The 72,089-nt window shown below is 41.6% G+C and overlaps 1 long non-coding RNA gene across 2 annotated transcripts; it reads right to left on the reverse strand.

The window, feature by feature from the left end:
- Positions 1-19,028: 19,028 nt before the first annotated feature.
- On the reverse strand, positions 19,029-48,964 carry LOC125303211. Of its 2 annotated transcripts, XR_007195031.1 has the most exons (4): positions 48,924-48,964; positions 42,428-43,113; positions 19,978-20,052; positions 19,029-19,636 (listed from the first exon to the last, which is right to left on the reverse strand). It is a non-coding gene; the product is annotated as an uncharacterized LOC125303211 (long non-coding RNA). The 2 variants fall into 2 exon arrangements; XR_007195032.1 differs by lacking the exons at positions 19,029-19,636; positions 19,978-20,052 and adding an exon at positions 37,355-37,852.
- Between the last annotated feature and the right edge of the window lie 23,125 nt (positions 48,965-72,089).

The raw sequence follows: 72,089 nt of genomic DNA on the forward strand, positions 1-72,089 counted from the left end.
AATGAAATGAAAAAAAATTGAAAGAAGTTTATGGCCTGCCTGTTTTCCAGCCTTCATGAGTCTACTGTAGGATGCTAGGGAGTAAACCTAGGCCCACCGGCTTTGTTCAGCTATTCATGTATGCAGAGATGAAACTTCCTGTCTGCAGATAAAAATGTGTGGTGTAGATAAAACAGCTTCGTGGAACCAGGGAGCAGTGATGCAGCACTACGACGTTACCGCGTCGACTACGACAAGCCATGCAAACAGGCCGCTAATTAGCATGACACGCAGTCGTAATAAAAATGACACGACGAGTGTTTCGTCATACAAACCTAATCAAAGAGCAAACACACCATCTCATGCCTCCCTGATTTGAATAAATAAATACTGTACATAAAGCTACAGTAGGCTAACACTACATGTGTGTGTGTGTGTGTGTGTGTGTGGTGGTGGTGGTGGTGGGGGGCAGATCCTTTTGCAGTGTCTTGCCATTCATCACAATGCTATCCTGTAGCCTGACACTGATGGAATAGCCCGGTAATCAGACTAAAACCAAACCTACAGTGAGAGTCCCTGGGGCGACATGCCATTGTGATAATATGATGAAGCACAGAGTCATAATTGATTGGCAACGCAGGTGAAATTGTGAAATGATTGACTTTCACCCCAGTGGAAGAGGAGAAATGAAAGAGTGACAGGCCTGTGGGTGCAGAGCACAGCTCCACTTAGGTCTCTACCTGCTGATGGAGAGCACATGGGGTCAAGGAGAGGAGGGACGTACAAGGATATCCCTATCGGTGAAGATCGAGTCACTCCACAGCATTTAGCTATCTGTAATCTACAGCCCTGGGGGCCAGGCGTGAACTGTGCACTGTCATTCTGTGTCATCTAATTAAAACATGACAGATAGTTGCCAGATGAAAAGTCCATGTGTCTCTGAAAGAGAGTTCATGCATCAGCCCTAAAACATTTCCACCTCAAGGTATTGGCTGAGGACATCGCCTTCCATTACAAGCTCGTTAAAATCATACTTCCCAGGGTAATGGAGATGAGTCAGATGTCCTTTGTTATTTGTCATACAAAAGTCTCAAGAGAAACACCCGTACATGGGTTACTGTCGCTCTTGTATTGTAGCTCTGTGTGTTTTCGATCAGTGAGATTGTTCTGGGTAAGATCCTGAAGGCTTCTTCAACACCAATTAGACTGTGTCAAACAAACTGCAATGCCATGGAGACATGATGACATTTGGTTTTAAAATCTTCTTCAAATGAAACAAAGGATCCAACACATTTTTGTTTGATTTTAAACAAAGCAATTGCAACTTTTTTATATACAAACTTTTAGGTAACACTTTAAAAGCTTTGCTAACAGGCCCTTTATGACAGGTGGGTTGAGTACACTTTAAAATGATTTATAACAGCTGTTTCTAATGGGCTTTTCATGACTATTTGACATACAGTATCACCAACCCATATCAAGGTTTGCCACGTCTACCTGCCACTGATTTTTGTCAATGGTACAACATTTTTATGTTAATGTGTATATTTGCTTACGCTTTAAACCAAAATGTTTATCTAAATATACAATGTTTACCAAAATGCCTTAGTGTCATAATTATTGAAATATTGATAACAAAATTAGAAATTAGGATCTTGACAAACGTTGGAATGATAACTTACAATATGAATAAGTAAAGTATGTCAGTGGTCATGTAGGATTTACTTGCATATCAACCTACTTTTAGAGTGTCAACTTGTATGTCATAATTTTCTCTGATGGATGTTATGAAACAGGGCAGTGTAGGCTTGCAGAGGGCTATTTTATGAACAAAAATGATTGCGATGTCTCAGGCTTTTGTCCTCTTCCTTCACAAAGCACTCTGCCAACTCCTCAAGTAAGCTATATTTCGTTAATGTAAAAAAAAGATGTATCCTCTTTGGATGAAAGGACCAACTGAAACCTCTGCCATGTGGTGTGGGAAAATTCCTGCCTTTGTTGCTAGCTTTACAGCCTCCTTTCTCCCATTGTGCTGCTCAGAATTGGATTATTCTAAATACTTTTTCCTCCACATTATTGATTTAGTCATCCATTAGCTCTTATATAAGGCAGTTCGCTGCATCCTCTGGACCAGTAGAATACTACTGAGAAAAAGAAAACAGAATTTCATTTAAAAATCATTACTGATTCGCAATATCACACATGTATTATCCTGGCTGATAAGAACCTGCATTAATGATGAAAACCTGGGTCACTCAGGCCCATTGATATCAATGATGTCATTGCACCAATGAAAGGGGCAAAGAGCTAACTTTTGCCCATTTTGGCATTAATGCGTTGAGATGTAAGAGCCATATTATTTTTTGGCAGCGACATTGCATTTGTGCCCTGTGCATTGCATAACTGAATGACTGTGTATTGGATGATATTGATGAAGTCAAGCAGTGTTCTATAGCAGAGGTTCTCAACCTTGGGGCTAAGGCAGACCGAAGGTCAGACCAAAGGCACCACTGTATGGTTACTGATTATAAAGTATGTCACACACATTATAATAAGCTATAACGTTACTTAGTGTTTTAAGCCCAGAACGTTGTTTCTCAGGCAGCACTGGAAGGAACTAGGGTTAGACAAGGGTTAGGGTTAGAATTTGGGTTAAGGTTGGGGTTAGGTGCCTTGAGGTCGACGGTCGCAGCGTTGCCTTGAAGTCGATAGTGGGGGCTTGAAACACCATCGAGCAACAGGGCTCATTCTTATGCCCATATTTTTTCTATACAGTGTTCATGAGCTGAGACCACATTTAAAGACATGTGTTCACATGATGCTCACTGAACTTTTTAATTAATAAGGTGTGTGATAGCCTATTCCATGAGTCAGGGATGGATTACTGCACGGGCCTACCGGGCCCAGGCCCAGGGGCCCATGGGGTCAGGGGGCCCTGAAGCCCAAGCTTTTGCATGGAATCATTGCCTCAATATCAACAAATCAGGATGTAGGCTATGAATCTGATTGAATGTAGTATTGGCCATCCCCAAAATGCACCAGAAAGCAGGAAATCACATCAACAAATTAAAAAATTCTGGGGGAGGACCCCCAAACTCCCCAACAATTAGTGGGGGGCCCTTAATACATCTGGGCCCAGGGGCCCGAAAGTTCATAATCCGCCCATGCCATGAGTCTGTATAAATGTATTGGGTTCCTCAAAATTCCACGGCCCACCTTACTTTGCCTCACGGCACACCATTGTGCCCCAGCACACCAGTTGAGAAGCACTGGGAATGTCACTCTTGCCTGTCCTCAAAACTTGAGAGCCCTGAGACCACCTAGCTAAAAAAAACAACAGTTGATCTCCTTCAACAGTATATTACACAATAGGCCTACTCACTGAACCACCTTGCTTATTGTCTTTGCACCTTGCTTATTGTGTCAGAGGATTCATATGATTTAAATTGGCATAGCTTACATAAGCAGTGTTGCAGAACTGTTTGGATTTACATACAAGTTGGTTCAATATTATAAACAACTCATCTATATTATTTTTTACCACTTCTGCTCGCGGACCATTTGGGATAGCTTGCGGACTGTTGTGTTAGACTTATACTGAAGGTTTGCTTTATGGTTGGAGCTTTACTGAAACGTGTCGTCAAGACCAAATACCACTCAGGAGCCTGCCTCCAGTAGGGGGCAGCATAACATAACATCCCCCTTTCTTAGTTCTGTAATAACCATTACCACTTAAGTATCAACATGTTTCTTTTTTCTTACAACTAATAATTCTCAACAGAAAATATTCTATATATATTTCACCAGGTCTAGACACATTCTTTCACATGAATCTTGGTGTTTTCCATTAAACTTAACTTGTAACACCTTTTTTTTTTCAACAACACTTAACCATACTAACTATGAAGGTGAGGTAGACTGCTCAGACCTTCAACCGAGTGAGGGGGTTATTCTGCCCCTTGGGCCACTCAGTATTTAACTAGTAACATAGTCTCTCAGGTACTCAGGTACCCTTCTCTCTCTTGCCGGGTACATTTCCTGGGCAGGACAGCTGGGCTGCGAGAGTTCCTGTTCAGCAGAGTTGTGCACCTCTGGCAGTGGTTCTATGGCTGTGGTGACCCCCGGGCCCTCAGGCGAGTCCTCTAGCTCCCCTGGTGCCACAGGTGTATTGGTGAGATGCCGTCGGTTACGGCAAAGAACTCCGCTGGGGGTCTCCACAAGGTAAGACCTCGGTGTGTGGGCAGTCTTCAGCACTGTCCCTTTCTCCTCGGTGTGTGGGCAGTCTTCAGCACTGTCCCTTTATCCTCGGTGTGTGGGCAGTCTTCAGCACTGTCCCTTTCTCCTTGGTGTCTGACACCCAGACATGATCGCCAGTGTTGAGCCCAGGCAGATGATGAGCTCTGTGTCGTCATGTTGAACTCACGCTGCTGGTTTCTTTTGTTTTCTTGCTCCTTTTGTCTCAGTTGTTGCAGATTAGTCCACCTGGGTCATAGAGATGATGGTACAACGTGTGGTTCTAAGGCGTCTGCCCATCAGCAGTTCAGCTGGACTATGACCGTTAGATAGTGGGGTGGCTCTATAGATCATGAGTGCTAGGTATGGGTCAGACTCCTTCTTCAGCATGTGTTTGATGGTTCTCACTGCTCGTTTTGCTTCCCAGTTACTCTGGGGAAATCTCGGGCTTGATGTGACGTGTTTAAATGACCAGTCTTTTGCAAACTGACAAAAAAGCCTGGATGAAAACTGGGGACCGTTGTCCGATCTTACTGCTGAGGGGATCCCGTGTCTGGCAAAGATAGACTTGAGATGCTCTATCACTGCTGCTGGAGTAGTGCTGGAAAGTTTTTGCTATCTCAACGTACCAGGAAAGATAATCCACTACAAGGAGGTATTTGAGGTTCCACTCAAAAAGATCCGCTCCTACGACCTCCCATGGTCTCTCCGGGATGTCCGAAGGCATCAGTGGCTCCATATGATGGACTCTGTCCCTCGCACATGTGTCGCATCTTTCTACCAGGTTCTTCAGCTGGGTGCTTAAACCTGGCCACCAGACTGACTGTTTAGCACGGTCCCGGCACTTCACTATGCCGAGATGGCCTGCATGCGGTCTTTCCATCATGTCGGCCTGTAATGTTCTGGGTATGACCAATCTTTTATTTCTCAGTAATAGGCCATTCTCCACTGTAAGCTCTCCTGCAAATGGTGCATACAAACGGATTCTCCCCTCTATTCTAAATCTCTCAGGCCACCCTTCTCGGCAGTACTTTTTCACATCCTGTACTACCTTGTCTCTATCTTGATGTTCTTTTATCTCCTGTAGTCTTGATTCTGTGGCTGGCAAGCCAGCAAGGATCATGTTGACATACAGGTTCAGCTGTGTTTCCAGGTGAGTATCGAGCTCTCCTTTCTGGGGGGCTCTCGACAGGACGTCTGCCGTGGCTATGAGTTTTCCAGGCACGTGCGCAATTGTGTATCGATATCGCATCATTCTCATGCGCAGTCTCTGGATCCGTGGGGGAAGTTCATCCAAGTATTTCAAACCTAGTAGCGGTACAAGTGGCTTATGGTCAGTTTCAATATGCAAGTCTATGCCGACCAGAAAGTCCGAGAAGCGTTCACATGCCCAAGTAACCGCTAGGGCTTCTTTTTCAACCTGGGCATATCTTCTTTCTGTGTCACTCAGAGCACGTGAAGCATATGCTACTGGTTTCAGTGTGTGATCTTGTTTCTGTAGTAGGACAGTTCCTAAGGCATACGAGGATGAATCGGCAGACACAACTGTGTGTGCATGTCTGTCGTACAGCGCCATGACAGGTGGGCTGCTGAGCTCTCCTTTAATGCTGTCGAACGCCTGTTGCTGGGGTTGTCCCCATGTCCACATATTTGTCTCTCGAAGAAGAAGAGCTCGCAATGCCTGTGTCTTCTCAGCCAGCTGAGGAATGTATTTGCCGAGGTGGTTCACCATGCCAAGGAAACGTCTCACCCCGCTGACATCTCTTGGCTCCTCCATGGCAGTGGCGGCTTTAATCTTACTTGGATCCGCTCTGACGCCCTGAGCATCGATGACTTGACCTAGGAACTTGACTGACCTTTTTGAGAACTCACATTTGTCTGTTTTCAGTGTCACGCCATTCTCTTCTAGTCTTTTCAGCACTTCTCAGAGGTGAGCATCATGGATGGACTGCGTTTCGGCATAGACAAGCACATCATCCATCTGGCACAGCACTCCCTCCAAGCCCTCCAGCATCATAGACATCATAGACATCCATGAAAATGCTCTGGTGAAATTCCAAAGCATAAGCGGTTAAAACAGTACCGTCCAAACGGTGTGATGAATGTGGTAAGTAATCTGGAGTCCTTAGAAAGAGGGATCTGCCAGAATCCTGAGTTTGTGTCTAACTTTGAGAGTACTTTGCTGTTCTCTAGCTGTCCTAGAGTATGCTCAACTGATGGCAGCATGTGTTTTTCTCGTTTCACAGACTGATTTAATTTTGTCAAGTCCACGCAGATACGAACCTCATTGTTTGGTTTTGGGACCGGCACCATACCAGCACACCAATCAGTAGGTTGTTCAACTCTTGAATCACTCCTAGATTTTCCATGCGTTTCAGTTCCGTTTTCACGTTGGGCATGAGAGACAGTGGTATGCGCCTTGGGGTTGACAACGAGTATGGGATTGCATCTGGATTCAGCCTGATCTTGTACTCCACTTAATTTTCCTAACCCGCTAAATAACTTAGGAAACTGTTCCTTCACATTTTTCTGACTGGTGGCACTATGAATGACAGCTACTCTGGCCACAAGTCCCAGTGCAACACTAGCAGTGCGGCCAAGTAATCCTGATTTCAGCCCCGACACAACGTAAACATCCTGCTCACTTGTGTTGTTCAAGCTTATGCTCTTCAGTGTGGCAGTGAATTGTCCCTTTAACAGGTAGGCGGTTCATATAAGATTTTGTCAGACATCTGCAGTGGTGGAAAGTCTTTGCAGGCTTTGTACTCTGATTCAGGGAGGACTGTTACATCTGCCCCTGTGCCTATCTTCAGCTGTGTGTCATGCCCGCCTATCTTTAAATCTGTAACCCATCCATTGTCTGAGTCTTTTAAGTTCACTACCCCTAAAAATGCCACATCTTCATCGGAATTACTTTTTACTGCTGCTTCTATTTCTCCAACAGCACAGTTGAAGCATGCTCTGGCCCAATGCCCTCGCCTATGGCAGCTGTTGCAGGTATCGTTGCGAGCTGGGCATTGTTGTGCACTACTGTGCCCTGACGCTCTCCCGCACCTCTTGCAAGCGTTCCCTCTGTCCTGTTGCCGCTTTGATGCATGCATGCTTTCTTTTGGTTGCCATTGCATTTTCCCTTTGTTTTTAGCATAACTTTTCTGTTGGAAACGAACACTGTCTACATTTGCACTTGAGTCCGGTTTGAAGTTACTTTTCATTATCTCGTGCTGCTTTTTGACTATTTCAGTCTGACGTGCACGAGTAACGGCTCTCTAGGGTGAGCTCTGCATCCATTTGAAGCTGCTCTGATAGTTTTTTGTTACGCAGTCCCACAACGAGTCTATCCCGTATCATCTTGTTATGTAATGCACCATAGCCACAGTGCTCAGCTAAACAATAAAGAACAATAAAGAAAACAATTGCACTAGCGCTATCACGCTAACTCCAGCCGTTGGCACTAAACACTAGCAAAAATCGTCTTCCCAATTTCTTCAAAATAGGTCCAAGGTCGAGCTAACACACTTCAGACACCATGTTGTGTTAGACTTATACTGAAGTAAACGATAGGACACAGGTTTGCTTTAGATGGTTGGAGCTTTACTGAAACGTGTTGTCAAGACCAAATACCACTCAGGAGCCTGCCTCCAGTAGGGGGCAGCATAACATAACACGGACCACCAGTGGTCCCCGGACCACGCTTTGAGAAACACTGCCTTAGAGTCACAGAATATTGATCTTTTACCCTGCCATTGTAAATACGTCTCAGGGCTTGAGCTTCCCCTTGGACACAGTGCATGTGCATTTGTTTTGGAGTCGAACGACTAGCAACAGGCGAAAACGCTAACACTTTATAATAACTACACACAATTAATCATTTATTAAGCCTTTGTTACTTATTAGTTAATTAATTAATTTGTTCATCATTAGTAATTTATCATTAATTTGTCATCAGTAAAGCATTTGTTCACACAGTTATAAATAGTTTGTTCATAGTAAATAAGCCTATATCTAAAATATGTTTATACATTATTGTTAATAAATGATGCAATAATATGTTTTTGATTAAGTAATATTTCTGTAACTGTATGTAAACATGATTTACAGATGAGAACTAATGTAGGAATAATGCTTTACAAACGAAGAATACAGCATTTAATAATAGTTTACAGATGTTTAATAACTCTTGCATAGTTGTAGGGGTTTCTATCTGGGCCAAGGTAGTGTAGTGGATAAGGAGCAGGACTAGCATGCAGTAGCCTGAAAAGTTGGGGGTTCGATTCCTGGCTTTCACTGTCAATGGCCTTCAATTTAATTGACATGTGTACGTCGCTTGTCTGCTAAATTAATGAATGTGAATGTAATCTTTACAACTCATTTAAAAATGTGTTGCAAGGCATAGAAAGTCCTCACTTTAGATAAGCTCACAAAATATCATTAACTAACCACTTGTAACTCCTTAGTTAATCATGAATTATAGTATTAGGAAGTGGTTTATAAAATATGTATCCTCACCCTAACTAATCATTAGTGCATGTGTATGTAACAACTGCTAAATAAAGGAAATATTACTTCATCAACAAAATATTATTGCAAAATATATTAAGTATTAACAATAATTCATAAACATATTTTAGATATAGGCTTATTTACTATGAACAAACCATTTATAAATGTGTGTACAAATACTTTATTTATGAGAATTAACATAGGAACAATGCTTTACAAATGATGAACAAAGCATTTTGTAATAGTTTGGAACTGGTTTATAATAAGAAAAATATTTCATTATAAGTGGTTGTTTCATTACTTATTAAGTATAAATCATGTACTTAAAAACATATTTTTTGGATAGGCTTATTTACTATTAACAAACCATTTATAATTGTGTGAACAAATGCTTTACTGATGATAAATTATGTATGAGCAAGAAATTACTAATGATGAACAAACCATTAACTAATATGTAACAAAGGCTTAATAAATGATGAATTGTTTGTAGTTATTATAAAGTGTTACCACGAAAACAATCTCCAGAGAGCTATCTACTGACCATGTAATTTTTCACGATTCTCGAGAGATGTCTCCGAGTCGCCGTCAGCCAAATTGCCAGGCAAGTTTTCAGCCTGTGTTGCGCTGTCAGCTATGCTGCACGGTCAGGGACAGCTCCTGTCCCGAATTTCAATCACAGCTTCATCGGCCTTGTCAAGTTGTCAATGGCCAAAAGTTGGCTACTGTAAACGCACCTGGAACAAAGTGTCCAGTGGCATTGCCGCCGCTACCATCACGCACATCTTGGACTGTGTGTAGGGCACCAAGGGACAGAGGGGGCATCACAATTAGCTAGAGTAGCTTTACTGCAAACTGCTTTTCACTCTTCTTAGAGAACGTTTACAATGTCAAAATGCACCAACAGCATCGTAGAATGATACTTTTTAGGTCCTCTCTCAGTCTCCACTATGCAGCAGATCTAACTTGAACGTTATGCAACTCGTTTAATTGGTAACGAGTCTGAGCGCGCACGAGAGGGCGATAGAGTGGCAGGTTCCAGCTGGTCATTGTTGATAATTGATTTATCCTTTTTAATATAAGAAACTTTTAAAAGGAAATCACGAGGACTCCCCACGCTGATGTATTCCAAGTGGTTTGCTTCGGGGGTGGGGACGTAGCAAATCTAAAGAGCCTGTGTAACGTAATCTCTCTCAGCCACGCTGGTTGGTTGGTGGCTCTCGGTAGATTTTCTACACGCAAAATCCTAAGAGAACTCATCTGTGCCAGTCACAGTAGTGAAGGGAAACAAAATTGAGCGGAAGTACCTAAACAGCAGAAGCCAGGCTAAATCTGGGTCACAACACCAATGCAAACCAATACATCCCATGCATTGTAGCCTCAACCATGGGTGTTACGTGTTTTAGCAGGGAGACTAAAACCCATCGGAGCTTGCATCTGAAGCTAGCCTGTCCTCCTAAGATGTACGAAGTTTACTCTCTGTAATGACATTACTTTAGGCAGATATTTTGCCTGTTACAAACAGTCTCCTTATTAGGTGAATGACAGAAACATACTGTTTATTAACTTTTTACATTTTATAAGGACTGTAATTTGAGACACCAATTAAAGTGTAGACCTTGTCTATCTAAGCAGTAGAACAAGTGATTGCAATTAATTATAATCAGTCAGTCTCAAATGGTCAAATAATAAGTGTATGAATTTTATTACAGCATTCTATTGTGAATAAGAATATACTATCGGTCAATCAGGTGCATCTACACAACAACTAGTACAGGTGTTAATAATGATAACATGTTAATGCTGATAAGTTATTTATTTCTTTGCGAAGGCATCGAGACAGCTGGTGTTGGTTTGTGTGTGCATGCAAGATCATTTCACAAACACTTCTACAAAGATATAATCCAACAGTGATTAATTCAGGCAGAGTACCTGTCATTTGAGACATATTGCAACAACACATTCTTAAAAGGAAAACCGAAGGACCTAGAGGCCTTGAGTATTTGGCTCAGCAATGAGTGAATAGTTGATTTAAAGTTATTTCCACCATAAGATCATCACAGTGGTATTACACAGACAGCCAAGAGAACGACTGAATGATGGAACACATTTATTGAAAACAAAATATATGTGACAATGATGAATTAACAAATTAAATGACTGATCTGTGTGTGTGTGTGTGTGTGTGTGTGTCTCTGTGTGTTTCATCTTACTCGAGCGTCCAGCTCAGTGTTAGCGTGAGGCTGCTTGTACTTTCTGGTCATATTGCTACTTCTTGGCGCCCGGATCCCGGCCAGACCTTTCCTTTGACCCCAATCTAGACGGGTTTCAACGCTCCGCTGCCCCCTGTATCCAACCCCTTCAGAGATGCTTCTAATCCAGTGCCAACACACACCCACACAGAGGACTGCACTGCCATTTAAAGTCCAGCGTGAATGGTGAAAGGCCACCAGGGCCTGACATCAAATTAACGATGATTGTCAGAGGCTGCATTTTAAGCCTCTTTTTGCATATGCGCTTTGACAGGAAGGCGAAGCGCATCCTTAGTGGTTCATAAATTAGACTGATCACAGGCCCACTCGCTTCAGCTAATAGCCAGACCCCCCAGGACCTTCACTTGATCCGCACAACAACCCAACTTTCTTCCTGTAATAAGACTGACCAAACTTTTTGTTAATTTTCAATATTTTGACAGCATTATTTCACTAATATTTGTTAGTGTAATTGTTATGTCACCTCCCAGAGCTTAATTTCCAGTAACAGCTCAGATAATAGGATGCTGCTGTCATAGCTGTGGTGACATTATACATTGCTATGGTTTGTTCTTTGGACAGTAGACAATTTTTCATGACGCTGGATTCAAGTGATTTTACAACAGTTTCTGACTTTGTAGCAACCCATTTTCTGTTGTGAACCAACGCTCTATCTGAGCACACAGCTGAATCAGATGTTCTGATGGAGGTTGCCACGACTTCCTTCCCTCTACGTTCACCTGTCAGTGAGTTCTCTGCGATCTGGAACAACTATGCCAATGAAAGGGCCTATACACAAACAAACGTAAAGCTCTCCTTATGGCAAGCAATGTCGTCTCAAACAAACAGCACCCGGAGACAGTAGAAGACATTTGCCTGGCTCTGCTCATCACCTCCCAAACCTACAGCTAAAAGGATCCTTGTGAGAGGGAGTGGGGCTTGTGAGCTGTGGATCTGCAGGCAGCTTGTGATTATGTAGGAACAAAGGCTGATGATGAAATCACTGGTAGTGATTTAGATCCGACATTCTCTCATTAAAAATAACGAAATCCCTGGGAGTACACGGGGAATGGCTAAGTACACTTTTAAAATAGATAATCAAATGTGGGATGTTACCTGCCTTTTTTGGAAGCTGAGGAAAGTCTGAAATTGCATTGCTCGTTGCTTTTCTATATTTCACTTACAGTACAGGCTGAATTAAAGGGGCCGTGCAGTTTTGGCATTTTCTTCGCTGTTTTCTTGCTTTTTGCTCACAGTTTTCTCAACAGAGATCCCCCTACAGCTTCAGATTATATATTTTTTACGATACTCCTCACTTGGTCAGTTTGCCGTTTCCTCTTTCCTTGTTCCTCCAACAACAGTTGACTTGCTTTCTGCTTCTTTTCGCCGGCTCTGCCATGACAAATGTCTGCGAAACTCCTAGCCAGTGCCTGAGGTGTATGTGTACAGTGCTGTAAAGCAACTAATTTGCATATCAATTACGTCACCAGGTCGTGACTGCCCCAAAAAAAAAAAAAAAAACGGTGATGGCCCTTTAACTCCCCTTTACACCTGTTTGCTTTTCTCCTAGGCCTACTGAAATAGGCAACTTTAAGAGCCTACTTTCAATATATTGAATTTAATATACTCGTATATTTAGGGTAGGCCTAATTGATACACTTTACACTTCTGTACATATTGTCATAGTATACACCAGAATGAGCATTAAGTGGCTGAAAATCAGTCATTTCCAACCTATTCCTAACTGCTGCATTTGCTTTGCACAGCTTGAAGTCTGATTATAACTTCACCATAGGCTACACACAATTTAACCTTACAACAATGGCTATATTTTGGATTTATTTAGTTAATGTCACTCGGACAGACCGATAGAATTTTTTTCCCTCAGCCGACAGTCTGTCCTGCATTGACAACATTGAGGCTACATAGCCTAAACAAATGCTTTAGGTTTTTCTAACTTGTATGCTCGATTTTTAACTATCTGCTTGTGAATGAAGTTGTAGCCTACTTTCCTTTGTTAAACGGTGCTGGAAAGCGTGTCCCTGTTTCCCTGTCATCATGTCATTGCTCTCATCTCGTTGACTCTGGTTGTAGCCTAATCTCACCCGAAGTTGCTGCACCTTCCAATAACGTTGTCTGAGCTGTTAGATCTATAGAACATCTACTTCCTTGGATAACATGGGCTGATACTACATATTCGCTTGGGGGGTCTGAAATCTCGCTAAATATGGCGACAAAGTCGCTAAGTTGGCAACACTGCCTGCTGCTTGCCGGACCAAAATTGCAAGGCTGGTTTTTCCGCTCACAGACGGTAGGGTCACCATTCAACCTAGAAAAAGTCATATAACCATTCCAATGACTTCGAAGCTGTTCAGTTAAGGTAAATTAAGCTAAAAATCTGCATAGTTCCCCTTTAAATGACTTGATGATCAATATTCTCATTTGGTAAGGTAAATCTAAAAAAATAGCAAAGTAGTAGCCTACTGTATAGTGCTTTTAAAAAGTGATTCAGTGCAAACTAATCAAATATAAATCATTAGAAATATAAGTCATTAGTGCCAATTGCTTCAACTTCAACTTCAAAAACCACCAAGACTATAGGGCTTATTTGCGCCGCGGCCATATAGACCGTGAGCCAGGGCCTCAAAATATGGAAACCCTTACCAAAAAAGTGGCAAAGGCTACCATACCTTTTCTGAAAGCCTGGAATCTCAGCTTTTCAATGATGTATGATGGCCATCTGACAAGAGTAGCTGTTTTGAGTTATCACACATAATGTAAACTAAGGTTGAGAAAATAATGCGTATAAATCAAGCAGAACACTGACATAGCTGAAGATCTATATTGGACATACCGGTATATGTTTGGTATCATTTTAAAGGGGAGACTCTGAGCTTTCATTTAAAACATTTTGTGAACATTTTGGATAAGTACAGCCAACCCTGGAGCTCTTCAAACTTTTAATCACACACATTTTCCTGCCATTTCCGCCTAAGTCATCTTTTGTCTTTTAATCCTGTGGCACCAGGGAGCATCAGAGAAACACAATCCAAACACTGAAATACTGGCATGACCCTGGAGGGTCATCAAGGATTCAGAAAATGTATCATTTACCCATATTATCTGATTTGGAGAGGGTGATTTTCAGTCTTATATCAGACATGGCGTTTGATAAAATAATGTGTATAAATTAAGCAGAACACTGACAGCTGAAAATCTAAAAACGGTATAACAAATGAGACATGGATTCCTGTTTTAAGGTGTGGTAAACCCAATTATGACATTGCCATTACTGTAAAAGGTCAAGGTCATGACCTTTAGGCATGGTCAATGACATTTTATGACATTTTCGCACAGATTGCATCATTCAAGGCCAGGGACAATATTGACAGGGTGGAAGAGACACTGACAGGCCGTGGAACATCCCATAGGGTCAAATGCAGTAGTGCAGCCTTGGATGTTCGGTCCTGAACTGCCTAGACCAGCGTGTGATGTGCCCAAGAGCAAACAGAGAACTGTCTCTGTATCTTTGCCAGCTCTGCCAGTGTATGCTGTGGGAACTAGGTGTGGTCCTCCAACTAGATCCTATGTTGAGGTCAAGACAGATATCTGTGCTGATGCTTTGAAGAAGAACTTCTTATGGTTGCTATGCAGACTGCACTCTGCCAGAAATCAAAGCGTCCCTAGCGGGACAGGTTACAACATCTTAGCATCAAACTCTGTGGATGTTATTCCCAGTGTTGTCAGCTATCTGCCAACCATCAGTGCCCCGGCCACCCAGATGGCAACTGTTCATGAGATTCTCCTTCAAAGTAAAAAAAAATCATAACTTCCTTACACATCAGCAACATGTCAGTTGCCTTTGATCAGGCTCTCTACTGTAAAGTTACAGACATTCTGTGGGCACATAGAGACAGGTTTCCCAACATTGTGCTAAGACTTGGATTCTTTCACACCATCTGTATGTTTTTGGGGTGTGATTGGGAAGCGCTTCCGGCCTAAGGAACATATCCATTGAATCTGGAGCTGTGGCTGAGGGATCTGTCAGTGGTGTTTTGGATGGCCAAAAGACCAGTAGGCACGGCTGAAGTGCCCTTGAGCAAGGCACCAAACCCCTCACTGCTCCCCGAGTGCCACTGTTGTTGCAGGCAACTCACTGCGCCGGGATTAGTGTGTGCTTACTGTGTGTACACTGTGTGCTAAGTGTGTTTCACTAATTCACAGATTGGGATAAATGCAGAGACCAAATTTCCCTCACGGGATCAAAAGAGTATATGTACTTATACTTATACTTAATCTGAATTATGCAAGGTCACTCACTGCTTACTACTCAGAGATGAGCCATATTGAACATGAGAAACCAGATCTGTACATGTTTCTCTGTAAAGGTGGCTTTTCGGCCCAGCTGAGTGCAACAACCACATTTGGCAGGGTTCCGATTGACCAGACCCTAGAGGAAACTGTCAATCGGGACACTCAGACAGCTGGAGGCACAAAAGGGTTCAGCTTGAACCCAGCAGCTGTCTCAAGATATTACCTTCCTGCTGAGTACAAAAGCACTTACCTGTCTATATTGAAAAGTTCCCTGGGACTCCAACAAAGTGACTGTTCTCACAAGGACCTTGGACAAAGCAGAATTGGCAAAGACAAAGAACACATTACAAGCACTGTGGATCTGTTGGTTTCTAGTTGGATAAATCCATTTGCAGGTGGTGAGTCCCTTCTTTCTCTGTCTACTGGAAGTACAGCACCAGCAGATGTTGCTGAAGACCTTCTGAATGCACACGCCTTTGGCACGAATGCCTACAGAACCTTCTCTGCTGAGCGTGTTGAGAGTAATCCTCCTGCAAAGCAGTTCCATGCACTATCTCTTAATAGGCTACTGAATTTGACATTGCTTATGGGGCATAATTAAGAGCTTAGAATATTGGGGGGCGGGGGTTGTCATAATTTCATTACTGCTTCACTAGAAAAAAATACCACCAGCCGCCACTGCTTAGGCGGAAATGGCAGGAAAATGTGTGTGATTAAAAGTTTGAAGAGCTCCAGGGTTGGCTGTAGGCCTACTTATCCAAAATGTTCACAGAATCTCCTCTTTACAATGATACCAAACACAAAATAAAATATTCCAATATGTCCAATATAGATTTTTAGCTATGTCAGTGTTCTGCTTGATTTATATGCATTATTTTCTCAACCTTAGTTTACATTATGTGTGATAACTCAAAACAGCTACTCTTGTCAGATTGCCATCATACATCATTGAAAAGCTGAGATTCCAGGCTTTCAGAAAAGGTATGGTAGCCTTTGCCACTTTTTCGGTAACGACCAACCCCTCTGGCTCACGGACTAATATTGTTGATATGACATTCCAGTTCGATGTGACAATCGCCTGTAGCGCGCAGATTTCAGCTGAGCAGAGCAGTAGCCTAACGGCTTTATCTCGTCAATATCAAGAGTAGATCAACTTTATCGTTATGGACCCATATCTAATAGACTCAATAGTATTACGCAAAGATCCGTCATTATTGTCAGCTGTAACTTATCCCGATATTTATAGTCAAACTGTCTTGTTCATACAGCTGTAGGCGACAAGGTGTCAAGGACGGCGAACTTATTAACCACCAACTACATCGTCTAACATTGCCATGATCGCAGAGAATAAAGCTGCATCTCATTGCCTGTTGCTCACAACCTGCAGCCAAGGATTTTGCTAAAGTAGCCTAGTTTAAAGTGGGTTATTAGCCAGTGATCGTTCTTGTCTGATAACTTCTAGCCTACAGGAGGAACTATGATGTAATTATATGGTCTGGAGGCAGAAAAGGCTAACATATTTCTCCGTAACATTTCCAAAATCCAAGTGAACAAAACACTATACAAATCAGAATTATCTCTGCTGAGTTTGTTTCTACTATTTGCCACTTGCCGTGCAAAAGCCTAAGACGAGCTGAGAAGGGCGCACCATCAATTAGCCTAGGCTACTGTAAACGTTGGCTGACATTACCTACCTAGCAATGCTACTGTATCTATTAGGGGTTTGCACGGACGTCACATTCTGGCCGGTAACCATGGTAACCCAGCACGCACGGCCATATTGGCGAGTACAATGGAGTATTATGCACTTAATCTTACGTGATTGTAACCGTGTCTAAACAACAGAAAAGCTCATCAAAATGCGTCTAAGATGCAAAGGCATATAGGGCAGGACTTGGACCACAAGAAAATGTGCGATGTTTCGAGAAATTACATTTTATTGGCAGCGCAGATCCATATGAGTTGGGTGAGGGAGACGAAGTACCAAGTTCAACCACAAGCGCCCCCCCTTCCTCTGATAACTTCTGGCATTATTCTCCTTTCTCCCTTGTTTTTTAATAACTTTTGGAAGTCGATACCTACACCAGATGTTTTTCTCAGTCTGACCTATTGGTACAACCTAAAACACGGCAATAACTAACCATTTTCCTTGACGATGTTAGGGATTTACTTCAGTGCCTAATGCTTTCTAATGAGGCGAGTATCTCCAATATGGCAACGTCCAAATCTGATGTCACGCCGTGCAAATCCCTAATGCAAATGCAATATGTCCAAAGGTAATCTACTGTAGGCGACATTGCATAGGGGCGCTGTCTGCACTGTCTAAAACTTATTTAACTTAAGCCCACAGAGGACAACATAATATAGGCTAGTATTAATAATACAAATATAATAATGGCAATGGATGTGAGGAGTTGGCTGTAAGTTTAGCCTAGGCTATTTATCCTATCTAGCCAAGTCTCTCCTGCGCTGACTCAACTCAGTTTTATTCTCTCCTCGTTTTCTGACTATAGCTGTCAACATTGAGCATTGAAAATAAGGGAGATTTTCCGGGTTACTCACCCAAAATACAGGGGGATTTCAACATTCGTCTTTCTGTTGCTATCCCTCTGCTGAGAGCAAGAATTTATACTACAAAACTGCTGCACTAATTAAACGAGGTGTGAAGCTAGGTCTAATGAGACTTTGCTTAAAAGATTGGCGTCAAATCATGCTCTCTCCCACACTGTTCTGATCACTCTAAGGTCGCTTTCAGGCAAGCAAAATGATCCTTTAAAAACATATTTTAGCTGGAAGGGCAGGGGGTAGCAACAGGACAACACTACAGAGACGAACAAGTCCAATGGGGGTAATGTTATGAAAGTAATAATAAAATATGGGATATTTTACAGGAAAATATTAAAACAGGAAGACTGCTGGAAAAAAGTTGACAGATATGTTTCTGACAGTGGGTGACTCTAGGGCTCTTTGCTGTTGTTAGAACGGCCTTATTGCTGTTGTTAGAACCGATGTAGCCTATTGCACAACATAGGCCTACCATCACGTTAAATTTTGTACAAATAAATAAATAGCCTACAGCGATCATACCGGCGCGTCAATTGACAGCTGCATTAAATAGACCCACCTATGCATTTTCTATATCAACAAAATGGCCGTTATTACCTGATTATTACGTTTATCGAATATGCTTAATTGGCAAAAGAGCATCATTCCAACATAGGACATCCTGATTCGTAATCCGGCATTTATTATTTTTATATTTCTTGATTAAGTATGCCGGGAACTAAAAGCTAATGCTCGGCTGCCCTGAATGGCGCCTGTGTCTGCTCCAATGCAAGCAGACAAAGTTCCATGCGGCACTGAGTGTGTCTGGGGAGGCTTGATTTGCACTGCCCCGTGCCATGGACACGCACATGCACTCATGATAACCGGACACCTCTCAGCTTTGTAACTCGGCCCTGGCACACAGGACTTGTTTGACCGTTAGAGGCATCTGTCTCTAAACATTTGTTCCCCCCACAACCCCACACACATACACTCTCCCTCTAATGGGGGCTATGGATGGGCTCCTGGAGTGGGGGGGTTTAGGGTGGAGGAGTATTAAGCCACCACCGGCAGGCCAGGTTTTTTGCTGGCGCCATGGATTTGGAGAGTGATGCTGCAAGTGTTTAATCTGTCAGGCACTCGACAGACATGTTGATATGTTGATATCTGAGAGCTGAGCTCTGAGTTTCTCTCTCTCTCTCTCTGTCTCTATCTCTCGTTCTCTCTTTCTCTATATCTCTCCATTTGCTGAGGAGTGTCAACACTCCGCTTGTCAAATGTATTTGCGTTCCGTCTCTTTTGACTTTCACTTTGATTCCTGAATGTCATCTCAGGCAATATGTTCTGCCAATTTGCTCTGACCTTATCATTTAGATAGTATGGTGGGTGAGAACCAGCCCTCTCCGCGTTGCCAGAAGTGAAAGCAACCCAACTCGAGCGAGCGGTCATGCGTGCGTGCGGTGGCCGTGTCAGCGGCCACGATGGCTAAACGGCCACTTCCAAAACACGTTTCTCAAGTCGACAGCGTCTCTCTGTAGCCTCTCTCACTCCACAAACTCTCAGGACAGCTGCCAAGGCTGGAGAGCAGCCGGGGACACAACCCCGGCAGCGGAACTGGCAGAGTCTGATGGGTTGATAAGCCTTGCTACACCTCCCACCGCAGACTCTAGATGCGGATGATAAGCAGCGAGGATCATCCTCGGCGTCCCAGAATGGAGAGTGGAAGGGGAAGGGGAAGAGGACGAGAGCTCCAGGGCTTATACTGGAGGCTGCACAGAGAAGACAGGAGTTGGAACTTTCGAACGAGATCCCCACTGTTTGGTTAGAGGCAAAGGAAGAGTCAAAGGGATTAAAGCTGAATGAATGAGCCCCTGAATAGTGTGGAAATGAAAGGATTATCGTACAATGTGAATATGACGACTAATTCAAATGTGGTGCGAGCACACAGGGATCAATGTCCCACTGTAAAAAGATATTTATTTTTTGCTACGATAACCCGATTAAACCAAACACACTTCCGCAGCAAAATGCTGGACTGGTTCTTGGCTCCCAAAGATGCCTACTAATCTCGGTCCCACCAAGGTCCCCTTCTTTTTTTTAAAAAATATTTCATGCTAAACAATTTAAACAATTACACACATTTATGACATAATACCTTGGGTTATTCATATCTCAGTCTTCACCAGTGTGGGTTCCCTCCATTCCATTGTCCCTTTTGAGATTTAGCCAGCTGCAGATTAAAATAAGAGAGATTAGCTCTTTCACAGGGTTGATAATCACAAATTGAAAACCCCTGGCTAGGCAATCTTCAACTCAAAAAAATGAAAAGAAAAGGATAATATCAAGTCAAGAATGAGGCTGCATCAAGAGCTCCTTGGTGATGTTACTGCTATGTGGAGGTTATGGAGAAGTGAAAATGGCTCTTTTCCTCCATATTTCTGACCAAAGAAGTCATACAGTATGTCCAGTTTCAATCATGAGATTTTCCACTCTCAATTATTTTACCTTTGTTGCCAGATGAACTCTATAATACTTTCTGTTAATACATTTTGTTAATTCAAAGACACTGAATAGCAATCATTAATTAGGAATTATTAGGAATTACTTTTACATAACAGCATTTATTCGTCGTCAATTCATGTGACACATTTTCTATTTCTACCAATATAAATATCCCATGAAAACGTAGCACTAGGTCACATGTCAAAGTACAGAGTGATCATTAAATATTTTGAGGAAACAATGTTGCACGAGAGGCTCAGTGCTGACTGCCAGTCATATGTCTTTTGAACATTATTGAACTGTTTGTTCACAAATTGTGCGGAAAGTCAGCATACAACATTGGAGTCTGAGGTGCATTTCCTTTTCACACTCTTCACAAAGGCAAAGTGAGTACATTCATTACAGAAAATCAGGAAATATTAAAGTAAGGCCTAAGCTCAACTGTGATATAATAATATGTAATTTACATATTATAGCAGTAAGTAGGGCAGCCGTGGTCTACTATTTGATTGACTAAAGAATGGCTGGTTCGATCCCTGACTCGTAGGGAAAATGTGTGAAGTGGTTGAACATTGCTTTCTCATATCCACATCCATGGCTGAGGTGCCATTGAGCAAGGCACCTTAAGGGCAGCCGTGGCCCACCGGTTAGCACTCTGTAACCGGAGGGGTGCCGGTTCGAGCCCCGACCAGTGGGCCGCGGCTGAAGTGCCCTTGAGCAAGGCACCTAACCCCTCACTGCTCCCCGAGCACCGCCGTTGTAGCAGGCAGCTCACTGCGCCGGGATTAGTGTGTGCTTCACCTCACTGTGTGCTGTTTGTGTTTCACTAATTCACCGATTGGGTTAAATGCAGAGACCAAATTTCCCTCACGGGATCAAAAAAGTATATATACTTATATAGGAAAAGTGAGTTGCAGTAATCTAGACGCGACATAATGAAGGCGTGAACCAAAGTCTGTGCATCACTAACAGTCGGAGTAACAGGAAGGGTCGGAGGCGGGCAATGTTACGGAGGTTCGGCGGATGTTAAACGGTGGGGTCGCATATCTGAACGACATAACCGGTCATATGGAAGTCCAAACTTAGCCGGTTGTTCTACTGCTCCCCCCCTAGTATTTCCTCCGGACATTATGTATGGATTCTTTCGTAACACTGCATGGTTCCCATTACATGAAAAAACACTAGCATTGTATGTCTCAGGTAATACAACAGTGCACCACTGTGTCTCTATAAAGACTGTGTGTGTGTGTGAAGGCCCTTCTCTCTGAGCCCCTTGAGGTCTGCTGTTCTGAAGCTTCAGGTCTCCTCTACTCCCTGGCTCACCTTCCCTGCTCACCTCTGCCTGACAAAGCCTACTGTACACCTGCAATAACTATCTCATACTACTGGCTAGCAGCAGCATGATTAAGTGCATTGATTTTGCAGTAATTGCCATGCTCTCTGGCATTGGTGTACTCCAAGGAGTGTTTTTTAAAAGGAATAATGGCCAAATGCTGTTTGCATTCACTCTATTTGTGAAAGAAAGGGTAATTAGGTTGGAGAGGATGAAAAGAAAAGAGAGAGAGAGAGAGAGAGAGAGAATGCTGCTGCATCTGAGCCTAAAAGAGACACACACACAGCATGTGATTAGTTGTCAAGAACATCCCCAGATGGCACCTATTACCTGAGCACATTAATTAAAGATCCAAGCGCAGCCCCCCTTCAGAGAAATGGATGGGCCTGAGGACATGAGCGAGCATACGGGAGCATGAACGCGCGCCGACAACAAGGTAAACATGCCTGCCTCCTCTTGAGGTAAATGCATGGGCCACTCGAGACAAGGATTCAAGATGTAACGATGAGAACAAATGGGAATTTCATAAACTGCACATGGAAATGTCCTCTAAAAGAGGCCTAAAACTAGACTAGATCAGTGATTTTGGCTTCTTATTCCATGTATATCTATCTACCTGAAAAGGCAGGTGCTCTCCCACTGCACTGTACCCAGCATACAGTACAAAATGTTTCCAAACACAGCTTTCTAGCAACGTTCAGCTTCACATTGATAAAAACCTAGCTTTTTAAAATAAACAAAAAATGGCATCAAATAGCCGGACACTATATTTGCCATAAAACGATTGGTTTGTGATATTTTAGTATAGTGTTTACCAAATTGATTTCAGAGCAGGGGGACATACAATTTCTAGTATGTGACATTTTTTTATTCTCTGACTGGTATTTCTGCATAAATCCTAGTGTTTATCCTGTTCTTCACACTGAGTGTTTGACTGAAAAGAAGACTGTGGCATGTAATCCAGAGCAATATGGCAAGGACACTAAGAAGCATTATCCATTCTTCACATGCATAGAGCCACGCCACAAAGTCTTAAGTTGATTAGGATATTCGTTTCTATTTGACGTGTAATGTCAGGTACTGTGACAGACCATGTTGAGCAACTATAAACGTTAGCACCATGGTTTTCAGTATCTCTCTCTCTTTCTTTATCTCTGTCTGATAAGCCCCTCGTTCTGCAAGTGATTATGTCTGAGAGGTGGTTCCACTAGCTGAGATAAACACATGGTTTTGGTGAATAATTCACACTATGAAACAGAAAAGCACTTGAGCCATAAGCTTCATTTTGCCGCCCAGTTTTAGGTAAAAAATAAATAAATATATATCTCCCCTTCTTCCCGGTGGAATTCATCCATGTAAATGGCACCCAAAACACAAGGGGGGAAATTCGCTGCCACTACGTCATTCTTAAACCTTCACGAGAAAACAAAGTGAAACGTGAGCCTTCCAAGAAAAGCCAAGCACAAATCCCTTCCTCTTCTACCTGCCTCCAAAACCCATTGTGGATGTTTTTTTATACATGATTTATTTATTTCATGGGTAATCCTAGCTATTTTAACAGCAGCAGACGAGAGCCAGGAGGAAATGAAATAAATGCATAAACAAACAGCCCAGTCTAAACATGTTGAAGGAAGAGGAAGTGGCACCACAGAGCAGGTACACAGCTGTTCACTGATAGATAACAAATTGTCACAGCGGAGGTACCATGCAGAAGGGCACTGCAGCATTCATTTGTTAATTCATCCATTTTCCACGTAGGAGACAGCGTTGTGCTTTGTTTTGTTGTACTGTAATTAATATCCCTACTCTGTATAGGTATATGGATGTGTGTGTGTGTGTGTGTGTGTGCACACCACAGACCACAGACAGAGAGCAAACTCTATGCCACACTGCTGATTACCAGAGCTTTGTAAAGCCACCAATTTTACCGCCTGCATCCACATGACTCTATGCAGGACGTTAGAAAGGAACTTGCTGATGGACCTCCTCCAACACTTTTCTAAAATAAATAAATATGTAAATAAATATATAAATAAATAACATAACATAACTGATATGACTACTATCCCCTCCTGTGTCTGCTGTCCACCTCGCTTGAAGGAAATGTGATTACTTCTGACAATGACTGATGACTTGGCTGTGAATACATTTGTAACAGCAAATGAAAACCCCTGTTAAATCTCATTTTAATGAGAGAAGTGGTGACAGTGGTGGACGCCAAGGAGTTTTTTTTTTTTCCTTTTTATGAAAAAGGAGCCTGTGCTGGCTGCATGTCAAAGCTGAAATATTTATGATGGAACATTGAAACTCATTCATCTTTAATGGACAGGGCCTCCTGGACATGCAGTGGGAGCTTTTGGAGGTGAGTGAAAATTAGAATGTGTTGGAGAACCGCCTTTGTTTGAAATATGCACGGGATAATGTATTGTCTGCCGGTCAATATTTAAAAAACTAGATGTACCGCAGAGCGGTACAAAATATGACCGCCGCCCAGTCCAGCACATGTTTTCCACAAAAATAAGTCACGCTGAAAGGCATATATGATTCTAACTGTCTCACTGAATTGCATTATGCACACTCAATTCTCACTGGTATCTGCTAGACCAGCGGTCCCCAACCACCGGGCCGCAGGACATTCCTAACCGGGCCGTAGCCTACGACATGACTTTTAAAAAAATGCATGCGAACTAAACTAAATTTAAATTCGCAATAATGTCACGTTTTTACATGGCATAGGTCTATATGCAGTTGTTTGATTGCACGCATGTTTGCATTTTGCAAGGTCTATTTTCTTACGTCTGTCTGTCCCGCCTTCAACACTTTTACATATTGCCTTCAGCGCTGCGCAGCCTCAGGTCAGCTCACTTCACTTGATCAGTTCTTGGCGAACGGTAGTGTCACACGAAGTTAGCTAAACTGCTAGAATGAGCAACAAAAAACAAGCATCTTTAGCAGGTCACTGGCCAGAGTTGCGAGAGCCGCTGCAGAGATTTCTTACAGAAAAAAAGTCACCGTTAGCTGCACATTTTAGTGATGAGGACTGGGTGTCAAAACTCACTTACCTGTGTGACATATTCGGGTTGCTTAATGACCTCAACCTGTCACTCCAGGGGAGAATGACGACTGTCTTTAAACTGGCAGATAAAGTCGCTGCATTTAAAGCAAGCTTGATTTGTGGGGACGACGAAAGTGGACCGGGGTGTATTTGATATGTTCCAAATAGTAGTGGGGGTTTTGGGAGAGACTGAGGCAGGGCCCTTTCTCTCGCAGCTGGTGCGCGATCACCTTGTATTGTTGCGCTTTCAAATGAGTTTGAGCGTCCCATCCTCTTCCCATCCTCCAAAGATCCACGGCAAACCAATGAGTGGGTCCGCAACCCATTTGTCAATATCCCGAATAGTCCTAACTTGTCAGCGCAGGAGGAAGAGCAGTTGATCGAAATTGCAAATGGCGGTGGTCTTAAGAGTGTGTATAAGGAAAACCTCTCTGGCGGGTTTTGGATCAAAACCAAAGCAGAATATCCCAAGATAGCCGTAAAGCGCTGAAAACGTTTCCCACCACGCATCTATGCGAGGCCGGTTTTCGCAATGACTGCAACTAAGACCAAATTATAATCGACTAGACATTTCAAACACACTGAGGGTGTCACTGTCTTCCATCACCCCCAGATGGAAGCTTCTTGTTGCAGGGAAACAAGCAAGGCTCACACTGATTATATTCGTAATGCACGTTTAGTTCCCATGTTTTGTTCCCATATTTTGTTAAGCATGTTCACACTTTAGCTTCAAGTTGTTCAATATTCATAGTTCATATTGTTCAATTTTCACTTCTTCAAGTTCACGTTTTTCACTGTTCATACATAACTGGAGCTAGTTCTTTTCAAGTAATGCATGCACAACACATATGGAACATGCCAAAAATTGGTCATCCTAGGCCCTACGGTTCTCAAGATAGTCACAGAAAACTGTGTCTGCCCTACCCTCCTTTCGGGGGGTCCAGTCAAGCTGGGGGGGCTACAGATCAAAACGAAAAACGATGGTTCCATGTTATCCATGTGGGGTGTCCCGGGAATCCTTGTTGGTGTACGGTCACTAAATGTACACATAAATTATTTTATTGTAAGGCCCCCCATGAATGAAAGTCCACGAAACTTGGCATGCATTCGGAGGGTGTCATAATGATCCTACCCTTTCAATTTCGTGCAGTTTTGACCATGTCAGCCAGAGATATTGTGATGAAAACACCTAATGTTTTGCTTTTTAATTTTTAACTAGGTGGCGCTATACATGAAATAAGTGGTAATGGGATAGGTTGACATGCCCCCTTAAGACCAACATACAAAAAAAAGGTGGACCTCCTAGGCCCTATGGTTCTCGAGATATTCACAGAAAACTGTCTCCTGCCACCTACAGGCCAGTTGGTGTATAGTAACATAAATTAATTTATTGTGTGGCCCCCCATGAACGGAATTCCACGAAACTTGGCGTGCATTCAGAGGGTGTCATAATGATCCTACACTTCCAATTTTATGCAGTTTTGACTATGTTAGGTCACAGATACCTGCGATTACAACACCTCATTTTTACTTTTTTGTGTTTAACTAGGTGGCGCTATACATGAACTGAGTGGTTATGGAATGGGTTGACATGGACCTTTGAGATCAACATACAAAAAATGGTCTTCCTAAACCCTACGGTTCTCGAGATATTCACAGAAAACTGTGTCTGCCCTACCCTCCTTTCGGGGGTCCAGTCCAGCGGGGGGGGGCTACAGATCAAAACGAAAAAAGATGGTTCCATGCTATCCATGTGGGGTTACATGCCCACCAACTTTCGTGTACCCCGGTCTTACAGTGTCCCGGGAAACCTTGACGGAAACTTGGACATGCGGAAAAAAAAAAAATCTGACTAAACCTATATGACCGCCGCTTCGCTGCACGGCGGTCATAATAAGTCCCAGCAGGGCAAACAAGACCCCAATGTGAAGAAAATGGGTCTTCTTGCTTCACCCTGAAGGGACTTCTTTTCTATACTTGCCAAAACAAGAAAATAAATGTCATATGTCTTTTAAAATTATTTTGTTTTTGTTTTGTGGCTTCTGCTGTGAAACAAATAGTTTGCCATAGAAATAAAAGTTAATGAAATAGAAAGTTTTATGTGTTGCATAACAACGTACTGTATTACTGACTTTAATTTTCAATTAAGTTCCATCGCTATTGGCAGTCGCCAGTAATTTATACAGGAATATCTGACATCTGAACGTTGAGAAGGTCCGTTCATATAATGGAACCTTCTGCAGCATTCTGAAGAGCCTAGATGCATATAATTATGTGTTATGTATAAGCCATAGATGTGTGCAATTTGTCAATTACTGCAAAATCTAACAGGTCAGAGTAACTTATTCTATAAAACTCAATGTCAGTGGCTCTAGTTTGTTATACATTGATTTTAATTGGCCACTAACTTAATAGACCTCAACCATTCATTGCATATTGGTTGTTATGGATATTAGAGTCAGACCGATGAGCTACAAGTACAGAAACATGCACACATACGCTGCGGGTGATTTTGTATGTTTGTTGAAGAACATGAATATGTTTTTTTTGCGGTTTTAATTGCTGTTGGCTTACCATGTCGGTGACATGCTGTACCATCTTTCGGGTAGGACTGGACTTTCTGGTAAACAAAGCTGTGATAATTCTTGCAAACTGATTTCTTAATTCTGAACTAGAATAACCTCTTACTTTTCACTTACTTTTACAACTCTCTGTATATGTATGTGCTTTGCATGTAGTAACTCCCACTATTACTGTTTAGCCCAAAGGTATTGCCCTCATGTAGCCTCCATTTTTTTCTCTTCCGTCAGCTTTGAATCCATGTTTGTAACTTATAATAGGATTGCTGATAGTTGGCAAGGCTAAAACTAATAGCATCGATACCCGACTGCTTCAGGTCCAGCGGCAGAGGTGCACAGGGGAGACGGAGTGACCGCAGGCAGACCCCCTGTCCAAGGCCAAACATCAGGCTTAGCAGCCCAGCAGCAGCCACCGTCCTCTGAGCTCAGCTGGGATAATAGTCCCGTCCTCCCCTCTTTCCTCCCCTTCGCTCGCCTGCCTGCCCCCATGGTCCTAGCTCCCTCCCCAAGGCGTTCCCTCCCTCCCTCCCTCTACCCCTCCTCCGCCCCCACTCCATCCTCCTACTCGACCTAACAAGAACTTGGCAGACATCACAGCAGTGCCAAACCCTCTCCATCTTCTGCCTCGCCGCAACTTTCAAAACAACCCTCCTTCTCAACAAGGGAAATTGTCACCATATGCAACCCACCTTCTCTAACAGTGGGTATGGGGAGATAATTGTAAGGGGTAAGGGCCTTCTTTCTGAAAATGACACCATTATCTCTAGTTCAGTGTGTCAACCATCATCACCGCTGACACTGTTGTGGTGATTTCAGCTAGCGCCTCCATAGCTAATTAAAAGCTGGGTGGGGGGGAGAGGGGGTCGAAGAGGGGTAAATAATGAATTAAATAATCATCCGGTGCACAGGAATATTATCCAGTATATTTAGAGGGCAAAATGTTCTTTGCTTAATGTTGTCACGCTGCCACGGAGCCAATAAGCAGTGTCAGGCCCTCTCCACTAACAGGATTAAGCACCAGGAGTTTATGTCTTTTACGGCCGCTGCCAGACGCAGGCCTGCAAATAATGGGATCAGTTCCCGAGCCGTTCATCACCGGAGAAACCACCACTTCCCACATTAGCCTCCACACCGCACCACGCCCAAGGCCCAGTCCAGCACCACCCCCAGCTCTGGCTGTACAGTAGCATCTGCCCGAATAAATTGTAAGGAAGTGATGACAACCTACATCAATACAAAGACAGAGGTGTGGGCGAAAAGCAAAAGGTGTGTGTGTGTGTAAGTGTGTGTGGGGGGGAGTTTGGTCACATGATAAATTCTGACACTCTGTGAGCATCACGCCAAAATGGGTTGGTCCAAGTAAAGGTCAATATAACAAGTCCTGCATAACATGTTTTGCAATGTCTTCAATAACAGTTTAATGATTAATAATCATATGTTATCATTTGACCTGAAAATAAAATAGCTGTGAAATATATAAACATTAAACATTACTTATACAAGTAAAAGTGAACTGGCTGTTTAATGGCAGTCAAAAAGGCAGAACAAAAATCAAGACCTCCATTAGTATTCTATTACTGTGTTGAAAAAAAGTATTTTTTAGTCCAAGCTACCTGTGTTTAAGATGATGTAAAAGGCTGTAAAACACTGTGAAGACTGAAGGGAAAGACCCTGCTCATTAGCGCTAATAAGACATATCTTATAGCACTATCAAAGCTGGGAGGACTGGAGTGAGAGTACTGATGCTCAAACGAGATTTTCTGGGAGAGTAGAGGGCTTGTTCTTTGATAATCAAATCATAAGGTCTTTAATCACGGAAAGATGGTATTCATGAAATGTATCACAATTGCCAGGAAGGCACTTAGAGATCAAAGCAAAATTCAGCATTTCCATTTGTGACGCATTGTGGCCCTGCATAAACTTTCTGAGCTTTCATTTCATTTGTCATTATAAAGACATTAAAAATATTTAAGTCTGTGCAGGTTAGCAAGCATGGGAACAAAGAATGACTTCTACAGTATCTTTCCTCAGAGGGAATTCATGCCTTCAGCAGGAAATATATGGTATTGGTGACTCAAATGGCAATTGTATCTTTCCATTTTATATGTGGCTAACATCCCTTGCTGTGCTACTGTCAGAATACAACTTCAGGTCTCCACTTCACATACTATACTTTTTTGTGTCAACTATTTCTGAGTTTATTTAGTTACTCAGATAAAACACTATATACACACTCTGGACCAAAACAAGTAGATATTCCTCTGAAATACATTTGCACTGATCAATGTAGGCCCTATAAACAGCACAGCCACCCCTATCTAGTGCATTCAGCATTACAAAACAATGAACTGAAACAGCAGGTCTAATCTACCAAATGCTGTCAATGCCTGTCAACACTAACTGATGTCAACACTGTCACTGTGTAATCTTCTGATGTAAATGGAGACAAATATTGGATTGTAAACATGACATCTGCCTTGCATATCATGTCACCTCTGTGAAGTGGCAAAGACTGTGTAGCATTAAGTTCACCGATATTTGGAAGCCAATGTAAATACATGGGTATAGAATCTAGAGGCTACACAGATAGGCTGTACGAAATATTGGTGAAAATATTGATCAAATACAAACAGTACAAAACGGAGAGTCTGAGAAGATATCACAATAGTATGATCCTGTTCCTACAACCTCAATTCCATTTATTGACCTATTTTGTGAATAAAATGCAAGAGTCTGCAAAGCAGCCCTTCACTTAAATGAATGTGATTTCATTTGCTGGGGAAAGGAAAATCAGCAGAAATACATGAGCTGGAATTGAAAATGGGTAGGGGAGAGACATGAGGCTATGATGTCTACTTTGATAGAGTACTTCGGAGCAGTGGTGATGTAGTCTAGTTAGCAGTAGTGGGTATACTGTGATCAACCCCAAATGTTAATACCTATCCTTGCCTATTTTAAAGGAGAATTCTGGTGTGATATTGACCTAAAGTGTGTTGAAACATGATACCGAGTGTGAACGTATGTCTCATAGCTCATCTCGGCTTGTCCCCTGCACTCAGAAATCTGGCGCTAGTTAGCCGATGCTACCAACAGTTTTTCGATGGGGGTGCCTCGGGCATCAGCCTAGCCATGCAAATAAATCACTGTTTTACACCATTTACGAGGCTCAAAGTAGCTCCACACTTCATTGGTAGACTTCTGAGGGCCTTGACATTTAAAACGAGACATTGAGAACTTTGAAAAAGCACTGGTAGTTTATTTACAAGACGATTTATACAGACAGTACCTTCACAAAGTTTACTGGAAGCCGCCATCTTAAATTTAGTCACGATAAGTCGAGCGACGAGTAGGAATGACAAGGTATGATAAGGGATCAGATTCCAAAAATAATTCTGTGGAAATGCATGGATTCCAAGCAACTGGAATCCATGCATTTCCACAGAATTATTTTTGAAATCTGATGTTTCAACACACTTTAGGTCAATATCACACCGGAATTCTCCTTTAAGTAGGTACACTGAGATGGTGATACTTTTTAAGTGGGTATACTGTGTAGTCCTGCATATAATGTAGACTACACCAGTGATTCTCAAACTGGGGGTCGGGACCCCCAGGCGGGTCACCAAACATATCTTCGTGTTACACTTCGTGTATTATATAGCTCCATAATGTAGGGTTTTTTCTGAAGCATGTATTTCATTAGCAATAGATAGATAGATAGATAGATAGATAGATACTTTATTGATCCCCAGGGGAAATTCAAGGTCTCAGCAGCATACATACAAGACAAACACATTCTTTAACAGCAGAAGAGTAATTAAAGTATATAATATAAAAACACAACTAAGCAGTAAGGACAGTAGAAGATAAAGAATATGCTAAATATACTAAAATACAAATTATACTAACACTTAATACAATACATAAAAATATACTAAAATACAAATAACAAAATTACAAATTATACTAACACTTAATCTAAATCAATTCTAAAATTGGCTGGTGCCATTGCAGAGTAACCGGAGGCATGAGAATTTCCACTATTGGGAAGTGGGAGGTCAGGGTGGGGGTGCTCGTCTCTACCCCAATTGTGATCTCTGGTGCTCACAACTAAACAATATAGTTCAATCACAAGCACAGTTGAATGAAGTCAATCAAGTACAACATTGCTTTTAAAAGACATTTTTCACTGCAAAACAGACGTGTGCTGTTTTCGTACATACATGTATGCAGCATATCTAATTAGTCGCTATGAATACCTCTCCTCCCATGAGAAAAACATGGACGCCATCCAGAAAGCCATCTAGAAAAGGTGCGAAATGGGGATCGAGTCCTGTCTGCATAAAGAGGCGTCATTGACGTATTGATGAGCATACGTAGCAACCAGCCAATAGCAGCGCACTCTTGATATAAGGTTGATTTCTCCAGACTAGAATGCTCAAAATTGTTAAAAATGTACCTAAAATACAGTTTGAAGATCAAGAAAATGTGCCCTAAATGCACATTCCTAACTTTAGAAAGCATCGAGTCTGACAGCTCTAAGCTCATAAGTACATGGGCTAGCATGATCTCCAAAATATCATATACAGTGAAGGCGTTGTTATGTAGATTATAACAATATGGCATTAAACATTTTTCTTCATAATATAATATATCTGTAGGACCTGGCAATTAACTTCACCCTGATTGCAAAAATGAAAAATTCAAATGTATCAAACACTGTGCGATCATTTTCCCTGTTCTCTTTTACTTAAATTTAAAGGTATCTATAAATAACTCTAACTAATTTCCTCTGTGCACCTGTTGGGGTCTGGGCTGAGATGGTTTGCTAGTCCTGGTGGGCTAATTGATGGTTATATACTCATGTAGCCCTACAGCAGCTCAAAAATTGATTCAATTTGGAAACACAAAAGGACGTGTCTTTGTGTACAGGAAGGAGGGCATATCAATAATGGCCACCCATATCTCATCCTCCACAGCCTCTCTCAAACACATAAAAAGCACCTTAATGGGACAAGCTGTAGAGTCCACTGTAAACACACATGAGCATTACCATTGTTCTTGAAATAGCAGGTGGACTTTTCAGTGTATGCTACATCCATCACTTGCACCACACAGCTCTTCCTTTCAGTTGCAATGAAACATATTTTGGCCTTGGGGAGGAGGTACATTTTCTACTGTTTGTTGTTTGGTAAAGAAGGATCAGAGACACTCTAATGTGCCATCCGATCGTACTGTTAACGGTGCTCTAAGCGATGTTGGGTAACGTCACTTCTGTTGACGTTCAAACAAAACAGAGAGCTAGCTCGCTACTCCCTCCCCCTCCCTCCTGTGCAATTGAAACTAAATGTGCATCTAGTCAGTGATTTGCTGCAACAATTTGTTATGTTTTTTATGGTCCAGGCTGGACCAAGTTGTTTATGTTGCCGTTTTTGGAGCCTGGGCTGTCCACAGAGACCACATTTTTTTACAGTGTATTCAGGGCACAAGCAGCTAGCGGATGGTGAGGTGATGTTCACTGTATGTGAAAAAAATGTTTTAGCTTAGAAACCGCGTAACATCGCTTAGGGCACCTTTAAAAGACAGAACACAAGCACTGAGAGCTGTGATTTGAAAGCAGCCTTTGTTGTGACTGGTTTAGTTGTTGATCAATTCTTATTACCTCAGAGCTTATTTGTAAAGGCCCCTCGAAACCCATTAAACTCTTAAAGAATTGAGGCCAACAACCCAGTTCATCTTTGCCTCATTACAATAATTACTGAAGGATTATGTTGGATAATTACTTCTTTTCCCCTAAATACTAGTATAACAAGCGATCCATCAGTAACATACCAGGTAATTGTTTAACAGAGCCACTACAGGCACCACTGAGGTGTGGTTGACATCAGCTGAAATCTGAGCAGGCTTGTTCACAAAGACGAGTGGATGGTAGGTCTACTTTAAATTGAGACTTTATTAAAGCTAGGGATGCATGATATATCGGCGGCCGATTTATTATTGGCCGATAAGTGAAAAAATTAAAATATTATTATCGGTCCGATAACAGAATTCTGGCCGATAATTTGCGCCGATATTTTTTAAAGTCCTAATTTAGGCCTACGTAAGGTCCGTCTGGCTGAGCTACTTGAGCTTGGTTGGCTATACTTTTTCCTCAATATAATATCAGCGGTGTGAATGTATTTCACCACTCTAACAAAATCTGTGGATATGCGTTCATTTGGGAGTCTGTGCATCTCAAAATCCTCTCGTGAATGATTCGCCATTTAACCTTACCAGAGCGGAGCTCAGCCCTATCTAGAGCTGTCTTGTGCTGGTGTGTTTGCACTTTACCGCGCTGGTCGGGGAAACAAATAAACAAACTTGTTAGTGGGACGAGTACACAAGTAGGCCTAGTTTTAAGTTGTGTTTTAGTATTATATTTGCATTACTTTAGCTTGGGTTTTGTATTATTACTAGTGCTGTCAGTTAAACACGTTATTAACGGCGTTAACGCAAACCTATTTTAACGGCGTCAATTTTTTATCACGAGATTAACGTTCTTTTTGGTCTAACAAACTTTGTAGGTTTTTCACATGCTGTTGCAACAACTAGTAACGTTAGAACAACTACAACACCACACCGGATCCAGCTAGACCGGAAACTAAACAATACGCACTGACGAATGGAATGGAACATTGTATGTGCTGCACGTACACGCCCCCTTTTAGGGGAAAGATCATAGATGGATCTGTTTGGATATAATGGAAACCTATGCTGCATCGAAGTGGGGAGCGAAAAGGGCTTATATACTTACTGAGGCTACGTTTATAGGGTGACGATGAAGAGAAGACGCAAAAGTGGCGTCTCGTCTTCATTTTTTTATTTGCATTTAGACGAGCATTCTCAGGGGGAAATCTTTGTTTATATGAAGACGCAAGAGTATGTGATATTCGATTGGATATGCATTCCAGACCGCTGGGTGGTGAAGTGATACAACCCCGATACGTCACTCGCAGACATTCTAATTTGACAGTTTAGATGGTTTAGCCGTTTAGACGGAGACGCAACCCGGGTCGTCTTCAAAACTCTGCACTCTGGAAGGAGTCTTCAGATTTTTGCGTCTTCAAGCCTCGATGGCGGGGTCGCCGTGTAAACGAAAGGCACTTATGATAAAATATTTTGTCGTCTTCCTTCGCAATCGTTCTCGTATAAACGGCCCCTAAATCTTGAAACAAACGTAAATAAAAGGCACAAAATAAGGTTGGTGTAAGAGTTATCTGTGTGTTTATGGGATTAATATGACCATTATGTTCCTATTTGTTGCTCTTGCAGTTTACTAACAGGAGTATCATGAATGTAGGCATAGTCAAACTGCCCATGGCTGACTATAACTAAGTTCGGCAAGCTTAACTTTACATGTCATAGCATCAACTAAACATAAGTCACACATTCATTCTATCACTTGTAATATGAACGTAGCCTATTTCCTACAACTAGGAGATAATTGGCTATGTTATACTAAAGTTCCTCAGTTAACTATAGCTAGCAAGCTAACCGTTTTACATGGGATATTATGGTAAGTGTAGCTTTGAATGTTCTGTGAATTAATAACTAACGTTAGATGTAACGTCAACGTGTGATTACTAGCTGTCTTTCCCATTGGAATCAATGATATAATGTTAACTTTCCGCTAAAATGGGGCGTGATGCAGATTAAATGTATCTTTATGATGATGCCCTGTTAGTAGGCTAGGCTACGTAAAGGCATGCTGCACACACTTGGTTGGGCTTACGAGCCGGACAAAGAGTAGTCGGCTGACGCATTAATCGTGTGCCGCCAAAGATTTTTTCCCCATCACTTGTTGTTATCAACAATCCTCTTTGGCTGCTACTATTGAGTCTTTGGCTTTATGTGGCTTTGATGCACCGTTTCTTGTCCTCAAACTGCCAGACACTTCCTAGCAGCAAATATTCTAAGAACTTTACCTCCTCCTAGTCCTCCTCCTGTAGTCGTGGAGATCAATGGTCAATTGGTGCTGTGGACACCAATGCCGTACCAATGAGTGCATGCACTCTGCTTTCGACATTCATTTAGGCCTACATTAGATTCCATTCTTTTCAACTGAACTCAAAGATAATGAATATAGTATGAACAAGTTATAGTATTTATACTTATAGTATTTTCTGTTTGTTATGGCTTTTATAATGTGTGTACATCTTGTGCATGCACTTCTGCGGTAGCATTTATTTCAGTTTATATCAGCTATATTTCTGAAGAATAGGCCTATATTGTGTTGCCTCAAGGCCTGCTGCACATCTTTTGAAATTTGATTTGAAATAATCAAATAGACCTACGTCTAAAGTTAAGTTAATAAAGCAGGCTAACTTGCTTTGCTTTCATTTGAATCCCAATCAAGATACACAATAATTGCTTAATATTGTCAATATGGACTCCTGGAAAGTTAAGAAATACAAAATAATAGAATTTTAATCATGTGATAAAATATGTGATTAATCGTGATTAACTATAGGAATTCAGCGATTAATTGTGATTAAAAAATGTAATCGTTTGACAGCACTAATTATTACCTAGAAATATGCTAACCATTCGTGCTTCAGTTCCAGACAGGTCACCAAGTTATTAAAACCTTCGGGGCTAACGCCTTTCATTTCTGCTCCAGCAGGTTGTGCGCAACAGAGTAGACGGACATAAGATACAGTCTGAGGAGTTGAAGCTTTATTCAGTTACCCGCAGTTGAAACTAAACCTAAGTTTCCCTCACAAACTCTGATTTGGTCGCTATACTGTAGCTTATTCCAAGCTGAGCCGTGGCCCGTTTATGAGCGTTTAGTCCTAAATGAAAACGATTCAAACTCTCTAGCCACTCACTCGCAATTCACTGACGTCAGGTTCACTTAAAGGAGCCACACATACTGTAGGGCTAGGCTACTGTTATGTTGTTGACTGCCGTACTATTGAGGACTATTATGAGTTCTGTCCATCATTTGGTGGCAGGTAAAATTACTGCAATAAAATTATGCTTATTAAATGCTTTCCCCAAATCACTTTTCACAATTTTTTTTCAAGAGTAATATTATCGGTTATCGTATCGGTATCGGCCACAACAAACCAATAAATATCGGTTATCGTTATTGGCACTAAAATTCCATATCGGTGCATCTCTAATTAAAGCCTGTAACTACACACACACACGCACGTACTGGCGCCTTAATGCAGGGGCTTACCTGGGCTTCAGCCCAGGGGCCTCGACCAATGAGGGGCCTCCTAATAATAATAATAATAATCAATAATAATAAACGGTCGTGTCCGTATTCGCGGCGTCAGTCATTAGTTTACTCTGGAGCTAGCCTACATCATTGAGCACATCGCACTGCTCTACAATGACTTCGATGCAGAGGCCCCCTTTTGTCTTCTCTTCTAAAGTGTAACAAAATGTAACAAAACTTAATAAATCCCAACGAGTGTAGTAGAGCAGCTAGAGGAGAGGCTGAAATTGACTGACAAACGTACAAACTCTGGAGATAACGTGGGTTGGATTGAAGCAACGATAAACAAATGACGTGGATTCCTGTAACTGTCTCTGAAAACAGAAGGCATAGCATGTAAATCGTAGAAAATAGCCTGGCAATGAAACGGCTTTAAAAACATGTAGGCCTATTTCACTTGTCTCACTGGAGTGAACGTAGAACATGGGCTGTTGCGTAAAGAAATGAATCAGTGATCTGCATCTCCGTTCACCATCTGCATCTGCATCTCCGTTCCTGTTTATGTAAAGGTTTTACATAGGCTCAAGAATGATAGGCTACACTGCATGTTAGGCTATATCAACCAAAAGCGCACGTTATGTAAATAGGTGGGTCAGATCGCGGGCCGGATATCATAATTAATATTTGCGGTTTGGGGGCCTCAGGAGGTATTAAGGCGCCCCTGCACGCATGCACGCACGCACGCACACAAACACATACGGGTGTGAGGACAAAAGCTCTAGACTAAGGGATATGTCTGGCTAATGGCCTCCTGGTCTTCTTAGACACCTACCCCCATGCCCCTGCACTCACGCACACACACACACACACACGGGTGTGAGGACAAAGGCTCTAGACTAAGGGATATGTCTGGCTGATGGCCTCCTGGTCTTCTTAGACACCTACCCCCCTGCATCTGCATATTTGTCTTTATGTAGCTAAAGCCATGGCTTGCCTTTTTTTTCTTTTCTTTCTTTTTTTCCAATCCCTCCCTCTTTCTCCCCACACATTTCTTAACTCTCAGTGCCCTCTTCTTCTTCCTCTTCTTCTTCTTTTTTTTTTGGATCTCCCTCTCTACTCTTTCTCCCACGAACTCACAGTAATAACATGTGCCAGGAACTAAGGAAGTCAATTACCTTGCTCATGGACTCATTAGTGTCAAGAATGAACAGAGACCTGCTGCACGTACGCATGGGTGGCCTTGAGTAGCCACCTGCCCACAGACGACTGGGCTAAAAGCCCATCTTCAGGTGGACATCAGGAGGAGAATCAGCATGAGACATGGCTCTTTCTAGAAGGCCAGTTTGCTTGATGGATCTGTTGAAAAGGGTTGCATTTACCACATGCAGACAAGACTGTGAGACCCTCACAATTGGATCACTTATATGTCCTCATTGTTTAATAATTACAGGCTCATTTGTTCAGCATGTATGCAATTAACCCTTGTGTTACACTCAAATCTTACCGACATGCTTTATCCTTGGGGTCAATTTGACCCCAGCTAAATACAACCTCAGAAAATGATTATAATTCATATTGTTACCCAGTTTTTTGTGACAGGTACTTAACAAGAGTGTAATAACCACCATCAAAAGCCCTACAAAACTCTGTTGTACCCTAACCTGACTCTCGCCAGATGAATTTTGTTCCGCCTAGCTCCACTCATCCACCTGGGATCGATCCGTTCGAGTGGTGCTTCAGAAGGCTGGGCCTTATCAAAAAATCCTTGCATATGATTGGATAAGCCACTTGTCCGTCATCTATTGACGTGCTACTTCAACCACTCACATCGAAGCCAACCCGTGATGCTGAGAACAGTCTCACAGTCGCTTCTACGCTACGTCACATCTATGAAACTCCCGCCCTGCGTCCTGATTGGCTCTACCATATAATCTGGTGCCGAAATCACTCTCAACGGAACTGATCCCAGATGGATGTGAGTGGAGCTAGGCGGAACGAAATTCATCTGGCGAGAGTCAGGTTAGTTGTACCCTTCAATTGAGGAAAAGTCATGAAACATGAAGCAAAAAAAAAAAAGTTAACCACATATTTCATGATGTTAAACATTGCTTGGGGTCAAATTGACCCCAAGGATAACAAGAGGGTTCTTGATACCTGACATGAATGGTCTATTTGTACAGTTTGGATGGATTTGGGTTCTCCCCTGCTGACTTACAGATTCAATCATGACCAGAGTTGTGCCAAAGTATGTCTTCACAAGACACCAAGATGGCAGTGGCCACTCCCTCCCTATCTACCCCTGAAACATGTTGTTTGCCCATTGCTCACTAAACATCTGTGTCCCATCTAGAGACAGGAAAACAATGGAGTGAAAATAAAGTATATCTGGAAAAATGGATAGACGACATTAGCAAGTGGCCAGAGATTCATTGGCCTACCATCTATGGCTATCTACTGTAGTACAAGTAGGCATTTTTCTCTACGTTTCTCTGGCATTTTTCTCTGGGCATTTCAGTCAATTCACACACACACACAATTCAATCGGATGGAAGGCTTTCTGACCCCGATATGTGCGCGCATTTGTTTTGTGACGTGAACCGTGAAAGGGTTTATATGACATGATAGATGAAGAAAGTTATGACATGTTTTTAGCAACATTTGTGTTAGTGAATAGACCACCAGTTAGTTTCATATAGTAGATATAAGCTTATTAAGCTCTTTAGAGATGTTCTATTTTTTATTTATTTAACTGTTATAACTGCTGCAGAGCTGTAGCCTGCTTTCTCCCAAAATTGAACAGCAAATGAAAGACTTCCATGATTTTGAGAGGTGAACCACACGAAAACAAAAACACTTAATTGCACGCCAACAGTTACTAAGGCAGCCTATGCCTTGTGTAAAAGAGAAAGAGGGAACTGGCAGAAGGAACTGTGAAGAACAGAACTTCTTGACAAGACATGTTCCGTTGTCACAGGGAAAAATGTCAATTGAGAGCATCTGAGTTGTGTGTTCTGAATTCTGAAATCCTTGTTCTTCCAGGGCTTAAGGATGTAGAGAAGATTAAATAAAAATAAAACAAAGCATAGGTCTTGCATATTGACATTGTAGGTCTTAAAGCATTTTTATTGATTATTGTTCTTCAAATTTTCTTAAAAATATGCTTATTGCATAATGAAATCATGACCTACTCCTTTGGAAACTCTAAGGAGTCCTCAAATCCAATTATGTGCCAGAACCTTTGCTGTTTGACTTTGATTAGGAGGTACTACTTCTCAAAAAAACATGAAAACGAAGCCTGACAGAGCCTAGAAGACAAAGAGAGAAAGGGAAAAAAAAAAAAAAAAAAAAAAAAAAACTGTGAAATAGAAATAGCAGATCTTCTTGACGAAAAACATGCTCCGTTGTCACAGGAAAGAATGTCAATTATGAGCATCTGCTTGGTGTGTTCTGACCCTCCACCACCCTGCATCCCCCTCATTCAGCGCCTTGTTGTTATTTACGAAAATGAATTAACAGCAGCTCTAACTCATTAGGAGATGCAGTAAATTGTTTTGCTCACCAACAGAATGAGGGATAGTAAGGAAGTGTACATTTATCAGGCTTCAAATAATGCCAAAGCAGGGGGGAATGGGGGTTATTAGGACTGTACTGAAGGGTAATTTATGTCCACTCTACTGTGTGTTGACAATTTGCAGGTTGTTTACATGTAGGAAATTATGCAAAGCCTTTAGGTTGGTCATATTTGAACTCTTCAACGTACAGATTGAGATGTATGTGTTCTCCTGTATCCCCAGAAGTGTCTACCCGGAAGTGTCTTACTCATCAGTGCATACTCACTCATGTTCACTCAAGCTCACCTGAACATAAGCTGCTAAATATGCAAGACATCCTGCTAAATGCTCTAAATGCAGGAATGTAAAAATTAATCAATGGTCAAAACATAGCAGTTGTAGCACCACAACAGTCTTTAAACTTAACTGGTTCTCATGGAAAGGGACCAAAGCGTACCGGAAAAGACTATGACTTGCATTAGTATTACACAATTCTAATTACAAAGCCTAAGCCACAAGTTTTGGTTGATAAAACTAGTCATTTTGGCGGGTAAGTCTTTGGTAGTCTGAACATTAGTTTAATGGTTTGCTTATGCCATCTTTTATGAGCTCATCATTTGTGTCTATGGTAAAAAAAAATTACACGTGATTTGACATAACCTAATCTTCGAAGGTGTCTAACTTCAAGATAATGATAACATTTTACAATGATCAACATGTGCAAAATATGGTGGTAGAAATATTTTGTATTTCATGCTCAATTCCTCCTCAACCAATGCTGTTTGAGCCTCAGCTGTAAAAGTGTACCGTACTGAGCCTGCTATAAGATTAAAGTCAGCAGAAGGGAGATATATACAGTATATTCCCATGAATCAAAATGAGACATAAAAGGAAACACTTACAGCTGGCAAAGCTCAGAACATTTCTTTTTGAAAAAAATATCTGTAGTCCTTACATCTTAAACCATTTCATCAAACTCTCTATGATAACTCAGTGAACTTAAATAGCACCCCTAATATGGCAGAAGAAGAGGAATATTATAATACTACAAGAATATTTCAGTACTGCTCAGCGTAAAATGTTGACAACTGAATCAATCACTATGCAAATGAAAACTAACATTCCATCAGTCGGTGCCTGAACCTGCTTTGCCTAATCTCAGCTCCTGTTTTTACTGGGGTTAGAGTTGAATTTACTGATTGTTTCTACTTATCCTTGCACCCGTTTTGACCTGAGTGTCCATGAAGAGGGCAATGAGCTGATCCAATCACTCTCAATATGATTTGGATCGACTAGACACCCCTTGTTTAATTGGAATCCAATATGTCTCACCAACACAATGAAAGCAAAGAATGTGGTCCCTTGACACATCACTGAATGTGGACTGTGTCTGTGTGTGTGTGTCAATCAATCGATCATTCACTGTTAACACTTCTCCTCCCATGTTTTTGTGCAATACTCCCACTTTTGCCTCGACCTTCCCATAAATGCATCTGCATGAGTAAGAAAAGCGAAGTTCACCATTCTGCGCTCCAGTGGCAAAATGTGCCATCATCCATCTGCGGTGTGTTTGTACGTACTGTATGATGCCATGTTTAAGGTGCAAATAGTGTCAGAAGCAGGCAGTAATTTGGCAGTGATTCTTAGCACATCTAGGCCGGAGTAAAGACTCAACCATGAAATCTGCCCTGGCTCTCAATGATCCTCCAACACTACTCACTGTACTATGCAGTGCTAATCTGTATGCAGTGCTAATATGAAACCACTGTAGTATTCTTCATGAATGTTTCCTTCCATAGCTTGTTCAATTCTACATCTATATAATGTTGCACACACATGAGCTATTTTCAAGAATTCTCAACAAATGAACCAGAGCTTTGACAAATCTGAAGAGTGTGTTGGGTGGGGTGGGGGATCCTTGTTCTTCAGGGGCCTACATGTAGCAAGAATTTAAAATATATTCTGATCTTTGACATTGACTTTTCATTAGTCTAGAATAACTACATGTATGCTGTCATTGTAGGTCTTGAGGCCTTATTATTGATTAGCTTTTAATAAAATAATGCTCATTGCATAATGGAATCATGACCTACTGCTTTGGAAACTCCAAGTATACTCCTCAAATCATATTATATACTAGAACCTTTGTTATTGGATTTAGATTAAGAGTTACTACCGCTCAAAAAAAATAAAAAAATAAAAAAAACATTCAAACAAAACCTGGCAACCACAAAGGGCACGTAGTCTGAATATGAAACAAAATTTTTGTCCTTTTGGCCAACGCAGTTCAAGGAAGTGACAATGACTGCCAAAAATAGCATACAAAGCAGCGGGCCAGAGTTCAGTTAAGCATGCTTTTAAACGCGAGCATCTCTCTTACCCTTCTCTTGGCACAGACGTGGGCACGTAATGGCGTGATGCCCGTTTTCCAAACAGCAACTCGTTCTCATTCAGCTCCACACCTGTGAAGGGTCACCCAGGATGCTGATGCTGACTGGCAGGACTGTGATGTCGGTTCAGCGGGGACCCTATATTTCCCTGGGGCCTCCGTCAACTCCTGCTGTCCAGGGCCTTGCCGTGTCCCTAGATCAATGTCGATAATGAAGGAAGGATGTCCCATGTGACGGCGACACTGCACTTTACTTCTAAGAAAGCACCAGGATGTAAGGACTTTTTTTTTTGCCAGGGTGGTAGGCAGCTAACAGGAGCTGCTTAATCTGTCAGGAAGACTAGATGCAAATCACTGGCATGTTTTATGGGGTGCTGACTCCTTTCTGCAGACTGCATCTGAAGGATAGAAGCCCCTGAACTGGGAAGACTGATGAGCTTGCCATATAAGTCCTTGAGAGAGTCTCGGGTCCATGCATTTATTCTCCACTCTGACTTTACAGCTTAGTGCTTGTCAAGATGATGGGCCCAGATGAAGATGTGGACAGACTCCACTGGTGACAAGGTTGCTCTTATATTTGATTTTACTCTGCGAATGTCTTCATAATTTGCCCTGAAGTTCTTCTTATCTCAAATGATACATGCTCATTTGTGATAGCCCAACTAGAAATATGTGACCTGGGAAATATTGAACAGAAATATTGAACATCATTAGTGCATCATAATTACCATTCAAGTTGACACTTTGCAGCACTTGAACTTCATTCAGTGAAATAAAAGAAACGGAAATAAATTTGTTACTGGGTAATATGTGACCAGATTAGAGATAATTCAAAGAAAAATAGAAATATTACAGACCTACTGCAACAGAAATGCCTATTTGTTATTATTTCATATTACACAGATATGGCAAATTCCTTGCTCTGATTCTTAGGGAAATATACACAAAGGATTTACTCAGTCAACCTCATCAACCTTTCTGAATAGAAAGAGACATCTGGTTGTTGTAACCCTCCTTATAAAGCCATGTTGAAACAGCTGCAGCAGTCAACAACAGCCTTGAAGAAGGTTTCAGTAATCGATATGAAGATATGGATGTGTCCGATGACATGTAAACTCCTGTGTAGTAAAGCTAACAAGAGTGGTGATTCCACCACATGTTTCATAAGCTGTCCTTAGCATTCCTACCAAAATTTGGTTTTGTAACCAAAACATACATCTGAGGCCTTGTACGATCTATCTGCCAGCCAACTAGCATGTTGAAATCAATCACCACAAAGCACAGCCTTGTTTACCACCCACTCAGCAGCAAGTTGGTGGAGTTGCCGCTGTCTTTTGTAGCTAATGTGACTGTAGGGTAAGGCCTAAGATGGCACGGTTGGCACTGACCCCCACAACCCAGAAAAATTCCTGTCAGTGTTACTGACCCTCTCAGTCCTATTTCATCTTTGATCTTGACTAGCATCAAGACCTTGCACATTTCCAACAATTCATCTTGAGGTTATAGTGAAATGTCTTAATGTATTGATGTGCTCTGACTTCTCGGGACTGGCATCTTGTGCCGCTCCTCATAGCCCGGACCAGGAAGTGGTGCCAGTACCAGCTGGGCCTGCACCCTCCCGTCATGTGCATCACAGGATACTGGCTTCTTCACTTGCCACCTGACCAGACGCACATGGAGGTGGATAAAAGCCCCCTACATCGCCCCAACCTGCTGTCTACCGTTAAATAGGAGCACTTAGGCTAGGCTTACTATTGTGTGTTCCCTGTGCATGTTCCCTATAACCTATTAAAACCAGCATATTTGTGTTTGCACAAGATTAGTCCTACTAGATTGGCCCTATTAACTGATTCCTGATTTCATGTTTTCCTGAAAATGTCAGGTATAGGTTGTGTCTTCCTGTTAGCTTTGTGTTTGCATAAATAAACATATTTATGTTCATTAGCTTTTCTATGGCTTGCTTTTTTCAGTTATGAAAAATAACAAAACTACATTATACTGCTGAAGATGATAAAAATGACTCTATACAATATTGCAATATTCCTGATTGACCTTGTACTATATGTATGAAGGAGACTACTGCACAGGTGATATTGCCCATGCTGTGATTCATGTTATGTTTGCTGTTTCCTTTCATGTGGTGTCAGTCTTGACCAAGGATAGAATACTGTGCTTAGCTCCAGAATAGAAGCCTCTCAAGCTAAGTCAGCCAACATTCCCCTAGAGCTGAAGTGATGGATTTGTCTCCTTTGTTCATGCAAAGGTTGCCCATTTCACAACAGGATGTCTACATTCCCCAAATCCCTGTGTTGTTGTACTGCAGGTGTGCTGTTCTGATTGGAAGGGAGGAGACCTGCCTCCATGTCTTGGATGCTACAGCATGTTGTGTGGCCCTAGAGAAGTATGTGGATCTTCAAGGTTAAGGATTGGTGACTTGTCATTGGGACAGATTGTTATCACTGGGTCGGCTGGATCATGTGGAGGCGAACACAGGGTTGATGTGTTCTACCACAGAGCCAATTAATCCTTAGCATTTACTAGTGTCAGTGGGAATCGGGAAAGGTTAATAATGCTTGTCTTAGTTTCAACGCATAAAGTTAAGTAGACGTTGTAACCGTGTTGTAAATCCAACAATACCCATATGATAAATACTTACCAAAGATGTATTTTTGTGTGGCGTGCTCCAATGTCCAATCTTTCCCGATTCCCACTGACACTAGTAAATGACGCTAGGCGTTGAGGACTTCAGCAGCCAATGAGAATTGGACTTCAGCCCCTGAATTTTCTGATTGGTTGATGAATTGTGGAACAATGTAAAGTTGTCGACAGTTTTGAGCGAGCACACAGACGAAGTTGAGCGAGCGCGACAGAGATCTCCTAAGCTAGCGGAGGAACACTTTATGTGAGCACGTACAGTGAAACTGAAAGAAAGGGGACTGATGTTGCACATACATATTGATATTAGCAAACAGGCAAAGACATTTGTGGAGCACAACATAGATTCCTGTTTGCTCAACTAAAAACTAAGTTTTTTTGTGCTCGAGTTTCATTTTTCCTTAAAATATAATTTGTGTGCTCGGTCAAAATATTTTTCTGTGCTCAAATTGTGCTATTGCTCGCTCATAAAAGTGGAACAAATGTAACTCCATAGGCAACAGGTGCGCTATGGCAGACGTTTTGTGCCCTCTGCCATAGCATAAGGCACAACACATCTAAATGAAGCTGCCAGGAGGTGACCACTACGTGTGTGAGAGTATGCTGTGTATGCTACTACAGTATATGTATAAGGGGCAGAAGTTAAAAGTCCTGCCATAAATTAGTTCTACATGTGCACTTAACACAGGTGATTTCACTAATTAGCTGATCTACCTTAAGAGTTGTACTAATTAGAGAATCAGCTGATTAAGTGAATGATTGGACTTTTACACCTCTGATAAGGGCCTGGTAGAATATGACTTGTAGTAATTGTGTGCATAATAGAGTGTTAGGGTGAAGATGTTAATGTGTGTGCATTTATACTGTATGTGTGAGCCTCAGTAAAGACTGAAAACAAATTTACCCTGTGGACAATAAAGACTATCTCCTGTCTGCCTTTCCGTATGTCTACAGTATATGTGAGTGTGCGCTCACCCACTTAACCTAAAAACGACTAGTCCAATTTATTTAAAATTTTCAATTAAGGTAGAAGGTCACCACTCACTAAAATGTCTCCTAAACACTCATTCAGATCCAAAGCTTGGTCAGGTTCCGAATCATGATAGCCTACAGTTGCCATTTTTTTTTTTCACTTTTCTTACTGTAAAACTGTGAAATAGTGGCCAAGGTCTGCTTTTGCCTGACTGCTATGTTCCGTTACGTCATTAACATCAGTAGAAGTGTTTAACTTCATTCAGTAGAAAGTATTTTGGAGCCTGGAAGGCTGCTTCAACTACTTCAACTACTTCCTAAAGCTGTCAAGCTTTAATTGACCTGTCGCTAAGCGCCACCCTTAGAACGCTGATGAGCCAATGACAGTCCAGCCTCAACGGGACTCGGACAACTCCATAGGAAACAACGGGGCAGGCATAAAATGACAAATTAATGGTTATTTATGGAGTTTATTAACTCAAAAAACCCTGACGGATAACCATGGTCAAACATTTTGCATTGGGGACATGTAACAACACTTACAACAACCGGACAGACATAGAGGAGTATACAGACACTGTAACCTCTTACATCACCAAGTGCATCGATGATGTGACCCACACAAAAGACATCATCACCCGGGCTAACTGGAAGCCATGGCTGACAGGGGATGTCCTCAGGCTGCTGAGGGCCAGAGACAAAGCCTACAGAGCTGGGGATGAAGCTGGCATGAAAACAGCGTAGAGCCAACCTGTCCGTGCGGGCATCAAGGAAGCAAAAAGGAATACACTCACAAGATAACCACCCACTTCAAAGACAGCAGGAACGCACAAAGCCTATGGCAGGGCATTCAGGCCCTCACGGACTACAAGCCCGCGCCACAGAGCTGTGAGAGCAACATCCCTCTGCTCAACAACCTGAACCGCTTCTTTGCTCGCTTTGAAGCACAAAACAGCACCTGCCCACAGAAGACCCATCCCCTCTACATGAGCAGCCCCTGTGCCTCTCTGCCGACAGTGAAGAGGACACTTGCTGCCATCAACACCCGTGAAGGCAACAGGTCCAGACAACATCCCAGGTCGCGGCGCTGAAGGACTGTGCAGGGAGCTTAAGGATGTCTTCACAGACATCTTTAACACTTCCCTGAAGCAAGCCATCGTCCCATCATGTTTCAAAGCTGCCACCATCATACCTGTGCCGAAGAAAACTGCTCCATCCTGCTTCAATGACTACCGCCCTGTGGCACTGACACCCATCATCATGAAGTGCTTTGAGCGGCTTGTCATGTCACATATCAAAGCCATTCTCCCTCCCACCCTGGACCCCTTCCAGTTTGCATACCGAGTTGCGGTCTACAGAGGATGCAATCTGCTCTGCCCTCCACCCAGCCCTCACCCACCTGGAAAAAAGAGACTCATATGTGAGATTGCTGTTTATAGACTTCAGTTCTGCATTCAACACCATAATACCACAACAACTCATCTGCAAACTTGACAAACTGGGACTCAGTACCTACCTCTGCAACTGGCTACTGGACTTCCTCTGTCAGAGGCCCCAAGTAGTAACGTGTTGGCAACAATACCTCAAGCAGCATCACACTGAGCACAGGGGCCCCCCAAGGCTGCGTGCTCAGTCCGCTGCTCTTCACCCTGCTGACGCATGACTGCACTGCAACCTACAGCAACAATCACATAGTGAAATTTGCTGACGACACAACTCTGGTGGGTCTCATCACCAAGGGCGACGAGACTCAATACAGGTTGGAGGTCGACCACCTGACCACGTGGTGCAGGGACAACAACCTCCTGCTGAACGTCAGCAAGACCAAAGAGATTGTTGTTGACTTCCAGAGAGGTCACACCCAACACCTGCCACTGACCATCGACGGTGCTGTGGTGGAGAGAGCGAGCAGCACCAAATTCCCGTGCACATCAGTGAAGACCTCTCCTGACCACCAACACTGCATCACTGGCTTAAGAGAGCTCAGCCGCCTGTACTTCCTAATGAAACTCAGGCGCAGCAAGTGCTCCACCAGCCATCATGACCACATTCTACCGAGGCACCATCGAGAGCATCCTCTCCAGCTGTATCGCTGTGTGGGGCGGAAGCTGCACTGAATACAACAGGAAAGCCCTGCAGCGCATAGTGAACACAGCTGGAAGGATTATTGGTGCTTCACTCCCCTCCCTGAAGGACATTTACACCACCCACCTCACCAAGAAGGGCGACCAAAATTGTGAGTGATGCAAGTCACCCCGCTCACAATCTGTTTGATCTACTGCCCTCTGGGAAGAGGTACAGAAGCCTGCGCTGTGGCCTGAATTTGCACTAGTATTTTTATTGACTGTCTATGCACAATTTCAACCACATTTTGCTGCTCTTATTTTTTCATTATTATATGTGCCCTCTTATTTACTTATTTACTTACTTTTTTGTTTACTTGAATGTTATGTTTGTCTGTGGACCTAAATTGGTAAAATATGTCTTGTCTTCACCGTGGGATAGTGAGAAACGTAATTTCGATCTCTTTGTATGTCTGGAACATGTGAAGAAATTGACAATAAAGCTGACTTTGACTTGACTTTAATACTGATAGCCGGTACCCCGAGAGGCTAGAAAATGGGGTATATTTTCATCAAAAGTAGCCTACAGGACGTCTCTCACGTTTGCAACAGCTCGACGTAATGTAGGCAACTAAGGGAACAGGTTCCCTGTTAAATCCCAAGATGAAAATGCTCATTAACCAACTACTATATTCTTACTACATCAAATATTAACGTAACCTAACATATCTTAGTATCAATCTTCCACTAGCTAGCTAGCTAACAATAACGTCAGTGGGATTTGCACGGCTACTCACCACAACTGCTTGTCACCTTGTATGTATTCTAAAGTTTTGAATACACCCCTCCATAACATAATTAAGTCCCTTTTGATAGCTTCTGGAGGAAAGTAAATCCTTTTATCAACCAAAACGTCCTCAAAGCCTGCTTTCATATACCTGCTTTCAGCTGCCATTGTCCACAATGTATTTCTAATCAAGTCTGGTTTGTTTGTCCGAGTTTTCACACGGTAACAATGGGGGGCGGGGCTTAGCGACAGGTCAATTGCCTTCACTTCCTTCACCCAGTCCGTATAGCAGTGAATAGAGAATATGTCAGTCATTTAGATATCTTCCAACATGTGAACGCTCACTTGAAGGAACCATTTTAGCACCTTGGACCTTTGGAAGCTGTATTTTTGTAATCATTCAAGCATGGTGTGTTTTCAGAGCACTCTGAGATCTCGGCAGGCAGAAGTTTAGGCTGGACTTTACACACACACACACACACAGCAAATCTCTCAGCCCCACTCCTAAGCACATTTCCTCTTTCACCTTGATGGAATTGCTGAATAACACCAATTTGTAATTGCTGAATAACACCAATTTGTATGAAGTACCAGAAGAGGGTAAGTCGTTGATTTTGGAGTTTATTCCAGTGTTGAGTCACCCTCAGTGTGGTGCTCAGAGAAATGGCTACTCAACAATGGGAAGAAATTGATTGATGTTTTATTTGGTCAACAGGAAGTGACATATATTGTATATATGTCACTTAAAGTCACTTACACTTACAGAGACAATAGGATGTGGGGTTAGCTTAGCTATGGCTATGGCAATACTCTGGGGCATGTTTTTAAAGATGCCCCCAGAGTGTAGCACTAGCTGTCTGGCTGCTTGTTGGCTGCAGCAACTCAAGCTAGGTAGCACCAATTTATTTTTTTATTTTTTTAGTACTCTGTGACCTCGGGAAACAGAGATCTAGTCCTCTGGGGGAGAAGTGAACAGTGCACAAAAGATAAAGGGGAAGGGTTGGCCATAGTAGGAAAGAGGCTATCTCAGGGCGAGGGCAGATAAGCACCCAACATATCCGGCTTTTACACTACCTCTTTGAATGCTAAACTAAGCTAGACTGACCAAAGATATGTTATTGTTAAGACGAAAGAGCTCAGTTACAAATGTCACTAAGTAACAGATGTCATAGTTTAGATGTGGCACTACAGGGAAACACCAATACTCAGTTCCATCAACCTCCAATTTTTGTTGAAAGACCTGAATACGGGTCTGATTGGTTGGTAACTCTCAAAGCCTCTCCACTGCTCTTTTTGGAGGGATACTCAACCACTTCATTAATGATTCACAGAAGCAACTTCTCTGAGCAATCATCCGACTACCACTTCATTACCTGCCAGTTAATTTAAGGACATGTGCCTTTTTCCAAACACTGCTGATTATCACGCTGATTAGACTTCATTCATATTTTCTGCCTCTGGTTGACAATTTGTTGTTCAACCTAGCCTTTCATTTTCTGATAGAGGACATGAACCAGGGTTTCCTTTTGTGAATGAGTAGTATAATATTTGACTTGAAACAAAATAGTAAGTAATTAATTCTTATATATATATATATATATATATAGATATAATATATATATATATATATATATATATATATATATATATATTATAATGAGCCAGCTGATGTCACAGTTAGTACTGCCAATTTCCCTGCATAACAAAGAAATATTCAGTAATGAAGGAAACATAATTGTGTTTTCTAGTACCATCATTTGCTTATTAAACAAGGTTTATACATTGCTTTTGTAAACACGGGAGTTGCCTATACATAGGAATGCAATTCTCTTATTCATTCTCCATTCTGATTAAAGTGCAATCTGCCATCGGGCACTGTGGTTAGTACATGGGTGTGGTCAATACCTGATTTTATTTTGTTTTTATGCTGTTGTCATGCATAAACATAGTGTGGCTAATACAAAGGAAATTACTGTAACCTTATGGGATGTAATTAGTTACATGGGACAGCCATGGCCTACTGGTTAGTGCTTCGGACCTGTAACCGGAGAGAGGCACCACCTAACCCCTCACTGATCCCCGAGCACCGCTGTTGTTGCAGGCAGCAGCTCACTGCGCCGGGATTAGTGTGTGCTTCACCTCACTGTGTGTTCACTGTGTGCTGAGTGTGTTTCACTAAGTCACGGATTGGGATAAATGCAGAGACCAAATTTCCACGGGATCAAAAGAGTATATATACTTATATACTTATACTTACTTACATATTGTGTGTGTGTGTGTGCGTCTGTGGCGCAAGTGCTGTTTTCAGCAATCTTAAAAACATTTTCAACCCCTAATGTTGGTTAAGGAGTGTTTTAAAAGTTCCAAAATCATGGAATTATTATTCAGAGGGCATTCCATATCCTGTTATGTGTTTGCTGATCAGGCTGTAGTAATTTTTCTTGAGCAAAAAGCATAAAACATTGATCTAATCATGAGCATTTAGTGTTAATTGTGTTCTTTTCAGATATAACATTTTCAGTGGAATTTGAGATGCTATCAAGTGAGCACAAGATTAAAAGCATAGCAATGCCTGCCAGATTGCATAGAGAATACCTGCAATATTTTCAAAGATAAAAACAAATATTACTCTAGTGCATAATAGCCTCAGCTGTGATTTATAACAACATAGTGTAGTTCCTTTTACCTTACAATACTGGCTTCAAACTCATTTTGATCCTACACTGACTTATGGAGAATGGAGCGTTTTCTGGGGCCGCGGACTTTTATTGACATATATCCTTTGATGCCCACCTGCAATATCTGGCATGGCACTGGCAGAAAAATGGCATAGACAACAGATTGCAAAACCTAAAGAATGGCACAACCTAAAGAATGTGAATAACAGGATGAGAGGGCGTACCATATATTACTTGGTCAGTTATCTGTAAACAAATCTGGGATGACTTATATAATGGACAACAGCCAGAGGATGTTATACTTAGCTCACTTTGCTCACTGCTCACTTTCTTACTTTGCTTAGCTTGTTTCACTAACTAACTGGAGTGCATTAAAGCCATCATCTGCAGTATACATCCACAGTGTGCGGACTTCTTTTGATGTTGTATTATTTAATGTGGATTTGACACCACACTAATTGAGTACGAGTCACCTTTAAAACTGATGAAAGGTGGAATTCCTACACATAATCTAGTCACCCACTCACTCAAGCCTAAACTTTTAGAGGACTTGGACTTGTTCATATTCATGTATAGGCAGTCCATGCTAAATGTCCCCATTTTAGTATCAAATCAGCCCACCAGTGATGACAAATGGACACTGCTGTAGGAGTGTATTGCTGATTCCATCTGAAGTCCTTTTGGTGCTATTCTCTACCTTCATGGTTGCTACAATTGCTTAAAAGCTGTAATTTACATTAATCTCAAAATTCCCTTTTGCTTAGAGCGTTGGCTGATCAAAACGAAGTAACCGTCAACTGGACAGTATGACAAACTGGAGTCGCTGACCACCGCGAGGGAATGAGGGAATATATGGAACTGTTTCTGGGTTTTTTAACGGTCAGCACAACTGCTGTAGCTCTGCTTAGCTGAGGTAAAAAAAAATAAACAACCACACTTCTAAAACGAATGTGTTGGAAACAACACTAACTGTGTTCAAGTTGTGTTGTTTTCAACACATTTCTGTCAGGTCCATTAAGTCAAGAACAACACAGGCAATAAATTCTTTAGGAAATTTTATTGAATATATTACAAATTAAATTTGGCGGTATGGCTCTGTTCAGAGGGGTCCCCAGACCTTTCATGAGCACCATGAAAGAGCAGTGAGCCTGGGGACAGCAGCAGCATTAGGGGGGACTCACACAGTTTAACACTGAGCGAGCTATTCCCCCATATGAACAGAGCAGGCAACTATGACATAAAGCCTATGCCATGTTATACACGACAGGGTGGAACAGGGGAGGAGGTGGGTTGCATAAATGCGAGCAGCAAGCAGTTAGGAATAACTAAAGCAGCTTTAAATAAGGCGCCCTGTTTGGATGTAGCCATTTAGAAGCGAGGGGAGTGCGAAGGGAGTTGACAGCTGACGCCCATAGCGGTTAGCAGCGCCTTGACTACTTGGCCTGCCAGAACTGACGCTGACGCTCAATTTGTCTTAAGAGTGCACTGAAATAGTTGTGGCTGTGTAAAGGTTAGTTTCCAGTTTAAGAAGCACTATAATGTTTTCATGCAACACTTCAAGTAACACGTGAGCTATTTGAAAAAGCATGGAGATTCTTGAACACACCACACCACCAATTGCTCAGTTGGCACTGATAAAAGTGTGCTAACGTACTAACTGGTGTATTTTGACAATTTGTTGTGAAGGCTTGTCTGTCATTTCCGCTGGGTGTTTTTACCCAAACCACAGAACTTCATAATGCACAGGATGTTGTGTGGGAATGACCGGGGTGTTTATCTCATAGCATACCTCAAAAGGTGGCAATTTGATGCATTGTGTTGCTTTTGTGTGGTTTCTGAGCAAAGTTTTTTCAGGGTTTTATTGAATTGTTTTTACAAAACAGTAACAGTAAGTATCTTTGTCAAATTTTAAGAGGTAAGTGCAAATAAATTACATTTATTTGTATACCAGAGGTCCTAAACGAATAAATGTAGTGTTAAGTGCAGAGACCATTTTTCTCCTTCCTGCTTTTGTACACAAAACAGTGTCCTCTTTTGCTACGTACCCACCCTACCTCACAAATGAAAAAAGTAGTCCATAATGTGTACTTACTCTTTTTTTGCTGGCTCAAGCTGACCTGTTGCTCAGGTATGAAGGATGTGTTGTGGTGCTCCACTCTCTCTTAATTGCAATAATAAGTGTGCTCTTGTCAGCTCTAACATGCCAGCTTAGAGAGCAACTGTGAAGTTATACTCCACACAAGGCATTAAGACAGCAATTCACTGTAGTGTTTTATATATATTTTTTTTTTTACAGAAAATATAAAACACACACACACACACACAAGGCTTTTCAGTGGTGGATAAATAGCTGGACAGGATATAAGAGGGACCAAGAGATGGTATGTCAGCTGTGGGGACAGCACAGAGCTGTTGGGATGACACACACACACACACACACAAACACACCTCCTGTGGATTCTCAGGTGCGAGGTCTTGCTGTCTGCCGCCAGGGCCAGGAGCCAGCTCTGGCCATCACCGGACACATGGTCCTCTGACATCTGACACGCCTCACCTCCTGCTCAGCCAGACCCTCACTGCAAACACACACACACACACACGCCACACAGACACATGCACACACACACATGCGCGCACGCGCACGCGCACACACACACACACACACGCCACACAGACACATGCACACACACACACACACACACAGAGGTACACTCACACACTTCCACACAACAGGATGTTAATGCAAGCTTTATTCAAGCTTAGTTCATCATGCACACATGCACATACAGTATACATACACATAAAAATAGACTCATGCTATAATACACACGCACCCCACCCCACCCCACACACACACTCGCACTCACACACAAACACACATTCACTCACTCACACACACACAGATACACTCACACACAACAGGATGTTAATGCAAGCTTTATAGTTCATCATACAGTATACACACATAAAAATAGATACACAGGCACCCCCCCACCACCACCACCACCACCACACACACACACACACACATACAAACTCACATTCACACACACAAATGCACACAAAACACCAATATTCATGCAGTGGTGATGATACGGTACACATTCATGTACATACTGTATACACATACATCAACAGTCATTAATTTTGGGAGCAGTCTTGCTCCCAAAATTAAATGGACAAACTCTTTCTGTAGACTTTGTTTAAGTCAATTCTTTCAGTGTGCGAACTACTCGTCTCTCTCTCTTCAACTCTTGGTTTAAACGCACCTGGCTAAAACTGTAGATCATCTGAGCGCAACAATACTCCCCTGCATCTACACATATATGAAAACACACATGAACACATACAGTATATGACACACACACATATGCACACAACCACATGTACATGCACACACTCTCTCTCTCTCACACACACACACACACACAAACACATGTACATGCACACACTTGGAAAGAAAAGAATGTTCATACAAGCTGTACAATTCATCAGACAGTATGCACACATGTTCATACACATAAAAATAGTATAAGTATAATAATGCACAAGCATGTGCCCATGCTCCCCACACATACTGTATGCACACAAGACAGAATTATCCATGCAAGGCCTGCAAGGAATGATACAGTACACTTACATGCAAATATGCAATTATTTTTGGATGGATATGATCAAACACAGAATGCTTTGTGTTATTCTGCCATGATAGCAGTCCAATACTAGCATTTATGGGCAGGGCTATAGTGGAGGCTATGCGCAAGTAAACGCCATTTATCCACATCTGACATTTCAGAATCCACCTCCCAAAAGAGTTTATTCACCAGTTGCAACTTTTAACATTATAAAACCGCTCTGTATTATCCACATTCACAATACGTAGATTCATCAATGCTCTAGGAACCATTTAATACCACTGGTATTGTTATAAACATTGGACAATAACCTCCACCATGATCAAACATGTTCTGAATTATTTTTAAAAAATCCGATACTGCATGGCGCAGTCCACCTTACAGTGATCACAGAATTCATAGTTTACCCAACTCTTATTTTACCACTACACCCCTGGTTACATGTGACATTGCCATCTTCAAATACAGGTACAGGTACAGGAACAACTATTTTGCTGGTCATTTCGAATTTGACTTGCTTGGTCCACACTGTTGCAGACTCCCAAACAAACGAATAACAAGTTGGCTAACAAGTTTCTGATATTTTAGCAATTTGGAATGGCCACACACAAGTCAAAAAAACATCTTATTTCAGTAAGTTTAGTCAGTTTTATGGTTTTCAATTAGGATGTTTTTGTCTTTGGTATTTGTAATATTACACATAAGGGATACCATGTGTTCAATGTGCTCACAAGAGGTTCCATATTGTTTTATCACTCTCCTAGCCATCTTTTACGAAAGCTGTGATATGAATATTTCATATCAACGAAGTACACAATGAAAAACATAGGCTATAACATAATAAGTCCAAGAGCAACACAAAATCTTCACAATCTTCACCACATAATTGAAGGAGTATCACTGTCTATTCTTTTCACCACCATAAATAAATTAGTATTAAAAGATGAAAAAGCATTTTTGAAATCACTTTCTCTCTCTCTCTCTCTCTGTGTGTGTGTGTGCGTGCGTGTGCGTGCGTGCGTGTGTGTGAACTGAGCAAAGAACTTTGAGTCTCTGACAGTCCTCCACAGGCAGCTTCAAACTTTGCAGCTAAAGACATGATGTGGTGAAGAGAGGAGATGCTCACTATTTCCATTTCAGATGATCATAACACTTAGTCCAAAAACTCCTACTCTTTCAACACATCTACTCATTGCTCAAAAAATATATAGTTAAATGATTAATGAAATTAGCATCATGCTGACATTAAGTTACATCTACACTGTCTCACCCACACACTGAAATGGGTAATTCTTCGACAAGAGAGCCTCAGACTCTGAGACAAATGTAATGCTGAAACAAAGAACACTTAATCAAAAGTGGTGATATTTCTTAGGCAAAAAAAACAACTAGCCATCAGCTATATCAGAGAAAGATAGAATCAGTTCATCTTTGTGTGTGGCCTGGCTTTGTTCCGTGTGTATGTTGGGATGTATCAAGGCACAGCAGCACTATAGTCTGGCCAACACACACAGAAAAGCAAAGTGCCTCTAGGAAGACGGGGGAGAGAGAAAGAGAGAAGAGAGTGTCCTGATTTCACAGAAACTAACGTGATTCCCATACCACTCTTTCTCACTCTGTCACAGGCTGGCCTCGTTTCATCAAGGCCTCTGCTGAGCAGAAATAGACGGAGCATTGGATTTCTCATACGCATATATGAGATGCATCAAGAAAAAGCGAAAAAATAAAACATGTCGGCCCCAGTGCTTTGTAGAGGTGCTAAAAAAACGTTGACAGATCCCGGGCATTGCAGATTGTGTGGTCTATGTCAATGGTGTGTTAATGCATGCATATGATTTTACTAATGTTTTAATTAAGTGAAATCAAATGAGTTTGGCTTACTTTCACAGCATGTAGCCTGAATCCAAAAGCCCCATGCAGGAAACATGCTTTCCCCCTGAAACAAAAGATAATGACAGCCTAGGACGTACAGTATATGATGGGGTGAATGAAAGAACCATTTGTACCATCTCCATTCAAGCAGCAAAGCTACTTCCTCCCCTTTGTAGTGCAACATGAAATACAACATGAAAGAAATCTGTGGGGTTAGGAAGTGTGTGTGTGTGTGTGTGTGTGTGTGTGTGTGTGTGTGTGTGTGTGTGTGTGTGTGTGTGTGTTTGTGTGTGTGTGAGGGGGTATGAGATATGAGATATGGGTCCTAAGAAAGTCAAACAGGCAGGACACTGGGAAAATCAATCACCCCGTCCGACCGCAATCAATAACTACCACAGACATAAACAGGATAAAAAAAGAGTGACCAACTTGTGTTGCTGTTTTCTCCCAAAGCCTCACACCAATCATGTAACTGGATAAGACACCAGGGGAGATATACTCACTCACCACCATTTCTTTCTCATGAATAACATACATGGACATGCACAGACATGTGATGGACTTTTAACGCCAGTATGTGATCGCAATCTCAATCATAACCAGTGTTGGGAGTAATGCATTAAAAAAGTAATGTAATTACAGTAATGCACTGCTTTTTGCTGTAATGCAGTAATGTAAGGCATTACCAATACAATTTCAGTAATATTTTACTCGGTACAATTCTCAGTAACTGAAGTTACTTTGCTTTTTAATCCAAAATTGAGAAATGCTCAATTGGCACCATGCAGAGAAGCTTATCCAAGAATTAAAAAAAGTTATCTATGCTGGTCCTGGAATTTAATTGCCTTGTTTAGATGACTGTAGAAAGGGAATTTGAGTTATCTCTTCCATTCATGCAACAGATCTAACATGGTTAGGCTATACTTCTCATTTCAAGCAGTGAGAATGACTAAAATGTTGCTTTTACAGACAAAGATCGTAGCCATTATTCTCAAACTATTTGCATTAAGTCTACACCACTGTAAGTGGAAGGAAAGGCAACCAGAAATGATGAGAACCATTTAAAGTCAACATACAATTTCTCTATGGCTATATTTTACTATATTAAGTTGTGAGTGACCTTTGGCCTTTGAGGCCTACATTGTCACATGAGCCATAACTGCAACCATTATATTGTTCTTTTGTTAGCCTTAAGCCTAGCTCAGTCATTATGCCATACGACATCACCTCCTGCCGTGTAATGAGCTGCATTGAACACATGAAGATCTATTGAGAACACCAAATCCATATTTCCTGTTATTTTGGTGAAAATAATGTAAACGTAGTGTAATGCCTTACAATTCAAAGACAGTAATATTGTAATGTAACAAATTACTTTGAGATGACAGTAACAAGTAATAAATAATGCATTACGCTTTTGAAGTAACTTGCCCAACACTGATCATAACTGTGAGAGCACCGACTTAGGCAGCCGAAGAGTGCAAATGGATTTTAAAAGAGTTTAAAAGATAAAAGAGATAAGAAAATATTTGGCTGAAGATCAGAAAGTGGAGAGAAAGTTCGGCTGTATGACTTTTTTCTACATGTTGGGTGTCAGAGGAAACAATTGTTATATTTGATCTGAAGGTTGCATATTATGCTTTATGATATGTTTTATAAATGTGACATGCAAATGTACACCATTCCTCTGACACTGCACATGCTAAGCCCCAACAGCGTGTTTCTGTGCCCACCATATAAACTGTGAAATGTGGCACACATCACCCCAGACAGGGGACAGGGCTGGAACTGCCTGAGCAGTCTTTACTGCAGGGGAACTGATAAAAGCAGAACAATGTGAGCTACCAAGTTGGTATCCTGACAGAAATGTGGCGTCTATGGAGCGATAAACACTTGTGAAGTTTCAGTGGGCTCTTGGCTGGGTCCTGCAGATAGCTTGTGAAAACCCAAGGCTTTGTAGGCTGTGTGTGATGCATAGGCACTTACTTCCTGCCGCAGAAGGGCTGGAGCTCCTTTGATGCACAGAATTAGCAGACATTCTTATCAGAGGGCTATTTGCTAATCACCTTTTTATGGTGCCGCTTTTCATTAACCGGAAATTAAAATTGTGTTCCTGAAAGTGATTGTCCTTGCCACTTATTACATCCTCAAGGCTTGCTTAAAAAAACTTAACTTCTGACATATTAGTGTGATGACAAATTTGAAAAGACGTAACTTCTGACCTATGCTAAGTGTGATTGAAAAGACAAGAAAGCATTGTTACTGTAATGGTAGTAGATACGATTGACATGTTTGTTTAAGATGTGTTAGTCAAGAGAAGTAATACGTTTTGAATGCTCTGTTATTGTTTACGATGTTAAGGATACTTTTGCTTTAGGCATGATAAGTAGGGAATATTTTCAACTGATTAGTCAAATTATTCTAACAAATTAGTCTTCAATAACCCAGCTGAGCAAAATACAACAATTTAAATGTTTTCTGTACATCGCTGGTATTTTTTCATGAAACTCTCAAACCTTATAATGTCACAGCACTTATCATGCTTAAAGCAAAACAGTATCCTTATCATCATAAACAATAACAGAGTATTCAAAACATTATATTTTTTAGTTACACAACACTATTATTTATTTAATGTATTACTGATTTGGTAAACAATATACGACTCATGTCTTGCCAGTCATTTTATATGTCTTAAAGACTATATAAAGTTAGATGCTGGATGAGAATCAATCATAATTTTCTTACTGGGGTAGACATGCAAGCGAATGCATTTTCTCTGCCTGCCTACCAAAGGCAGGCATACCTTGAAATCTGTGACACCTAGGAGCTGCTTGTGCTCCCAGACATAGGGGGGTGCCTTTGAAGATCAAAAGCTTTGGATGGGGGGGAGTTCATTGGCCTGCTGTAATTAAAACCTCCGTGAGCGCGAGACACTCTAAAGGGATAATGAGAATGGGCTGCCTCTCTGCTAATCCTCCTAATTATGCTTGGGTTCCCATAAACAACGCCAGGGTTAGACGCCCCTGTCCCGCCAAACAAACACACACACACACACACACACACACACACAAACATGCATTATAGCCAACAAAAATGACTGATAGAAGTCTGTTAGTACCAGATCACAATGATAAGCAAAAGGATGCACAACCTAATACACCTATTGCACAGTGCTATAGACGCCTATTATCTTATGGGCCATGCTGAAATGTGTGTGTGTATAAGGCGTTTCCATCCATGCAATTCATAACCAATAGCATTTTATTGTAGGTCATGTGACTTTACACTGCAAACATAACACAATGGTTTGTATTACACATTTTGGTGCTTTAACATAAAAAAAACAGAAGTTACTATTTCAACTCAATAGTACTACAGTGAGTGTGTTTAGACATCTTATTAATAACACACATTTAGCTGTAACAACATTAGCAACACCGCCAGCCTTTTATAACACTGGTGTAAGAATGACATCATTAGTGTAAAACTATTAGTATAAGTATATAAACTCTTTTGATCCCGTGAGGGTAGGTAATAGGTATTACTACCTATTGTACTTCCATATTATACAACAACAATATATTTCTATTCATATCATTCTTACTACTACTATAATGATACTGCTACTACATTGCACATATCTGTATATGTTGTTCATACATCGTTCATATTACATAGCCATATTTATTCTGCTCTTATAAGGTAACTGCTAATACACTGCACATATTTATATTTCATTTATATTACTCTAAACCACCTTCAGTAAACCATCTGTATACTTCTGTCTACACTGCACTATATTTCTTGTCCTGTCTATGCATCCCCTGTCTATACTTTGTATATCACATTGCACTTTTCTGCTTTTTTGCACTTCTGGTTAGACGCAAACTGCATTTTGTTGTCTTTCTACTTGTACTCTGCACAATGACAAAGTTGAATCTAATCTAATCTCTCTAATTTATACAGTCACTTTTATAAATGTGTAACTAGCACAGGCAGTAAATCTGTAAACCCAAATCCCACCAGTCCTGCTACTGTCACCAGTAAAGCTACTGCAACACAGTGGTGCAGCCATGTGAACAGCCATTGCAGCCATCCCTGAGATGAATTGTACACCCCTCAGCTAAAATGCTGAGTGTGGCGTCAGTGTATGGAGAAGTTGCAACGCCTGATAAATGGAAACAGTGCCCCCTACTGGAAGTCCACAGCTGTGATTGCCACTCTATCATAATGTATTATGTGCTTATGCAAAATGATGGCTAAATGATCACAATTCTTTCATGTCCACTGGAATGCTTATAGATAGGCGTGTGACAGTGGGGACGTCTCTACTCCTGCCTGCGCGGACTAGGGTGTGTGGATCGGAGTCGACGCACCAGGCTGCAGTGTTTGTCTTCCACATGTGGCCAGGGCTGACGTAGGAGGGTGTGGGTGGAGGGGGTGGATAGATGGAAATGGGAGCCGAGTTGCCCTCACCTGCCGGGCGCGCCTCTGTGACTCCTCTCAGCCGGGGAGCTGAGATTGAAGTCCGGGGAGAGGCAGCGAGCCTCTGCCTCATTTCATCCAGGCCTGCCTCCAATCAAAATCCAATCCCCACTCTGGGGCTTCCCACTCCCAGTGGAGTGGCCCACAAAGCTTGCAAAGTCATTCCGAAGACAGAGGAAGGGCACTTCCCTGGGATGAAACTATGTGTCCCCTATCTCCCTCCCTCTCTCTCTTTCTTTCTCTCTCTCTCTTTCTCACACTCCCTCTCTCTCTCCTCTACCTCTCTCTCACACACTCACTCACTCTTTCTCTCTCTCTCTCTCTTTCTCACACTCCCTCTCTCTCTCCTCTACCTCTCTCTCTCTCTCTCCCTCCCTCTCTCTTTCTTTCTCTCTCTTTCTCACACTCCCTCTCTCTCTCTTCTACCTCTCTCTCTCTCTCTCACACACACACACACACATACAGTAGAGTAGACTGTCTCTTAAGCAGGGTCTCCCTCTCTGTCTGATGCTATCCGTCTTCATCACCCACCTCCTTTTATCTTACTTGGACTTTTCTTGGCCACACTTCCTGTGTTTTGTTTCCTACTTTCCTCCCCCTGTCCCATCTCTCTCTCTCTCTCTCTCTCTCTCTCACACACACACTCACACCTTGATATAAACCATCCTTCATTTTCTTTTTGGGGTCCTCATCTCCTTCTTCATGTCTTCCCTGGGGAGAGGAAACAGCGCTCAGTTCTATCTCAATCCGTTTCCACCCACTGTAGTTAGCCATAATAAATACATTCATTTTGACAATGACAACATTCCCCTTGGCAGCTGTATGCTTCCGCCAGAAGGAGGTGAGATCAATATGTGCCAATTCTCTCTCTGGGAGCCTCTCCTCCTCCCATCTCTTTCCCGCCTTAGGGTGTCTTGCACAATCCTATCTATTGGACATCTGTTAGCATAGCAATATTATGTGCTAACACTGCTCCCTTGCTGCATGCATTTCTTGCAGAGAAGAGGCTTGTAAACCGTCTGGTTGTCAAATACAAAGTAAAACAAAATTGCTTGCCTGTGTAACTTAAAAGCAGTTCAAAAATAAATAAATAAATGAGTTGGAAAGGGCAGAAGTTTCAACCATAAAAGGCTGTGTTTAAAAATTTAATAAAACAACTAAATAAAAGTACAGTGGAAATAACACAACTATAAAGAAAACAGTACTGCAGTCTTTAGGCAACTGCTGAGAGGCCAGACCTCTTTCTCCTCTCTCTCCTGCAGAACTTCATATCTGCAGCATCTGCAGCCTCCCGTCCATAATGAGCAGCCCTTACCTCCCACAGTAGAGTACTCACAACCGCCACAGCCTGTCTGCTTCCCTGACCAAATCTAATAATAAGACATGCAGAGGAAATGTTAATCAGGTTTTATGTCCATTTGAGCGATTCTAAAAAAACACACACAACAGTGTCCTTCTGCCACAGTGTTTTTTTTTTTTTTTTGGAGGGCACAGGTCTCAAGTCCCCTGTGCACAAATTGCTATATAATTAGATGACCAACATGGTTTGATAGACACACGCTTTTGTTGGGGCTGAGTGGCAAAAGAAATGGAGATAGAAAATGGAGAAATGGAAAAGGGCAGGTAATATCCACCGCACATTTACATAGATTATACAGAAGCAATTCTCTTATCCATATTTTATGGGTGAGATATTCAGGTTTAAAGACAATAATCTCTGACACTTGTGATGCATACAGAATCACTTCTCAGAGTGAAAGCCTATATTGCTGCATAATCATCTGGAGTCTCTGTCTGACAAGTTTGATAGCACATTTGGATCATTAGGAAATGCTTCTTGGGGATCCACGCCATAGAAACGTTTAATATTTTAATAAAAGATTGTTTTGCTTGTCTCAAGAACCTGTCAGCAGATGTGACCACTTAATAACTTGACAGCATAGCTCACAGCTCCACATGAGCAAACATTTTCATTTCAGAGTAGAGAGACCTCATTCTGATGATGAGTGCTACTGCAGTAATCCATATTTGAAAATATAAACTGCTAATCGTGGCATTGAAACCGTCTTTTCATGAACATGTGTGAACCAAGAATACTTCTTCAGCTGAGTCCCTAGGCACTCTTGAAATCCCTGTACCTGAGATTAGCATGACACACATATAGTACATCACTGATGTGGACTGATACAGCACACGCGACTGGCTCAGGCAATGTTAAGAGAGAGGAATATCCAGAGTAGTTGTTGAGAGCCATGGGTTTACTTGCAAGTTATGGTTATGGTTATGTTATTTTGCAGATGTTTTTTCTCAAAGTGACTTACAGTATATGAACACTACATTAGATAAAGTGGAAACATCTACATTAACCATATTAGTAATAATTACAATAATAGCAATAACAATATCAAAATATCAACAAAAAATATCAAATATCAACAAGGAAAATAATATGTTTTATCAAAATTATTCTTAAGCCTATTATTTTCAAAAATCATAAACATACAAATCATAGCTCTGTAAAATAATTCCTTAGCATAATTAGATTTCCACGCATGTAAAATCAACGTAACATGCTATGATTTTAACCATCCAATGTAGAGGTGTCTAAGCTGTGTAGGTGTAGCAAGATGCAAGCCTGGCGATGCCTCCTCTCCTGGTCTGCGTGAGGCACATGCTCAGGAAATTGGTAGGAAAAGCTCAGTTTCCTCTATAATCACAACAATGAAGGAAGAGTTGAAAGAATCTCCTGTTAAAATATCAGGAGTTGAAATGTTGTTCTGAATATACAAACAATTAGACATGTTAAGACATGTAAGTAGTTATCTGTGCTGCAGTTGAATTCTGCTGCAGTAGAGAGAAAAAAAAGTTAGCTGTTACAAAGTTGGAAGAGTCCAGCAGAAATCACAGGACCTCAACTCACTGCTTAAAACAGAAGCGCTGTCCAAGGTGCTGAACTGAAGCACTGCCGACAGGGCTTTATCCTTTAGGTTGAGCAAGAGTGAGACTTGTTCCCTGTCCACAGTGCTGAATTATTCCCCCACATTATAGATAATTCCTCAACACAGTAAGGCATAGTATATTATAATTAGTTAATGTATACTATATACATACAGGTCTCCACACTTGACCTTATTCATGTGGTTGGCCTCAGCCTAACAAAACCACCCCCCCATGAAACGAGGATGCTCATCAAAGGCTGAGATGGCTCCCAGGTTCCCTGTCAGATTGTGTTCCCTACTGCAAACGTCCATCAGCATCTGCATGCAAACCCAGTTTGCAGCTCCTCCTGTGCCCTGCAGCCTGCTCAGCATGGGGAGGGGGTGGTAATCAAGTCATGTCATTTGCACAATTAATGCTGTGGTCCTAGCAGGATCCCTGGATCAAGGTGAAAGCAGTGACCATGAAAAAACGTGTCCCGTGGCGATGTATGACACATCTAAAAATGGAAGCACTTGATATGGTGACTCATAGAATCAGGCATGTAATGATATGCTGCTATTTACAGTTCCTCCGGCCCAGCCATGAACTGTAAACAAAACAAATATTGGGATGTCTTGGTTGAATGCTTCCTCATTGGCTGGTTCTCTCTTTCTCTCCATCTCTCTGTCTGTCTCTCTATTTTTATCCTCCTCTCTCTCTCTCTCACTGTCTGTCTCTTTCAGTCTATTATTTTCTTCCCCTCTTCCTCTCCATGCACTTTCTCTTTCTCTCCCTCACCTTCTCTCTTCACTTCCTGCCCACTGGCATTACATTCAGCATGCTGAACAGGAGAGAATAAAACATCCAGAACGAAGGAGAAATATTCAGGTTCATCCCATACCATTCAATGATTTTTATTCATGACTTGCCATCGTATGACTGCTCTGCCGTATATTTCGAAGTCCTCCTCATCTTTTGCGATGTGTAAGAAGTGAGTGTTTGATGATTTCATCTTCCTGTGTGTCACCCTTGAGTTTCCACTAGTGCCCTCCAGAGAGAGAGAGAGAGAGAAAGAGAGAGAGAAGTGAGAGAGAAAGAGAGAGATTTCTTTAACACCCCCTTTGTCAGCAGTGCTTAAAGTTCATAATGGTCCTCATTGTGTCAGCTGAATTTTACACTTCCTCAGTAGTTCAAAAGCCCACATGTCCTCGATATCTTTGCTTAAAATCCCAGCAGATTAGCAGGGCATTTAAATGCGAGGTAACATTTCCTGCTGCTCACACAGCACTTGCTTTGCTTTGGTTCCTCCGAGGCTCCGCTGGGAGAGCGCAGAGGTGTGTTTTTCTGCTTTATGGAAAAGTAGATTTAACTTGACTCGTTCATCCTGCCCGAGTGGCAACTTGAACTCAAGTGAACGGTCAACTGAAAGCATGGACGAAGCTGAAGAGGTAAAACAAGGCAGTCCAGCAGGACTGAGGGTGATTATTGTGAGAATATACCCAAACCGGCAGACCTCATAATGATCAAAATAACAACATTCATCACATTATTTTTTTAAATATACATTTTCATGAAAATGCACTCTACTGTTTTACAATACACAATACACTCTACGATTTATTCTTCTTATTAGAGTGCATGAAAATGCACTCTATTGTTATCCGATTTATTACAGTGCATGAAAATGCACTGTACTGTTCTTCCTAGGCTTCTTCTTATTATTCTTATTATTATTATAGTGCATGAAAATGCACTATACTGTTCTTCCAAGTCTTCTTATTATAGTGCATGAAAATAGCAATTAGATTCCTATGCCAGGTGTTCAGGCCACCTGCAGCTACTCTCTCAGGCTTTAAGCATACAATATGGCTGTATTAAGACTACAGATCCTGTTCAACTGCTTCCTGTGCCCACAACTGTTTCAAAATAAAAGTCCCTTTAAACTATCCAACTTTTTAACTGTTCAACTGTTACTGTAACTGTTTGTCAACTATGACTTCCATCAACTGTATCCTCTGCCTTCAACTGTTTCAAAATAAAAGTCCTCACTAGTTAGTTAGCATCATTAGCATTTTAGCATAACTGCTAAAAATGATTAGCTAAGTTAGCTGAGTCACATGGTTAGCATGTTAGCATTTTAGTAAAACTGCTAAGCCTTCAAACTATTTGTCTATCAACACGCATTAAACTTTCAGTCTGTCAACAACTTTTAAACTATCTACATTAAACTTTTAAACTTTCAACATTCATTAAACTATCTGTCTATTAAACTTTCTGTCTATTAACAACTGTTAAACTATCTACATTTAACTTTTAAACTGTCTACGTCTAAACTATCAACTTTTATTAAGCTATGCTATGTCTGTCCTAGCTTCATTTTCATGCACTCGTAATTCCCTGGAATTACATTCTCTAGTTATTATTATTACTGCATTCTCAGAGGGCTGAACGGGGGGAAAATGAATAAATGATAATGACAAAGCCATTTACGAAAGTTTTGAGGTTCATCTCATCAGCATCAGAGAGTATCTGAGAGAGAAGAATGATCTGAGGACAGGTAGCTGGTGTTTCTCATTACCCGCGCTCTGCCACGAGGGAGCCGGCTGCACTGCACGTCTGTCAGGCAAGATTGATGGCTAAATAAATAAGACTGAAATAAGATGCACTGAATAATGAAAGAAAAGAACAGCCTGTGGCCCCTGATTAGTAGGGCCCTAGAGCACAGGACACAACAGCTGGGGGGTGGCAGGATACTGGTTTCACACATTTCAGAATGTGCTCATGTTTGCCTGTCTGCGGGCTTGTTTCTTTGTTTGCATACGTACTTATTTTACTTAGCAGTTTAAATCGTTATGCTCTAACTATTCTGTTTTGCATTGAGAGTCCTCCTTGAATGCTTGGGTCTTAATTCCCTGGTGCTCTGCCACAGCTGGTCTCAATTCATCCGACGCCTATGGTGTAAAGCCATGCAGAAAACAAACAACAAAAAACGCGTAACACCTGTATATAGCACTGGTATAAACAGACGGCCATTTCAGACTCTTTCAACCGGTATCAGTTGCCATAGAGACAGGTTCGAGCTCTTAGAAGTAAGAAAAAAAGGGAGTTGGGTGTTGTGCAACTCTGTGGCCCTTGTGTCCCCTGGAGAGAGGCCTATTATGAAATGGGTAATCACAAAATAACGTGTGGTGCTTTTTTATTCAAAGTGATCTGTTTGGCAAAAGAGGGCCCCAGGGGAGGGGGTTTTCAATATGCTCCACGTATATATACCATCATCTCCCCTCGGCCTCGGCCTGTAGGCTGCCCCGGTCTCACAATGCCTCATCAATCCCTCAGAGGGGAAGATATTCAGAAATTGCCTTTTTTCGTGGAGCTAAAGAATTTGAGTGTGATAATAAACAGCAGACCAGAATAGAATAGTCAAGGTAACTGTGAGTTAGAATCACGTGTGTGCAAGGAGAAAATTGCCACTTTTTCCTTTTCTTTCTTTCTTTCTCTCTTTCTTTCTTTCTTTCCAACCAGATGGGTATGAAATTAGGTGTACAAAATCAAACAGCTGTTTCCACTTTCATTGTGATGGGTAAATATAGTAGTCAAGCACTGTGGGCTTGCTTGTTGATTGCCTGTCTCAAGGATACCTCATTCGTCTCCCTCTGCTCCGCTGTCTGCCTCTGTGATGCATCAGGTGAAACGCTGTTTTGGGCTGTTGTTGTTGTCGTTGTTGTTGAGGAAGTGGTCCTGGGTTTGCAATTTATTTCCCAAAATTATGAGCTTTCAACGATAACTATTACAAAAGGTCTTGAATGATTCATTGTGAAGACAGGTGGCTCCAGTGTTAAGACCGTCCCTACTTTTTGAGAATTATAGGCATGAAACAGGTAGCAGAGTAGTGCAATTTGAACACTGCCCATGGCTATTTAGAGATATAAACACAGCATTGTCTTATCACTCCAATTCTGATATTCATGGCTGTGTTCTGTCTCAGATCCATCCCTTTTGGTATCATTTGTTTCATAACTATACATAGTAAAGACAGTGATTATGGTACAGTTCCATTACACCACTCTCATCCAGTCAACACCCACTATGCACCTACTCCCCTAGTCCCCCTACAATAGTCAGAAACAAGACAGACAGCCCGCAGACACACACAAATGCAAAACAGGCTGATTAAAGTCAGCAGATTCATCCAAATCCCATATGTACTGCCACTACTCTAAGAATGGTAACGGAACAAGAACTTAGTCTTCTTCTTCACCTTTAGCCTTCCTGAAAGAAAGGCTGTCCAACCCCACATGCACACACACAGACACAAACACACACACTCTCACACACACGCACACACACACATACTCACACACACACACACACATACTCACACACACACACACTTCAAGCAACATCAAAAACAAAACACTTGCATCTGATTAACATAAATCAATATCAAATCCACAGGATTATTGTTGGGCATCAGTAGATGGCTGGATTGCTTGAATGAATTCACATGACATCCCTGCATCGCGAACACTTTCTACCAGACCCCCTATGTCTCAGAACCTCTTAGTCCTCCATCATTTCACATTATGCTGGCTAGCACATTAGCACATTTATTCATAAAAAAATAACAAGCAAAAAAAATCTGGAAAGATACTGTAATGGACAAAAATAAAATAGACAAGGTAACAGTGTATGCTAATCATAAAAAGGAACAATTTGTTTCACATCAGGAAAGATGGTTTATTTATGTATCCCCATAGGCCTTTTTTTCTGATGAGCATGTTATGAGAAGATTACTCCCTAGTGGTCATCTTTTGTTTGCTTTACTATGTGATTTTTAAAACATATTACGTAATACGTATGGATGCTGATGATAAATATCACTTAGAGACCTACGTCAAACATGGATATATGGTATATGTATACAGTATCTGAAAAACACCAAAAATCAGTTTGATGCTGAATGTTATTGAACTACAAAAAAGAACCGCAGGTATATGTTGACCTGCCTACAGGGAATGATTATTTATATTGCGGATACAGATGAAACTGTGAAACCATTGCCTGGAGGTGTAAACCATCACTCCCTCCCTCCTTCCTCTGTCCCTATGAACTAACTTAATTAACTGAAGACATTAATTGCCATGTTGTCAGCTGCCTCAAGCTTAAATCATTTGTTGACTGCAAGGTTATCCTCACCCATGCGTGGTGTGATTGGTCTTCATAGGTTCATGGCATGACTCTTCTGCAAGTACAATTATCTGAAAAGAATCCTCGTTAAACTGAAATAGCATGAATAGGTAAAGAAAACAATTTTGGATATCTTTTTTTGAAAAAAAAAAAAAAAAAGAATTAAATTAATATAGAATTAAATTCAATTATATAAAATGAAAGTCCAACTTTGTAAAGGTAATGTGATAACTGTGATGACCATTCTGTTTCATTTATTAAGTTTGGTCTACTAAGAGAAAGATTCCATTTGGAAAAGCTTAAATATATCTTATGCACTGAACTGGCCTCACCTCTCCTAACTGCGTTCCCAACCTTTCCTTGCCTTTGCCGTTTTGAAACTTTGAGGATGGCTTGATTGTAGTGGGCTAGTGATTAAACACTGGGGGAAAAGTGTGGCTAAATTGGCTAACTGAAGTGATAAGGAGAACAAAGACAATAAGCCTGACATTTTATTAGCCTTTGGAATAAGTGACTACACGATGATAAGGTACACATTTTTTGCCTGGGCTGCGATTTTTTTAACAATGAGGCATCTGCCATGGGTTACAAAGGAGAAAAGTGAAGGCTTTGTCTGAGCGATTAGATAGCACACAGTTTAACTTTCTATTCGGATCAATTAGATGTGCCTGGACTGAGGAGAAACCAGCTGTGGGAACATTGAAAACTTGACTATCATACAAGATCAATACCACACAGAGGTAGAAGACAGACAAAGTGGACTAATGCTGGCTTGCAATCATCTTCCTAACTTAGTGTCAGTGTCAATACTACCCAAATGCCCTATAGATTTGTACTTTCTGAGGTTAACACTGATTTGAAAGTCTGCAGTGCATCCCCGATCTCAATCAGTGCAATTGTGCAATGCAGTCATACTTTATCTGTGCTTTAGATTAAGAGTATGTTCATTATTATGTGTTAATTATGTATGTTAATCACATTATATAGCTCTGACAGTTTGTTATCTTTACCATTGCCAAACCTATAAGCTTCCATATGAGGCTTGGGGCGGCCTAAACACAGTGTGCACATCCTAGGAAATGCTCTGCTCTTCAGCCAGAGAAAGAAACTTTGTGTCAATGATGTTGTTTGTTAGAGGTTCAGGAACTCTAAGACGATTAGCAAATCCTATTTCACTCTATTTGTGGTTTGCTTGTTCTGAGTTAAGTGTTCATTACAGTCAACTGTGGTGAAAAAAAAATACTTAATGGAAACTAATCAATAACAATCCCTATTGAAGGTTAGTGAGTAAATGATATGAGCTAGCAGGGTGCATTAGTGAGGCAAACAGAGGGGAGAATTTGAGTTTTATTTCTCAGCCTCTGAACGCCACCCTTTGTCTTTTGTACTGCAGCTATTTCTCAAAGCGGTCCCCTACAGTTAGTGCAGACATGAATTTCCTGTTCTTTGTTCATAACATTGTGACTTGTAATACAAGCCAAGGAACTTTGGGTTTAAAATATCACCACAGTTATTGGGCTATTTTTTGAACCAGAAGTGAATTCTAAATGCTCCAGTGAGAAATATAACTTAAAAACAACAAAACCCATTCAAGCCATTGCCATTAAATATTCGCTATCCATTTTGTTCATTTTAGAATGGAAGAAGTGTCAACAGCTGAACCTTTTGATTATTCAGTACTGGGCACCATGGGAAATAGCATAACCAATTATGTGGAAATTTGTAAACAGACCCATGCATTTTATTTTTTAAAACCACATTTTCTGGGAAAGAAGAAAACAACGAAAAGAAGTGCCTGGGTGTCAGCGAGGGATTCAGGTTCGGTGGCAGCATTCACACGACCTCACTCTCTAAGGAGAGAAAATAGCCCATACAGATGCGGAGGAAATGTGAGTCAATGTCCCACATGCTTATGGAGCACTGAATCCTAACTCACTGAATCCAGACTCACAATGTCACTCAAATGTTTGTCTAGACCAGGGGTGTAAAACTCATTTTCATAGAGGGCCACATCATTGAATTTATAGGTTACTGAGGGCCACATAATCGGCGAACATGTGCATGGTGCAACCATGAAATCTGTATTGCAGTATGGTTTATTCAAAATTGGTGTGGAATAATGGTCTTGTGGCGACCGGCTGTCAATCAGGGAGTGCCCGTTCTATGCATAACCCCGGGCACGCTCATGGTTGGCAGCCTGGTGAGAGGGGGGCGGGACCCCCGGGGAATATAGGCTACGGTTCGAGGAAGTTCTGCCTCTTTTCGGTTCTGGGCCTGACACGGGCCGCTGTGGGTTATGCTGCATTGTGTGCTTTGGTGACAATAAACCAGTTCATGAAACTCTGGCTCTTGGTGAAACGCTACAGTCCTAACCACTTTAAAACAGTGTGGCTGAAA

This window comes from Alosa alosa, chromosome 11 (genome assembly GCF_017589495.1).
Source record: "Alosa alosa isolate M-15738 ecotype Scorff River chromosome 11, AALO_Geno_1.1, whole genome shotgun sequence".
NCBI classification, from domain to species: Eukaryota; Metazoa; Chordata; class Actinopteri; order Clupeiformes; family Clupeidae; genus Alosa; species Alosa alosa.